Source organism: Pteronotus mesoamericanus, unplaced genomic scaffold (assembly GCF_021234165.1).
Source record: "Pteronotus mesoamericanus isolate MK-2021 breed Mesoamerican mustached bat unplaced genomic scaffold, CSHL_Meso_final contig_25, whole genome shotgun sequence".
NCBI classification, from domain to species: Eukaryota; Metazoa; Chordata; class Mammalia; order Chiroptera; family Mormoopidae; genus Pteronotus; species Pteronotus mesoamericanus.
The window spans coordinates 2,067,440-2,129,703 of NW_026555105.1; the positions used below are offsets into that span (position 1 = coordinate 2,067,440).

The following is a 62,264-nucleotide window of genomic DNA, read 5'->3' on the forward strand; positions in this document are numbered from 1 at the left end:
AGGAACTTGAGTATGTTAATCTTGGTAAATAGAACAAAATCCAGACATTGAACTGTTTTCTAAATCAAAGATGGGCAAAATTTTTTTTTTCTGTAAAGGATGAGATAGTAAATATGTTGGGCCCCCCCCAAAGAAACATGGAATTATCTTCTGAAGGGCAGGCGCCTTGTAGGACAGGCTTCCCCCGCTAGGCAAGTGTACTAGGAACCCATCTGCATCCGTGCACCAGCTGGCGTTGTGAGAGGCTGCATTCGGCTTCAGTGAAATTGTTTGGAAGACTCAGCGTGTTTGCCCATTTCATCATGCGTGATTTATGAGCGCACCTGCCCACGCCACGCTGACTGTTCAGCACTTTTTGATCAAAAACGTCATGACCCCCGTGTCCTATCCTCCCTATTCACCCAATCTCACCACGATCGACTTTTTTTTTTGTTTGTTTCCCAGGATGAAAAAAGTCCTCAAAGGGAACGTTTTGCCAATGTGGAAGAGGTGAAACGAAAAACAGCAGAAGCACTAAAAGGCATCGAAGTCAACGAGTTCATACACTGTTTTGAGCAGTGGCGAGGCGTATTGCATCAAATGGAGAGTATGTTGAAGGTGACTGAAGTTTCAACATGTAAGAATAAATACACATTTTTTTGTATTGGGGTTGGGCAAAAAGTCCCTTACGTTATTTCCGTGCGAGGGCTCTAGTAGTGCTTAGTTGTCTTAACTTCATTTGAAACAATTTCTTGAAAAACTTATCAACGTTGGTGAATTTTTGTGCAGCCATTTTAATATTGAAGATGGAAGAAGATATGCAACATTTTTGGCATACTATGCTTTATTATTTAAAGAAAGGCAAAAATGCAGCTGAAACAAATAAACAAAAAAGAATGTGCAGTGTATAGAGAAAGTGCGGTGACTGATCAAACGTATCAGAAGTGGTTTGCGAACTTTCTTGGTACTTTTGACATTTTGGCCAACTGATTCTGTGCTGTGGGGCTGCCTTATGCACCGGAAGATGTTTAGCAGCGCCCCTGGCCTCTACCTACTAGAAGCCAATAGCGGGAGGTAGCCAACATACTCAAATTATCCAAATCTGTGAAGTTACTGGTGAAAATGAAACATGTGTCTTTCAGTTTATGGAGAAAACGTAATAGACTTTTTGGCCGACCCAATTACTGCGCTCCAGGTTTTTGGGGGTTATCCCTTGTACTTCTAGGCCTTTCGAGCCAGAAGTCCTGGCATCACCCCTGAAGCCGAGATAGCCCAGAGGCGCCCGCTGATGTGACGTTAACAAATGGGGCTGGCTGTTTCCTAATAAGACGTTATCCACAAGCACAGGCAAGGGGCAGGACCTGGCCCGCACAGTGCGGTTTGCCCACTGCTGTTCTAAATCAAGGCGATTTCGTCAGAGCCCGTATGTCTGCCCATTAGCTGAGCCACCCTAACAGGCTGCCTTTCCTACTAGAATCAGTCTGATGAGCTGTTTGCTCATGCCACCGCCGCTTTGTTGAATAACCCTTGACCAGTTGCTCAGACTTAATGTCTCATTTTTCCTGTTGCTGTGCTGAGGATGAAAACATGTCCCTGTTTGCTCCCAGCCCGAAAAGGGTAGCAAGGAACGAAAGAGTCAGAGTGGTGGAAGCAGAATGAACTTTTGCTTTCCTGCCCGTAAATTGTAATGCATTTTACTTTGGTTGTCTGTATTTTCCATTTCCTGTGAGACAAACATGATCAGAGATTCTCTGAAATTGCCTGTGTTTAAAAAGAGTTTAAAATGGCTTTCTACATCACAAGTTAAGATCTTTTAAACAGAGAATTTGCAGCGAAAGCCAGCTAATGAGAGACCTTCGATGTGCCACTTAGTCTTAGCCATGGTGGGGGAAGACAGGAGACGAGGGCAGGTGGCTGCTTTCCGCATGGGGAGTGAGCCGTCCGTGTACCACAGGGCTCTCCAGCTCCTCCCAGGTGCCAGCTCGGCAGGGGTAGAAGGGTGGCTGCGCCTTGGGCTCCACCCAGCGGTGCTCCTGGACCCAGGGGCGGCGCCTGCACAGAGATGGTGCAGGCGGCAGAGCTGGGCACCGAGAAAACAGTGACTCCCTCCGCCAAGGGTGAGAGGGAAGGTGCCCTTTGGGTTGGGTCAGGCCAAGGAAGACGAGGTGCATTCCAGGCAAAAGGAGGTAGAGTCCTCGTGAGAAGGTTGGTCAGAGACTAGGGAGTGGGGGGGAGGTGGTCTTGGAGGGGAAGAGTGGGCAGAGGCTGGGGAGGTGGGGGAGGGGCCATCAGGAAAGGGTGCCTCAGCAGCCACAGGGCTCACCCTTGATCTGAGAGGCAGTAGGGCGCCCCGGGGTGTCTTCCTGGGATTTCTGTCTTAGGAAGCAGACTGGGCAGTGGTACAAAAACTGCCACATATTTAGCATTAACAACGTGCCAAACGTTTCTGTTGTGAGGGCTTCTAGCATTTTGACTTAACTACAACCATTGAAGACGCAGGTGTGGTTAACTCCATTTTATTGCCAAGCAAAGCTCCATGGGTCACAGATAGGCTAAGCACCTTGCCCAGAACAACACAGCTAGCGAGTGGCAGAGGGGGAGCTCAAACCAGGGAGCCTGGCTGCAGCAGAAGTTATACTCTCAGCCACTGCACTTTGGAGGAGTTGCCAGCCAGCTGTCCATCCGTCCGTCCATCCATCCGACGAATACTTATCAAGGATCTGTGAAGTCCGAGGCACCTGCACTAGACCTTACGGACACTGATGAATAAAACTGTCCTGGTGGCTGCTCCGCTGGGGCTTTCAGCTCAGTGATGGAGGCTCTGTTGCGGCGCGGCGGGTGCGGTGATGGATGTGTAACAGCTGAGTGTGGGCAGAAGTGCCAGGACAGGGCTGTTGGATGGACGGAGCTTCTGCTTTACCTTGAGTGGCCAGAGGAGGCTTCTCTGGCGCTTTGAGAAGTGCTCTTGAGTTACCATTTGAATAACGGAATGGAGACCCTCCCGTGAAGAAGGAGAGAAAGCACCCGGGCGCAGTGGGCACAGTGAGCAGCGAGGGCAAGGGTCCCGAGGCAGTGCGAGCTCGGCTCTGTTGCGGATTCCTAAGTCCGGGGAGCCTTGAGTGGTGAACGCAGGAGGGAGAGAAGTGGGTGAGGTCATATCACGTGTGGCTGTAAGTCCATCCCAAGAGAATTGTGTTTCTCAAGGAGTCATGGGAGGCACTGGAGAATTTTAACCAGGGGAGTAACTGGAGCCGAACTGTGTTTTAAAGAAAGGAAGGCCTGTGGGGACATGAGGCAGAGATGGGAGCCCAGCGCGTTCGAGGCGCGCAGCAGACCCGAGTGAGTTGGGAAGTTCCCGGGAGTCCAGGCGACGCCCCCTGCCGTTCCGGAGCTTGGTGGTCGTTTACTGAGCTCCCACTGGGCTCTGGGCCCCGGCGGGCGGTGGGTGAGACAGCAGCCTGGCGGGGAACAGCTTCTCAAGAAGTGGCAGCTGGAGGGGCTGGAGGGGTGGCGGCTGCCTCTCTTTTTGGGTAGAAGAGCCCAGAACACATTTGGATTATTTATGTCTACTCTGAAAATTTAAAAAAAAAAAAAGGATTTGAATGGTCCAACAATCCCACTCCTGGTTATATGTCCAACAGAACATGACATAGGTTCTCAAAAAGACACGGTCCTAGGAACACTGTTCTTAAGAGTCAAAAACTGGAACCCACCCAGCTGCCCATCGTGAGCACAATGGATCATAAATTGTGGTCACGTTTCCACAACGGAAAACTGCAGCTGGGAGAGTAAGCGGTCCACAGCGCCAGGCGGCCATATGGACAAGCTTCGCCACCGTCGCGGTGAGTGGGAGAAGCCAGACAGAAAGGAGTGCAAACTGTGTGCTTCTGTTTATACCACGTACAAGCCACGCGAAGCTGATCTAGGCGGGAGAAGGCAGGGAGCGGTCTCTGCCGGGGTCGAGTGAGTGGAAGGAGCAGGAGGGGCTTTGGGAGATGCTGGCAGAAGTTTTCCTTAAGTTGAGTGCTGGTCGGTCAGGCCCGTTTAGTTGGTGAAAATTCATTCTTTGTACACTTCTGTATGAAGGTTCTGCTTCCTTTCCCCGCAAAGTATTGAATTTTAAAATCGGGCGCAGGGGAGCAGGACTGTGGACCGTGGGGGAGGCGTCAGTGGAAAGGGGAAGGGGCAGAGCAGAGAGGGCAGGCGTGGGACTCGGTGTCCGGGAGGGAGGCCACCTTCCTGGCAGTGTGGCTGGGGCGCAGCGGAGAGGCGACTTGACCCCGGTCCTCGCTACTTGATCGTTTCAGATGTCGTGAGCAGTAGGAAGGTGGAGACCCACACACTCACACAGGTTGTTGGTTTGCTTTTATAACCTTCTATACTTTTCCAGTCTGCCTCAAGTCTGACTAGAGAAGTCGCTGCATTTTTAAGTAATGTTGTCCCATTCGTCAGTACAGTATAGATCCTCGCACCCCCATGTCTCCCTAGTCCGGCCCCAGCGGGTGAGTGGCAGGAGCGTGGAGATGGGGCACGTCGACGTGGAGCTCGCGGTCTGCTCGGACTGCGGTCCTTCCCATCAGGTAGCCCGAGTAAATGTTCCCCATGGACTGTCCGTGTAAAAGTCAGACTCATAAATAATGACAGGCTTTGGAAGCCGTGATTAAAGCCACAAATCAAAGAGGAATTTCCATACATGCACGGGGTAGAAAGGGCGGCTGCTCACACATTCAGTTGGTGTCCCCAGCCGGCCCCTGGTGCTGTGCTGGCAGGAAGCATCGGTGGCCCTCGAAAGGTTTGCAGAGGAGAGCGTTATGCGTCGGTTGGATCTGCTCATACAGGAGCTAATAAATCAGCCTGGGTCTTGTTAGAGAATGGCATTTATATGGAGAAAGTTTGCCCATGCAGCTTGCTGTTGAAATTTAGTTAAGTCAACAAGGACCTGCCCCGGGTGGGGGTCAGTTTCCCTGCCAGAACCGGTGAAGAATCAGGAGTGTTCTCTGTCTTTGAGATTGCTCTGTCAGGAACAGTCCCAGTTTAGGAACCTGCATGTGTACTTAGGGGCCCGTCAGCAAGAATGATGACACTGCTTTAAGTAACGCGTTCACGGATGGTTTGCTCCGGTTCCCGCCAAATCGTTTGGGACGGTACAGAGATTTAGTTATTGTTCATTGAAGGGTGGCTAATGGGAAGCTCTAAAAAATGATCAATTATGTAAGTTCTATATTAAACCTTTTTTTTAAGTGCAAATTTGGCACATAAGCTAAATAACCTCCTTCTCTGTGCTGACCGCTCATCTTCTCACACTTTGAGACGGACCTAGACAGAGCCGGCCACATCTGTCATGTTCTCCCAACCAGTGCCCGCTCCTGCTGTGTCAGAGACAGAATATTGGGTCGCATGGATAACTGGGCTGGCCCAGGGCGGCATCTCTCCCACAGAGTTACAGCGACAGGATGGCATGTTGGATGGAGAGCCGTAAATGCCGCGAGCGCCGGAGAGGGGGCTCTTAAGGGCGTGCGTGCTAGGGGAGGCGCGCAGCGGCGTCTTGTCTCCGTCTCTGCCTCTGCTCTGTCTGTGCCGATGAAGCTCTCTTCCTGGGTATGTTTTATTGTGTTTCTTTTTCTTCATCTTTGGACTTAAAACCAATTCTAGGGACGCTGCTCAGTCAGGACTTGGTGACTTTACGGGAAACCTCTGACTTCCTGGCACCACTGAGAGGAGACGGACTCTCAGGGCACTTTCCCCTGCGTGTTCTCTCCTTCATCAAGAATGTTCTTTTTCCCCATCCCAGATCCTCTCTCTTCTCACGTGGTGGGTTCCTACGTGGTCTTGAGAACCCAACTCAAATGTCCCTCTGTCCTACGGAAGTGTCCCCTTCTCCCCTCCCCTCTCCGAGCGGAACTGGCCTCCTTCCGGCGTGTTTACGCTGGTGTCCCGTGGCCCTCGCTGCTGGCGGGGCAAGGCCGGGGTGGTTCTGTGTATGAGGATCTTGCTCCCTTGGGAGCCTTTGGAGCTGAGGGACCGTGTTGTTCTCACCTCCGATCACCAGTGCTCACCTGACTGTGGAATCACGGTTTGCCGTTGTCACATGCCGTTTGCCGTGCAGGAAGGGAGTGCGTTGGAGGTGCGTTTGCTGTGAGTGTGCCTTCTGTTTTTATAGTAGGCTGGCCAAAAAGTCCATTGCGTTTTTTCCATAAAGTAAAAGACACGTGTTTCATTTTCACCAATAACTTTATTGATGTGGCTATTTTGAGTATGTCGGCTCTTTCCCGCTATTGGCTTTTGGTGGGTAGAGGCCAGGGGCACTGCTAAACATCTTCCAGTGCGTAAGGCAGCCCCACAGCAAAGAATTATTTGGCCAAAATGTCAGTAGTACCAAGAAACTTTGCAAATCACTTTTGACATGTTTGCTCAGTCACCACACCTTCTCCATACACTGTGCAAATCTTTTTTCGTATTTCAGTTGCATTTTTACCTTTCTTTAAATAATAAAGCATAGTATGCCAAAAATGTTGCATATCTTCTTCCATCTTCAATATTAAAATGGCTGCACAAAAATTCACCAATCTTGGTAAGTTTTTTTAAATGCACAGTGGTAAGACAGCTGTCACAGTACAATCTAACAAAATTGTTTCAAATGGAATTAAAGACAACTAAGCACCACTAGAGCCACAACTAAGCACCACTAGAGCCATCGCACGGAAAAACCAAACGAACTTTTCAGCCAGCCCAGCGTTAGCTCTTATAATCCTTTTCTTGATGCAAGATGACCTGTACAGTTGCTTTTCTTTCTCTTTTTACTAGATTGTATCTACTGTACTTTGAAGCTATAAACACATTCCTGCATTTGAAACATCAGTTTATGTGGATGCTTAGCCTGTTCGGAGATAGACTGGTGCGTTGTGACAACCGCGGACACAGCAGGCGCTCAGGGCCCACTGCGTGTTTTTGCCAGAGCATCCTCACCCAGTTTATTTTACACCCCAGCCACTTTAAGTGGTGACTGCACCAGCAGTGTTCGTTATTTTCATCTTATTTTGCTCACTATTTTTAGTAGATAACCCTTGAGTAACTAGTTAGCATAGTAGGGTAAATTCCTTTTTTTCCCTGAGTTGTAGGTAGGTTTCTGGGGAGACTTCTAATCAGGGAAGAGTCCCTTTTGTTTTTTTCCTTGTCATCTAACATCAGGGCTAAAGAACATGAGATTCTGGTATTCTCTGCACGCTGATCAGGACGTCTCGGAAGAGGATTCGGTCTTGCTGTTGGCCATGCGAGCTCTAGGCTTCTGCCTCAGGACCATTCTGCTTTTGGCTGGATGGTGGAGGGGGCCTGTGTATCTCTTCGTTTCTTAGCTGGGTTTCCACCTTGGACCGTCCCCTGGAGGGCAGGTGGCAGCCATAGCTGCTGAGAGTGATGCAACGAAGTCACCGGGATGTCGGCCCAACAGTTCAGGGAGACACGGTGGCATGTGTGTGTGTGGCAGGAAGCCAGGTGCCGAGCAAAGGTATGAGGGGAGATGCTACGCCCCCTGTGGATCCAACTGGCAGTTCTCCCAAGCGCTGCCCCTACTGGTCTTTTTTAGCCGTACGTCATTCATCATTTTTGGAAAAGGGTTAGTGACGTCCTGCGTGACCGTGCCAAAGAGCCGAATGTGCGGCAGACACGTAGCAGCTCTGCGCAGAGGCCCGTCACAGCGTGGAGAGCGCATGGAGAGCGTGTGGAGGCAGCGCGGCCACGGCTCTGTGGTTGCATTTCAAGCAGAGCTGAGAGGACTTGGAGGTGTTGTTAAAAACTGTTTTAAGACAGCTTTGCTTTTCTGCATGATACTAAGCCTTTATGAATGGAGTAGGTAACTTATTTTTATCAAAGGTGAGAAAATGCAATGAAAACACTTGAACAAGGAACTATTTATGTGCTACTTCATGTTTCATTTTTAACTTGAACGCTTACGGTTCCTGTGCCTCCGAGTACCTGGACTTGCTGGGTCTCCAAGTAGCCAACTGCTTGTGATTTCACCATGGTTCTGGTGAACAGGTGCTAGACAACATGCTCTCTTAACAGTGGCTACAAATGTACATTCTAGAAAATTCCTTTTGAGAGCAGGAGTCATTTTATGCGCTACTGCCACCGTCAGGAGGCACAGCAGGCTGGCTTGGCAGAGCCTCGCCAGTCATTGATCCATGAATTCGCTCAGCCCCTTTGGTCGCATGCATGCTGTGTGCAGGCCCGTCCATGAGCCAGTTGCAGATTTTTGCCCTGGGTGCGGGTGCCGGGGCAGAGGTCAGGGAGTGGACCCTCCAGGAAGTGGTGAACGTCAACAGCACTCGTGCGTGTGAGAAGGTGAGGAGTTCCCTGGGAAAAGAGACCGTTGATCACGGTTAGGTGGGCGTCGGTGGGAGGCCTGCGGTTTCAACATAGGGGGGTCGGGGAGGGCCTCGCTGAGAGAGTGAGTGGGCGAAGGTTCTCAAGAGGAGAAGGGAGCTATCAGAGAGGACCAGGTGGTGCCACAGCCCTCAGCCAAGGAAGTGGCTGGAGGTCATGGCCAGAAGAGGGGGTACGAGGGGCCCTGAGGTCAGAGAGGCAAAGGTGGGTCTGATCCCTCCGCTCACCTGAGACCCCGCCCTCAGCACGCCCGTCCACTCGCCAGGGCTTGCTCAGGTGACCACACCTGTCACACCTTTCTCTTTTACAGCTGTTCTCAACTGGGGACACGTGGCGACGTCTAGAGGCAGTTTTGATCATCACAGCTTGGGGAGAGGGTGGGCGCTGTTGGCACCGAGGGGGCCTCACGCCCCGCCGTGCACAGCCCCCCGCCATAGCGAACGGTCACGCCGGCAGGGCTGCGGCTGAGCTCCTGCTCTGCTGTTACAGTCCGTCCACCGCGGCTCGGCTTTGTCTTTAAGGCCTAACAGCAGAAAAACAACGACAATGTCAACGGCCTGGTCGGTCTGAGCGCCCTCGCCCTCGACTGAAAGACGCTGTGGGCCGTGCGCGCTCACGGGCCGGGGGCCGACCCCAGCCTTGCTTGTGTGTCCGTGGTAGTAAACAGGCCCTTTTACAGGGTAGTTAAAGAAAATCGAATGCGTTATGTACAGGCCAACAGTAATAATCCTGCAGATAGTCTTATCATGTGGGCTCAAGTGGGATTTTCTAATTTTGCAAGGGGTTATGATGGTGATTCACGTAAGAGAAATGTTCACCTGCATATTAAAAAACCCAGATTGACTTGCAGGACGTGAGATAAAAGGCACGATCATTCACATGTGGCTGGGATTGTATTAATGGGAATCTTTTCCTGGGGTTATGCAAATGCAGGGTTGTTCGGAGCCCAGTCATTTCTGCCCTGTTTCTCCTATTTACTGTCTCTGCTTTGTCTGTACACTGCCTGTATTTTTCCTTATAACGAGTAACTTCCTTTTTATTTAAACACATTTTAGAAGACTTACATCAGTTGTTCAACATGAAGCTTCAACAAGAATAAAATAGCACAGTGACAATCTGGACAGACACGGCAGCTCTGCATCAGAAAGGGAGGGCCCCCTGCGGCAGGGGGGCCCTCACCCTGGCCCAAGGCGGGGCTTTCTCTGCCTTGACCAGTAACGGGGCCAGGCGTCGTGTTCCCACTGCGTGCCGTAGCGATACCGAGTGGACCTTCCAGTGTCACACTTGGGGACGTGAGGTCCCACGCTGTCGGTCCTCAGCGCCAGCTGATGGGATGAGGGTTCGCGCTGCGGTCTGAGAGTGTGGAGCCCACCGGGGGCGGGACGGGGGCTGGCTCCCTGTGGCCCCGGAGGCCGCCAGCAGGCTGTCACTGCGGCACCCTCCCGAGGGGTGCAGTCAGACAACCTGGGTCTTTGTCCTGGGTCGGATTGAACCTGCAATTCTCTTTCTTAGAAGAAAACCAGCCCCTAGAATTCACATCTGTTACTATTTCAGATGAATTTTACATCTCTCTCTCCTCTCTACCCCTCCTTCCATACACAATATGTATTACTAAAATTAATTCTTCTGTATGCATTGTCAGGATGATTGAATATTTTTGATTAAACCATGTACTTTATATTGATTATTAGAATTCATTATTTTATCTTAGCAGTTGTGTTGTAGTTTTTGACCTGCCTCCTCTCTTTTCTGAGGCTGCGAGCTCTCATTTTTGCCGGCAGAAGTGAATGAATTAACGTCTTGGGTGCTCTATAACTCACGTGGGCGCAGCTCCAGGCAGCTTTAAGCTACTTACTTGCTGCACCTCATTTTTGTGGAAACTAGATTTTCTCAGCTTTCTCAGGGGCTGCTAGACTCTCATGAATTGAATCCTGGTAATCAAAGTCTCGGGAGACTGATTTCTATAGAAATCAATGTCTTTATATGAAACGGTCCCAGGGTTTAAAGGGCCAACGAGCTTAGCTGTGGAGATAGAAACAGTCTACTTGGAGTTAATAATGCGCCACTTTATGTAAAACGTTGAAACCTGACAACTGCACAGTTCCAGTCATTACTCTCCTACTTGGTGTTACAGTTTTTATTATATAGTTCATCTGCATAGGTTGTAAATTCCACAGTACAATGTTGTAATTTTTGCTTTGTATTGCTTTAAACCATCCTATGTGTTTTCAGGAAATTAAGAGGAAAAATAATTTTAAAAATATTTAACCACATGTTTGCCATTGTTAACGCTCTTAATTCCTTTTGAAGACATTTATTTCCAAATGGTAACGTTCCTCTTCAGCCTGCAGTACTTCTTTTAGCGTTTCTGTAGTCTGTGTTGGCTGGCCGTGTTTAAAGGGTGTATTAAAAATAAATTCTTAGGTTTTTGTTTTTGTCTTTTTGTTTTTTGCTCTCACAATGTTTTTCTTCCATCTTCGTTCCAGAAGGATATTTCACTGGTTATGTAGTTGCGGATTGACCTTTCAGTCTTTTAAAGATGTGTTTCAAGGCCTTCTGCCTCCGGCGTTTCCGCCGAGGAGTCGGGATCGTTTGAGTCATTGCTCCTTGCTTGCAGCGCTGGTTTTCCTCTGCTGCGTTCAAGATGAGCATCTGCGGCGATCAGCAGTTTGACTAAGATGTGTCTTGGTGTGATTCTCTGTGTCTTTATCTTCCTGGGGTTGTTGAGATCCTTGGTTCTGTACATTTATTTCTTTCACCAAATTTGGGGAATTTGGGGCCATTATTTTATCATCTCTGTTCTGTTAAGTCCATGCAATGAATTTTTAAGTTTCGGATATTGTTTCAATTTTAGAATTTTTACTTGGTGCCTTTTTTTAAAGATTTTGTTTGTTTATTTTTAGAGGGGGGGAAGGGAGTGAGAAAGAGAGGGAGAGAAACATTCATGTGTGATTGCCTCTCGCATGCCCCTTACTGGGGGGTCTGGCTCACAACCCAAACATGTGCCCTGACTGGGAATTGAACTGGCAACCCTTTGGTTCAGAGGCTGACACTCAGTTTGGTGTGTTTTTATAGTTGATGTTTCTTTGCTGAGATTCCTTATCTTTTTGCTCATTCTGGGCATATTTTCCTTTACGTCCATAAGCATTTTATAAGAGTGGCTTTAAAATCCTTGTCTGTAATTCCAACATTTGGATTCTTTTAGACTCAGTCTATTTTGATTTTTTTCTATTTTAGCTAGTTCAGGTTTTCTTGTTCTTTACTGAGTAATTTTGGATTGTAACCTGGCTATTGTAAATATTATGTGCTGTAAAACCTCTGAATTCTGCTGTGTGCATTCAAAAAGCATTGATTTCATTGTTTTGTCTTGTTTTAGTGGGTACTGAAATTGATTGAGGTTAAATAGTTACCTCCGCCTCTCCTCTCATGGATGATATTCCAAATCTCAGTCCAGGTCTCTTAGCCGTTGCTGTGCTACGGAGCCCGCCACGCGGGTGCATGGTGTAGGGGTCAAGTCAGAGGCACCCCCTCACCGATGTGTTGCTTTCCAGAAGTCCCCCTTCTTCTCCCTTCCCCACACACGCATGCTTTATAGAGTCTGGTTGCTCTGAATGCGAGAGATAGAAACATGGAACTGTGAGTAGTGGAATGTGCTCAGTGGTTTAATTGTAACACTGGCAGCTGATATTTTCAGAGCGCGTACGTGTGTCAGGTGCTGTGTGACTTATGTCCAGGCGACTGTCTGTCTCACATCATTTAATCCACACTGCAGTCCTCTGAGGTGAGCACCCGTTTTAGGGTGAGCAGACAGAATCAGAGGGGGAGACATCCACCCAGAGTCCACGCACCCTGTGAGAGGCGGGGCTGGATTTCACATGCAGGTGTCTGACTCAAGAGCTCCCACACTCCTGCCGGCTGTATGTTCTGTCTCTAATGGCTTTTAAGGGAGAGATCTGAGATAGAATCTTTCATTTTTCTGTTTTCCTTAGATGCTTTTTTTGTCCTCAGTGTTCTACAATCGAAGTATGGATTTATTGTTAATCATTCAGTTCAGGATTTGTAATTCTTCAAATTGAATATTCATCTTTCTTTTTTTCATTCTGGAAAATTGTCAGCCATTGCCTCTTCCTGTGTCCGCAGTCCCTCTGCCTGTGAGTCCCGTTGGGCTTCTCTGGGCGCCCCGCACGCCGCTCCTCACGTGCCTCCCTGCTGCCGCGTGTTTGCCAGCTCGTCACTGCTCTGAGCAGTGCTGTGAGCGAGCTGTCAGACCGATCTTCCGGCTCACTGACTCTCTCCTGAGCTGCGTCTGAACTGCTCTTTAAGCCAGCTACTGAATTTTTAATTAAATTGTCTCTATTTTTCATTTCTGCTGGGTTCTTTCTCACATGTGCCTGTACCTCCCACCCCTCGCTCTCCTCTTTTTTCATTATGATATCTATTTTTTTAATCCTACTCATTCTATGCATAATTATTTGATAGTCCATTTCAGATTTTCTGATCTGGGGGTGCAAATTCTCACTCGCTGCTTCTGCTGACTCTTCCTCCCCTTGATGGTTTGTAACCATGCATAGTTCGAAAATTTTTATGGCCTGTTTACCTTCAGCAGGGATTGTTTCATGAAATTGCATGTTTATTGGATCGTGACAGTCTCCTGAGAACAGCTTCTTGTTTGCTTCTGCGGGAATGCCCGGAATTGGGGTGGGTCTGGCCAGGGACCCTCTCAGGAGCTCGGGGGGGCTCCTGTGCGTGGCAGGTGGTGTGAGTCTGGGCGCCGCAGTCAGGGGCCGCACAGGCTTGGGGTTTTGATTTTTCAAGAGTGCTGCCCCTCCCCGGCTCCTGTCATAACCGAAACCCCCTTCCCGCACCTGTTTCACCTTGGGGGCTTCGTTTCAAGTTCACGCCCTTGATCTCTTACCGCTTCGGAAGTCTGATGCCTGAGACCTGCCTCTGGGTCTTACGTGTTGACCACAGGGCGTGAACGTCCGCTGGCTGCTTTCACTTTGATTTCAAGCTTCCTGTTTGTCACGTTGGAGATGTCATTTTTGTCTTCCTATGTTTTAAAATATTATACTTTATTTGTTTATTTTAAAGGTTGTGCCATTTTTAAAGATGTTATTTATTTATTTTTAGAGAGAGGGAAGGGAGGGGAGAAAGAGAGGGAGAAAAACATCCATGTGTAGTTGCCTCTCACATGCCCCCAACTGGGGATCTGGCCTGCAACCCAGGCACATGCCCTGCCTGGGAATCGAACTGACAGCACCCAACCCACTGAGCCATGCTGGTTAGGGCTAAAATATTTCATCTAAATTTTGGTGGGAGGGACTCCCTTTCTCTGCAGCTCCACCCTAAGTTGGTGGAAATCCCAGTAACGGAGTTTAGACATCCTTGTCCAAAGCGCTCGCTCCCCTGGGAACCTGCACCGGGTTAGGGGAGGAGCAATGGGACGGGAAGGGGACCAACGCTAGAACAGGGATCAGAAGGGCAGTTCGTTTCTTGTCATGAGGTGCGTATTTGCCTCGAAGGCTAATGGCCAGGTTGGTAGATCAGTAGCTCCCCACTGGGCAAAGTCTAGAGCAGGGCCCCCAACCTCCAGGCCGCCGACTGGTGCTGGGCCGGGCCAGCTAGGAACCGGGCCGCACAGCAGGAGGGGGCTTGCTTGAATGTAATGTACTCGAGTCATCCCGAAACCATTCCCTCCACCCTGCCCACCTCCCCGAAACCTGGGCCAGGAAGCTTGGGGAGCGCTGGGCGGGAGCGAGACCCTGACCGCTTTTCCGGCACCTCTCACACGGGTGCTTTTTAGAGCTCTTTCCTCCTGGACGTCAGCAGGTCTTTCTGGAATGTGTGGAGCATTCTTTTAACTTGCGTTTGAAGATCATTTCCTATTAATTCCCTCGTCTCTGACATTTTTTTGACCATATCTGTGTATTTGTTTTTCTTGGTTGTGGTTATAGTGTAGTGTTTGGCTTCTTTTCATGCTTGGTAATATTGGAGAGATGCCAGGCATTAAGCATTTCGGGGTGTTAGATTTTACTGCACAAATTGTGTAAACCCAATAATGTTGGCTTTTGTTACGATGAGTAGAAAATGCTCTTGGGTCGGGCTGGATTCTGCTGAGGCTTGATTGACAGCTGTTGGGCAGGTCAGAGGAGGCCTTCAGAAAACCTGGTGCCAGCCTCTTCGCAAGGAGTGTGCGGGCAGAAAAGTCCACAGCTCCAGGGGGCCTGGGCCTGGGCACTGGCCTTCTCCCGAGGGCTGGGGGCCCAGGGGACTCTTGGACACTGACACCCAAGCTGGGGGCGAGAGCGGGGCAGGGCGCGGGAAGCGGCAGCGTCCCAGGCGATGGGGACAACACGTGCGCAGACGTGGCGAGGAAGAGCCGTGGCCTTTGGGGAACCGAGGGCCGCCGCCTGCCTGCAGCCAGGTCGGGAGGCGGGAGGGACTTCACAACAAGTAAACGTACGGGTAGTAAGTGTACGGTTCGGGTTTCCCCTCTGGCAGCACAGCGCCGTGCAGTGTCTGGGGTGTGACCGAGTTCAGATTCCGGCCCCTTGGGCTGCGTGGCCTTCAGCGGCTTTCCTAACCCTTCTCGGTTTGAAGTCCCTAACAGAAATAGGGGAATAACAGAACTGTTGTCGGGATTTGCTGAACTGCTGCTATTCAGAAAGCTCTGCAGTCCCTGGCTTATAGGACATAACCAATAAAGATTAGTAATTACGCACTGTTTTATGGCTTTTATTTCCTTGTGCTTAGTTAGTGTAGTTTTATATAGCTAGCGTAGTAGAATCATTAATATTCTCCAATAACAGTTGCTCTTTTGTGGAACTCATTGGTAAGTTCTCTAGTTCTCTGATAAACAGATTTTACAGAGTGCCTGTGTATTTCCTGCCACTTTAAAACAGCAGCTCCTAACCTGTGAAGCACACCGGTGGCCGCAGGACCTTTTGAAACCCCTGACCCTGTATGAGAAGTTGAGTGTGCGCCTGTGGACACCGTCAGCCTCTGCAGCTGCGTGTGACCCCGAAGTTTAGAAGCCGCTGCCCTACCACTTAAGGTTTTCAGGTCCCCTCCAGGCTGGGTCTGCGGTGCTCTGGCAACATCTGGCAACGTGGGACAGAGGGTGCACGTTCCCCCTGGGCTCTCCTGAGGTGTAGCAAGACCAGGTCGTTCACAGGGACTGTGGCCGGGGGCGTGGCTGTGGCCCAGTGTGGACCCTGCCTTCCCTGGCAGGGGTCCTGCCAAGAAACAGCACATGTGATTGTGCTACATGTATTTTTTCTACAAATGTGTAATTGAACATTACACTTCCGTGAGGAACTGTTATACAACGTAAAATTTTAATAGGCTCTAATTACTAACCTAAAAGAATTAGTTGAGAAAAAACATGGTTAGTGTTTCAGAGAAAACAAAGCCCCCGGGCCCAGACCTCTGTCTCATGTGAAGCCCGTATTGGCAACGCGGCCTGGACAGCCGGGGCCTTCCCGTCTGCCTGGCGGGGGCCCTGGCAGGTGTCCCAGGAGGCGCCCTTCCCAGCGCCTCCAGCAGGTGGTCCTGACCCTGGTCAGGAAGTACAAGGGCCAGGAGGGGGGCGCGTGCACCCCGAGGCGTGGGTGTGGCGGCTGTGGCCGGGCCCGGGTGGGTCAGGGCGCCGGGGACCAGGTCCTGCAGGAGCTCCCTTCTCCAGCACCCCGACAGGCAAAGGCGAGGCCTGGTTTTCCACCTCCAGGCGAGTGGGGATTGCGCGGGGCAAGCGGCGGTGGGGGACTCGTCCCAGTCCCGTGCGCCTGGGCTCAGCCAGCCTGCCCCACTGGAGGGACGGAGGTGCCTGCCCTCAGCTGGGGACAGGGGAGGCCCAGGCTTTGGGAGGAGAGTCCGTGTGACCGGTGGCTCACTGTTGGCCAGAGTGAGTTGGAGGAGCCTGTGGACGCCCACGTGGCGGATCTGGCTGGGTGTCGCCAGGCCGGGGTGTGGGCCGGTGAGAGCCGAGCTGCAGAGTGGACGAAGCTATGTGACGGCCATGTTTACGGCAAGACAAGGCCTGGGGCGGGCTTTTTGTCAGGTTCTTGCTTGCAGGGTCCCTGTTGTTCGTTTTTCTTTCAGCCGTTTTAAGCCTGTTTGAGCTGAACTGCATGGCCATTTTCCGAGGGGTGAGCCGTTTTGTTCACTCGCTTCCGAGTTCCCTGATAGAAGCCACCTTCCCGTCCACAGTGATGAGTGGCGGCTCAGGCCTCAGGCCGATGGCACTAGAAGGGCATTCGTTGTCTTCTTGGGCCTGGTCCTGTCACCCTTCCCCTGGGTGATGGACCTTCTGCGCTCATTTCAACCTTGTCAGGTCCACGTCTGCGGGGGCTTCAGCGGTGGCAGCGGCAAGCGAGCGAGCTCCAAGGCGTGCCTTCGCCCAAGCGCGACTTGTCGCAGCAGACGCAGACTCACAAGTGCGTGTTCCCCTCCCCTCCAGGTGGATTTGAAGACTGTGGCCCGAAGCTGACAGCCTGCGGGGGACGTGCCAGGCCGGGACAGCCTTCCTCCCCTCGCTCGCCAGGAGGAGTGTGCGTTCAGCGAGAACGTCCTCAGCCGGTAAGCTCGCCTGGCCCTCACCCGCTCGCGCCCTCTGTCGTGTCTGACACTGGCGGCCACTTCTCTGGAGCAGCTCTGAGGGGCTCACGGCTGAGGCGGCACACGGCCTGTCTGCAGGGTACCGGGGTTCTGTCCGCATGCCACCCTGTGCCAGGCTTTGCCATCGTGAGTGTTTCCGTTTCCCTGACCGCCTGGTAAGCCAGGCAGGAAATGGCGAGGGCATTTCATGGTGGTCAGGCAGCTCGGATGGCTCCCTGGGTTTCTTCCATGTGGGCGGCGTGCGGAGAGGCAGAGCACGCTGTTGACTGGGAAGTGTCCCTTGGAGCCTTGGTGTCCCCGGCCGTGGACAGCACTGCACTTCGGGGACTTCCCTGCAGCTTGCCCTGCCCTGACCTGATGTCGCTCCCCATGGTGCTGGCTGGAATCTACCCCAGGCCCAGACTGTCCTCGCTGTCGTGGGTGACCCGGACCCCGCCTCATGAAGGAAGCAGAGCCTAGGGCACGGCCTTCAGTTTGCGGTCCGCCCAGACCCGCAGGCAAGCTTTCTCCCCGCCTGTCCTGGAGGGGGCAGCTCTCTTCTTGTCTCCCCACCTCCGTCCATCCGATCTGCCCCCGCCTGGGTCTGCCCCACCCCCCACCCGCCTTGCGCACACCTTTCCCTGCCCCCTACGGATCTTGCCCGTCTGTGCTGGGCTTCTCTGCCTGCAGCCTCCCTTCCTACCTCCCTGGGCACCGTGCCTCTTCCGGACCGGATGCCACTTGCTGAGTCTCGTTCTTTACCTCCCACTCGTACTTTAAAAAATTATATTCTATGTCTTTACATCTATTAAATCAATGCAGGCTCCCAGCAATCGCTCCTGAATGAGTCCAGTTATTATCCCAATTGTACAGATGAGAAAATGATCGCACTCTGAACGATGTCTTTTGATGAGCAGTTCTTAATTTAAATGTGATTCACGATCTATCAATTTTTTCTTTTATGGTTAGTGCTTTTCATGTTGTGTATAAGAAACGTTTGCCTCCCCCAAGGCCACCAAGATATTTTCTTATATTGCTTTCTTGAAGTTTTATTTGTTTTACTTTCTGCATTCAGATCTGTGGTCCACCTGGAATTGCCTTTTCTGTTTGTGCGTGATGTGATGTAGCAGCCAGGTTTCATTTTCTTCTGTGTGGCATCCGATGGACCCAGTGCCATTTATTGAAAATACTACCTCTTATGTAAGCCTCTGCGTCCCTGCCTTTGTCTTAAACCAAGTGTCCATTTCGGACTCTCTAGCCTGCTCCGTGGGTCGGTTTACCTGTCACTGTGTCAGGAGCACCCTGCCTTCATCTTTCCGCTTCATCGGCAAAGTCCTGGTGTCGGGTGGAAGAAGTCCTCCTGCCTTGTTCTTCAAGGCTGTCCTGCTGGTCTTGGCTTTTTGCGTTCCTGGGTGGCTTTTAGCAACACACTAGCAGCCGTTCATCTGTCTTTTGCTGGGATTTCGATTGGAATTGTGATGCATCTGTAAACCAATTTTTAAAGAATTGACATCTTTACAATATTTTGTTTTCTCATATTTCTATTTTTAAAGATTTTCTTCAGTTTCTGTGTGTGTGTGTGTGTGTGTGTGTGTGTGTACTTGTGTATATACACATAAACACGAAACTACTGTGTTGTTTTTGTTGTAGAGGCCTTCTGTGTCTTGTTAGGGTTAGTTCTAGGTATTTGCTCTTTTATGCTCATGTAAATTGTATCATTTCTTGAAATTTATATTCTAATTGTTGCTGATATAGGAAAATGAAATGGGTTTTTTATCTCCTCTGATTAGTTGTTTACTGATTAATAACTTTCCTGTGAGTTCTTTGGATTTTCTACAATACCTCTTACGATGGTGTTGTCTGAAAAATTGTAGTTTTATTTCTTCCTTTCTTACTTCGTTTTACATTTTTAGTAGCTACCTCTTACCAGCTTAAGAAAATTTATATTTCTGGTTTATATTCCTTTATATCTCTCATTTACTAAAGTTTGTTTTTAAACTTTTAGAAATAATTTCACACAGAAAAGTTTTAAGACTAGAAAGAATTCTTGTGTAACTTTTACTCAGATTCATCAATTGCCAACATTTGTTTTACCACATTCGATTCACCGTTCTCTGCCTGCTTCTACTTTGTGTTGGAGAGTCAGTGTTGACGTCCGCTGCTGTCCCTCTGAACACTTCCTTGTGCGTTGTCCTGGGAGCCGGGACAGCCCGCCCCTCGCCCTTGCCGTCGCCATTGCGCACGGTCGGGCCACGGTCCGGCCACGGTCGGTCGGGGTCCGCCTTTGACACAGTGCTGTTGTCTCACATACAGATTTCGACCCATCTTTCCCAGTTACCCTCGCAGCACCTTTATGTCAGGTTTTTGGGTTTGTTTTTAGGCCCAGAATCCAGTCCAGCATCACCTACAGCATTTAATTTTTGTGTTTCTTTAGTTTCCTTCAGTTTCTTAACCGTTTCTCAGACTTTCTTTGCTTTTCGTTTTCATGATATAGTTGACATTTTTGAAGAGTATAGGGTTTGTTTGTTTTTTTATAAAATAAACTTACTAAGAGTTTTAAAAATCTTCAGTGAGGTCTGAATTTTATATAATGCTTCTTTTACCTCTGTCGAGGTTATCAGACGATTTTTCTTCTTTAATCTCTCTTGTTTTTAACTTTCTGTAAAATTTCTGTTATTGTGACATAAACACAGACAGATAATTGGATTAGATACACACGTAAAGTCTAAGGAACTTGGATGAAGCCAGTGCCTACCTGGCCATTACGTAAGTCGCCTGGAAGCCTGGCGCCCCTTCCTGGTACCCACCCCTCCCCGCCAAGCGCACCCACCTGCTGATTTTTATCTCTATCACATCCTCAGTGTCCCTCACTTTTACCACCAAAGTATCTACCTTCAAAGAATACAGTTTAATTTTGTTATTTCTGAACTTGAAGTTTGCGGGACCCTGGAGGCTGTGCTGCTCCACGGCTGGGCGCGTAGCTTGCGCTGCCTTGGACCGGCAGTGTTCTGACGGTTACCCCTCCTGTCGCTAGGGTTCCCCTCCAGCTTCCTCAGTGTTGCGAGCGGCTCTGGGTCTGGGTGCGCACAGTAGGCACCCCTGCGCATCCAGGAGAGAACGGCTGTGCGGTGGGCGCACTCACTCACGGCTTTAGTGACAGCGCCGGTTTCCCAGAGCGGGATCCGTGCGCAGGCCTGCCTTTGCCCCACAGTTTCTCCGCCGATTGCCATCGTCAACTTGAACGATTTCAGCTGAGCTGGCAGTGTGGTTGTATATAATACGATACCGCTCTGTGATTTAAATTCACATTTTCCGGACCTTGGAAAATTTTGAACACCTTTTCCTAGGTGTTCACCTATATTCTTTCTTCTTCTTCTTCCTCTTTTTTTTGAAGTGGCTGGTTAAATCTTTCGTTGGAGGCGGGGAAAGGGATTCTCCGTCTTTTTCCTATTAAGCTGTAGATGCCCTTTGTCGAGTCTAGACTCCGAACCTGCGTCCGCTCTGTGGGGCCGTCCCCTCGCCCCGTGGCGGCTGTTTTAGTTCTCCTTGTGGCCGCCCAGTGACCCACGCTACGCATTTTCACCTGCTTACAGTTATCCACATTTTCCCTCATCCTCAGTGTATTTTGAAGCTTTTTCAAAATGTCTTCCTCCACTCCAAGATCATAAACATATTCTTTTACAAGGCTCTAAAGGCTTTCGTTTGTTTGTTTTCCTTTCACATTTAGGCCTATAATCCATCTGATTTTAATTTTGGTTCATTGTGTGAAAGAGGGCCCAGCGTCGTTTTTCTAACTGTCATGGTACCACTTATCAAAAACACATTCTTCTCTCAGTGCTGACTGTCATGACCCTGTACCTGTGACAGCCTTGTCTGGACTGTCCCCTCTTCCAGGGGCCGGTCTTCCCCTAGCCAACACCGCGCCATCTTGATTACTTGAGATTTGTTGTTCAGTCTCGGTATTTGATTGAGAGGACTTAGCACCTTGTGTTTCTTCTTCGATGTGCCTTGTTATTCTTGATCCTTTGCATTTCTGTATAAATTTCAAAATCAGCTCATCAGATTCAATACAAAGCAGATCCAAAACCATAAAACAGGACAAAACAAAACACTATGTGGGTTTTGATTGGGTTTGCATAGAACCTACAGGCCAGTTTGGAGCGAATTGCCCTCTTTACAATATTTAGACTTCAATCCATAAACATGGTGTGTTTTTCCTTTTACTGATGTTTTCTTAAGGTCCCCATAAAATGTGATTATTTTCTCTCTAGAAGTTTTGTGCTTTTATGCTGATGTATTGTAAAGGAATTTGGGGACGTCATATCGTTTTATCCAGTTACAGACTTAAATCTAACACCAGTGTCGTCATCACACTCAACCGAATTAGCAGCAATGCCTTCTCACCCACCGTCCGCCTTCAGGTTTCCCTGGCGGTCTAGTTATGGTTGGTTGGTTTGAATCGTGATCCAAAGAAGGTCCCTGTATCTCATTAGGTCGCTCTATCTCTGAAGTCTTTTTTTGTTTACAGTTTTCTCCTTTTGATCTTAAATCTCTCTAACTCTGTAATTGATTATCCCTCTCCTCTCCCCCCTGCATCATTTATTTATTGAAGGGGTCATTAGTCTTGTAGAATTTTCCACGGTCTGGCTTTGGTGGTCCTTATTCTCATAGTGTAATTTAACATGTCCCTTTGTTTTCTGTAAACTGAAAATTACATTTGGACACTTGATTAGACTCTGCTTCAAATTTTGTTTTTGAACCAAGCTTCCTCTGTTGTTTTGTGTACTTGGTTTGGATACTTCCCTGTTGAGCAGCGGATGCAGGTGCTGGATGCTTTCATTATAAAATTCCTCACCAACCTTCCTTCTATATAAAATTCCTCACCAACCTTCCTTCTATATAAAATTCCTCACCAACTTTCCTTTGATGATGTTAGTGGTCACAAACATTATTGCTTAGATCTGTTATTTCATTGTGTGTTGGAAAATGGTAATTTTCTTTTTATTGTCCATAAAATCTGTAGCATGGCCCCATTTTCCACCCTGTTATTGGTTATTGTTGCCGTGTTCTTTTCCCCCCTAGATAATTCTTACCAGAAGATTATCAGCTTTATCAGTTATTTCAAAGCATCACGTTTTGGCTTTGATACTCTCTGTTGTTTATTTATTTTCTAGTTCAATAGCTTCTGCTCTAATCTGCATCATTTTCTCCCTTGGAGTTTTTTTGGGGGGGAGTATAATCGCTGTTCCTTTTTTTTTCATGTGAGGGATGCTTAACTCTTTATTTTTTTGGCCTTTCTTTGATAACATCTGCATTTTACATTGTAACGTTGCTATTAAGTACTTAAGTATTATATTATCTTCATCCTTAAGTTCTGATATGTCATTTCAGTACCTTTCAGTTTAAAGTATTATTAATGCCCATAATGATTTTTCCTTTAACCAATGAGTTTTTTAGAAGTGTGTTGTTTAATTTCCAAATATTTGAGGATTTTCCAGGTTTCTTTGTGTAATTTGATTCTTAGTTTGTCTTTTTTGTCAGAGAACATCCTTTGTATTATTCCTCTTTTTAAAATGTGTTGAGATTTATTTTATGGCTCAATCTGCTCTACTTGGTGAATATTCCATGCGCACTTGGAAAGAATGTGCATCCCAGGGTTTTGGGGGAGAGTCTTATAAATGCCAGTTGGGTCAGGTTGGCTGAAAGCACCGCTCGCACCTGCTTTATTCTTACTTGTGCTCTCTCCCTGTCGGTGACTGAGAGGGATGTTGGAATCTGTGACGATCATTGTGGCTATGTCTATTTTTCTTTCAGTTCTAATAGTTTTTATTTTGTGTATTTTGAAGCTTCGTGCTTGGGTACAAGCACATTCAGTATGGTTTTGTTTTCTCAGATACACGGCTGTCTTTGTCACTGTGTAAGGTCCCTCTTTGTCCCCAGTAATACTCCTTTTTCTGAAGCTCACTGTGTCTGGTATTGAAATGTACACACCAGCTCGCTTGGATGTGTATGTGGTGTATGTCTGCCTGTTTATTTTTAACCTACCTATGTCTTATATTTAAAGTGATTATTGTAGTTAGTTGGGTCTTGCTTTTTAAAAAAAAAATCCAGTTTAACATTCTCCGCCTTTTAGTGTGAATGTTTAGACCATTTACACTTGACGCTAACATGAATGTGACTTGGTGTAAGTCTACCATCTTGCTGTTTGTTTTCTCTTTGTCTCAACTCTTCGTGCTGTTTTCCTGCCTTTTTAAGAAAAACTAATTTTTAAAAATAATTCCAGCTGATCTCCACTCTTGGCTTATTCGTTATACCCCTTCTAAAAATTATTACTGTTGTTCCATATCATAATATTCTTCTTTAACTTACTGCAACATATGTTCAGGTACAATTGCACCATTTTGCATACAGCGCAAGGTACAGCCTGAGAACCGCAAGGCAGAACCACCCCCCCATTTCCTCCTCCTGTCTCTTCTGAGCTGTTTTCCCGCCTGTTACAAACATGACAGTCTCTTGTGCCTATATTTGCCTTAGGTAGTCAGCTGTCTTTCAGAGCAATTAAAATGAGAAAAATATTTTTAATCTTTGCTACTAATTTTACCATTTTTGTGCTTTTTATTTCTTTTTGCCTCAAAAACTTCCTTTAATAATCCTTGTTAGGACAAGGCGGCTATCAGTGAATTCTCACAGCTTCTGTCTATCTGAAAAAGTATTTATTTCACTTTCTTTTTTTTTCTCTATTTGATAGACTTCACTTTTGTAAGCAATTTTAGGTTTATAGAAAAACGGAGCAGAAAGTACAGAGTTCCTCCCTTCCTTACCTGTCCGGGCATGTCCACCTGTGCCAATAGGCCTTCAGCACATTAAGCACACTTGTTTTTAAGTCTTTGTTGGATCTGTCTGACGCCCGGGCCTGATGTCCTCGTCTTCCCTTGTCCCTCCGAGGCCTGTCTCCTGCGCGCCCTCGATCTCGTCTTGCCGGCGCGCCCCCACGTCATTCCCCTCTGTCTGGAGAATCCTGTCCCTGTTCTTCATCGTTATCGATTTCCTGGCCTGTTTATTCATGGGCCTCGGCTGTAAGCGCCTTCTGGGCGGGACCTGGAACGTTCTCGTCTCTGAACCCCAAGCTTCTTGCCCTGAGTCTAGAGCTGGTCAGGCTCAACTCCTGCATGTAACCGTGGCAGTGGGCGCGGGAAAGGACAAACCCGGGGGGGCTCCGCCGCGGTCACATTTCTCGGGAACGTTGCCACGTAAGGCTGAGCCATCCTCTTTCTTCATGTTTTAAAAAAATCCATGAAAATAACACTTGTTGAAACATTTAGCAGTTTTAGACATTAAATAGTGACAGTCCACAGTCTGAGGTAATACCTGTGGACAGCTTAGTCCTTCCAGACTTTCCCCTAAATGAGCGTATGTACGCACTTGTGTTTATGTGTACATGTTCTGTGTATGTAAACATAATTCGCGTCAGGACATGGGCCTCTCTCTAACTCAGTGCCTATCTACAGGCACCTTTAAAAATGGCTGTATAGTATGTCAGCGTATAGATACCTCAAATCCATTGAGGCGCCCTTCCTCGGGTAGACATTTTGAGTGCAGTTCTTTGCTGCCGTAGTGGTGCTCGTGGCCGACCGGCTCGAGGGCGCACCGTGCGCTGCGTACCGTGCCGTGAGGCTCCCCCGCACGATCTCACTTCCTCTTCACAGCCCTTTGCCTAGGCGCACCTGCTGTCCCCCCTGCCTTCCTCACACCAGGTCGCTGACAGTGGGTGCTCGCGAGGCTGATGCTTCTGGACTGTCGTCCACGCGGACCTCACGGGCCCCTGCCACAGAGAGAAGCCGGCTGTTTCTGCCGTATTGGTGCCAGAGCACCAGCTGGCTTGCACCTTTAGCTCCCCTGCGTCTGTCTGCCCTGAAGGGTGGGTTTGTCCCTGCTCCCAGCCCGCTCTCCCTCTTTCCTCGCTTTCCTTAGGAGGGCCGGTCCCCTGTGACCACTTGAGGCTGGATGCAGATCCGTCTCCCTGTTCCATGGCCCTAGAAGCAGATTGGGGATCTTAGCTGCTTGATTTCCCAGGGGAGACAACATGAATGCGGTCCAGTGAAATGTAATCAGGGACTTTATAGTGTCTATTTCGACTTCCCCAAACCTCCCGGCTGCCAGATCGCGACCTTCCATCCCAGGGCTGGCCTGGGTCTCTGTGGGCAGGCTTGAGGTGACGGGTTTCTTCCTGCAGGGTGCCACGCCAAAAACCGCCTCGCTGAATCCCACGTTCCTGGTCCTCTTTTTCTGAAAATCCAGGTGGGCCTTTGACTTCGGCTCATTCTCTGGGTGCATGGCTAGGAGCGGCGCGCGCTGCTCCTGGGTCGCCACGTAGTCACAGGAGCGGACAGGAGCAGGCGGCCAGCAGCCCCTTTCCATTGGCCAGCCCCTGTTCTTGCTCACTAAGGTCTCCAGGCCACCGTGAGCCCCTGCTGGTGCCCTGAATGACCCTCATCGGTGTCTCTGTCTAAAACAGTTCCATTGAGGTGTGTTCTTGTGCAGTCAAATGTGCCCACTCACAGCAGCAGTGGGACAGGTCTACGTCAGTGTATACTGCCGGCACCACCGCTGTAGTCACGGCTGAGCATTCCCGCCACCCCCTCGTTCCCTTGTCCTAGGCGGTCAGTTTCCACCGCCGGTGGCCTCCAGACTAGAGGACCTGTCCCATCCCTGTGGGGTGTTGGTCCGCACTGGAGTGGCCACCTCCGGAAGCTCCTGGGCACGCTCTCCTCCCTCTGAGTGGAGGCTGCGGCCCTTCCTTCGCTCCCCGGTTGTATTGCTGGCTTGTAGCTCGCGCCCCGGCAGGCAGCGTTGCCCGCGTAACTGTTGATCATTTCTTGTCTCTGCAGCCAGATTATTGCCGGGGGACTGCTCGCTGTCCTCCGGGACCTCAGTCGCGCTGAGGAAGGCCCCTTCGTGGTCCTGGCCATCGTGGTCAGGCTGTCAGAAGACGCAGGTTTGTACAGGGAGTGCGTGCTCTTCCTTCCAATATGTGCATTTCCAAGACTCGTTTATAGCCAATCAGAGCAAACATAAAAAACCTGTTTATTAATTGATAAATTTTAAGCAATGTCTAACCACGAGTGGATTTTGTCATGAAGAATGGGTGTCTTGTTTGGCATCAAATTATCCTTATTTTTAGAAAATCAGAACCATTAATGTCTATGAATGCTCTTTGTCCTCGCAGTTAGGCCTTTTGTATTTCATGAGTTTTGCCAGACCATTGGTTGCTAGGAAATACCAAATCAGAAGAAGTCCTTCAGACTAGAACAGCCCAGTCATTAGTGTCCTCACCTGTGACCTTGTGGGCTCATGCTGATTTTTCTTCCTCTTTCTACCTCCGTGATTACTGTCCTACAGGAAAAGCACACCGCTGTGGGGTAGGCGCTGAGACACTAACGCCCCCCTCCCGACCCCCTCCCTGGGAAGATGAGGGAGATGAGCAAGTAGTGGGTTGTAGGTATGGACAGCAGCCCCCCAACCCCCGCCCACCCCGCCTTTATAATGACTGGTGAACCCCTTCAGAAAGTTTTGGAAATATTAGGCTTGCTTTAGATTTTGATCATTTTAACTGAAAATAGAAAAATAAGCCTTCCATATAGCTCCCATATTAGTTTAAAATATTCATCCAACTATGACACAACGCTTTTAAAAAGGCCCAAGTGGATGTTTTGAGTCCTTAAATGGATTCTCTTTATAAATGAGTCACCATTTACAGCGCTGAAGCAATTATGTATTTGTGTTAAGTTTAATGTGGTGTATTGGCGCTCAAGCCACTCTTTTGTTTAATGCTTTGCCTTAGAAATAATTGGGATGCGTGGATTGTGGGGGAGTGCATTTATGAAAGAATTATTTATAATGTATACATTCTGGCTGGAATTTAAATAAGCACAACCCATAGGTCTGGCATATCTGCCATTAGTTGTAATGGCTTTTGGACGCTGGCCCAGCATGCAGACTTCTTGCACCCTCCTCGATTTATATATGGCTTGTTATAATAGAGTTGTCATTCTCTCTTCTTTTTATGTTTTTATATTGCCTTATAGCTTATTAGCTTTTTAAGCCTGTCTGTAGCATAAATACTCAAAATGGGAAATGATTTTTAAATGGCATTTGTCTAATTTTTTGATGAAGTATTTTAGTAAGAAAAGCTAGTAACTATCAGTAAGTACTCTATAAGACGCTTGGCTTATTTTTATACAATCCTTTTTCTGTTGTTTTTTCATTGCTGCAGATCCCACAGTGCGGACTGAGCTGATGGAACAGATTCCTCCTATTGCCGTTTTTTTTTACGAGAAAATAGATCAGATTTTCCAATGCTGTTCTCGGACAACCTCATACCTAATGTAGTGCGGTGCCTCGCAGATCCAAACCATCAGGTGTGTAAAATTGTAGTCTTAAGGTCTATGTAGCAAATTCTCCTCAGTCTTCTATAGCTGATCGTCGTGGTTCAGCAAACAGCTCCTCGGAGTTAAGAGACTCAGGCACAAAAGGCCTGTTTGCACCGTCCTTCTAATCACACAGGGAGGGGACAGCGCTTGTTCGTGTTATCACGCGATGGGTCTTTTTTTCTTTTTACTTTTTATTATGGAAATTTCCCAACACATACAGCAGTACGGAGAATATTAAAATGAATGTTCCTGTGCTGTTCACCCAGCTTCAACTATCATGAGCATTTTCCCAGCCTTTTTTCATTTCTCTTACCAAGACAAATCCAACCCAGATAAAAGCATTTCCCAGACGCCGCCTCATTTCAGCTGCGAAGGCTTCAGAACTGCGCTCAGAGAAATATAGACACTTTAAAAAACATAATGACGGCACCATTATCACAAGTGTAAAAATTATCAGTAGTTTCTTAATATCATCTACTATCTGGACTTTGTTCAAATTTCCCCAGTTTTCTTATAAGTCGGGTTTTTGCAGATAGTCTGTTCAAATCAGTAGATGCACAGGACTCACACAGTGTCTGTGCTTGACGTGTCTTTAAATCCCTTTTAATTGATGACGCGCTCCCTCTCTTCTTTCTCCTGCTGTTTATTTGTTGAGGAAGCTAGGTCAGTAGCCCCGTCGGATTTCCCCGACTGGGGACCTGGCGGTCGCGTCTGCACAGCGGTGTTTGAGACGCCCCTCCCACCTCAGCACCTCCTACAAACGGGGCTCAGAGTTTTGAGTCATACGGTGAGAATGTGCTCTAGGTGCTGTGTCAACTCCGGGAGCAAAAAGCTCTGCGGGCACTGGGTGCAGACGCGCCAGCCTTGTCTGTCCATCACGAAGCCCCCCAGTGAGCCGGGGGCGGCCACGGCCCCATGGTTCCGCCAGAGGCTGCAGAGCGAGAGCGCTCAAATCCGTCCTTTCTCCTTCTCAGAGCCCGGATTCCTCTACGAGAGCTTTCCTGGGCTCTGGCGGCCCTGAGAAGCTGTTTGTGCGCGACAGGATAAGTGCTTCATTTTTTCCCTTTGTTTACCAGTTTCTAGAATAATTAGCTGGTGTCCTAATAATCTACAAAGTTTACCGATTAGGTTTTAAAAGTTTTTTTATTTTGAGCATTGTTATGAACCTGTGAATTTTAACCTATTAGATGTTTTCATCCATTGCAGTCATTCTTTTCGATGATCCAATTATGCTAGCTTTGACCAGTAGGACCCCTTTAATTTGGCTCTGGGATCTTCTTGATGGGACCTGGTAGACTTCTGTAGCTCCCCTCTATCTGAAAGCGGCCATCTCTCCGAGGAGCCCTGGGTCGGTGAAGAGGGGAACGGTAACAGGGCGCCGGGATGTGAGGACGGGGGGCGCTCGTTGCTCCGAGGATAGCCATTGCGTCCAGTGACAGAGCAATCGATTTTCTTGAAAAAATGAGCAGTTCCTCCTGAGGCCATATTGGTATTTCCAGCCCAGACTTAGGATTATAGGGCTTTTACTTGTTTGATTACATGTGTACATTTTACACAGCACAAATCTTGCCTCTTAATGGTGTTCACGTGTGTGTATCTACAAGGCAAACACTGGCATTATTACTCACTGTATGGTAGAATTACTGGATATAGTGTGGGAATTTTGTGCTGTTTTTAGGCTGTCTGCTCCTAGAGATGCACAGGCACGTGACCATTACTGTGGTTTCAAGTCACTTGCATTAACCCTTCTCCTTGTGGTTAAGCTAACAACTTGATATGCATTTAGGCTCATTTGTTTTCATTTATTTTTATTTGTAGAAATTGCCTGAGCTTTTACATTTTGATTTAATTTAGAGTTATAATTATTTAAAATGTTTTTACATGATTCAACAGGGAGAGCTGTAAAACAGAGTAAGTACATTCAGGGAAAACTGACTTGCGTCCTGACCCGCCCTGCTGCCTCTCTCTCCCCTGCAGATTCTAGAGGGCTGCCCAGTCAGCTGTTCCGATTAGGCCATGGTTTGCTCTCACCTTTGAAAAATACATACATACACATACGATTCTAAGCAGACACACACATGTCCATGCATTCTGCCTCCTCTCGTTCCTCTCAGATGCAAGGTAGCTCCTGTGCCTGCTGTCTAGGGTGGCCTGGGAAAGTCTATAGCAGTCCAGGGAAATCCTCCTTTTCCCTTTTTTTCACAGCTGTATAGTACTCCACAAGCCATCTAGACCATAGTTTATTGACAGACAGTTGGGTTATCTCAATTTGCCACTTTAAAATTGTTGCAGCGAATAGCCTTGCATCATTTCTATCTGTATCGGTTTATTTTGCGGGTGGATCTCCCCAAAGGTTAAATGTATTTGTAATTTTTTATGACATGCCAAGTTTTCATTATTCTTATTTTCGAGAAATTCTACAATTTGGGCTTGTATTTCTTCCTTGATCCGAGCATTTCTAAAAGAGCAAACACTCACTTTTAACTGTAGAACAGTGTGACAGGATTAAATGTAGTTTTTTTATTGTAAGATTTTATTTATTTTTAGAGTGGGGAAGGGAGGGAGAAAAAGAGGGAGAGAAACACCCATGTGCGGTTTGTTGCCTCTCGTGCACCTCCTACCGGGGACCTGGCCCACAGCCCAGGCAGGTGCCCTGACTGGGAATCAAACAGACGACCCTTTAGTTCGCAGGCTGGCGCTCAATCCCCTGAGCCACACCAGCCAGGGCGAAACGTTGCTTTCCAAGGAAGAAATTCATCCTCTTCCTACTCTCCTCACATCAGTATTTTGATGAGTTTTGCATTTTCTTCTCTAGGTGCTTACACTTTCCCCGCATAGGTCCAACCATAATGCAATGGTTTCTTCCACTCATTCATTTCTTCAGACAGGTTCTGAGGGCCCCTAGGAGCCAGGCACCATGCTTCATGCTGGGGACACAGCGATGAGGAGGACCGCCTTTCTGCCCCGAAAGCCCCTCTCTGTGTCCTAGACATTGTACTTCATAATCTTTATTTTTTTAATTCTGTTGGACATGGAGATTTCTCTCAGCTTTTTTGTACCATAGAGGCAGCGAGCTTTGTGAAGGATGCAGCTTCCTCCTTCTGTTGGCTTTTCTTTTTCTTCTAGATACATTCTTGAAAGCGACATTACACTGAGTCGGGGGTCTGACTCTTCCTAACAAGCTCAGTCCTGTGCCGTGTGCCGGGCTCCGGGAGGCCGGGCTCCTGCCCAGGACCCACCCCTTGGCCTGCGCTTCCTGAAGGCTCGTGTCCGTGGCCGGAGCAACGGCCTGCCACCTGGGCTCCCGGCCGCTGTCTCCCCTGCGGTCTCTGCCTTTCCTCTAAGTCCCAAAGGGGGACTTGGCTCCCCCCATGGCTCGCGCGCCCCTCCTCTCCCAGCCCCCCACCTTGCCCTCCCTGCCCCGGTGGCCTCTGGTCCCCTGCTCCCCTCCTCCTCCTGCCTTTACCCCTCTTCTTCCTCAGTGCTATCTGTCCCCCACCCTTTCAGGCCCGTGCCAACTTTCACCCTCCACTGTCTGTCTTTGCCACAGCTCTCCCGCCGCCTGGCTGGTCCTGCCTGCCCTGGCCGCCCCGCCCGCCGGCCTGCTCCAGCCCTGGGTGCCGCACAGGGCGGGTGTCCCCCCAGCACCGATGGCTGCCGCTGCAGGTTTAGGGGCGCCCTTGGCTGCCGGACTTGCAGCGCTGCCCGGCAGTCCTTTTCCCTGCCCCTCGTCTGCTGCTTTTCCCGTTACCCTTGCAGCGCTCTCAGACTTCGGCCGCTGCGAGTCAGCCTCTGCGCCGTGCCCTGCCTCGCGCCATCCCGCCCCAGATGGGCGACCTTGCCTTTCACCTCCCCGAGAAAAGAGAGCCTTCCATCCTCACCACCTGGCTCAGTGAGGGGGCCAGCGCTGTCCTCCCCCGGGTCCCCGGAGCCCCAGGCCCCAGCCGTGGGACTCCCTTCGGCTCGCTGCGCCTGCCTCCGCTTACACCCACACCGTCTCCTCTGTCCAGTGACGAGGACATAGCCCTGCAATAGCACCCCCTCTTCCCCATCCCTGTCACCGTCACACACAGAAATGGGAGGAAGCCATCGTACTGAATGTTCTTTAGACTGTGTAATGCCCTCAGGCGCAGCCACGCTCCTCTGTGGGCTGCTTGTCCTGAGCTGCGGTGATGCCGGGCATCTGCCCATCCCTTTCCTTCTCTGCGGTCCTGCCAAGTGCCCCTCCCTCTACTTCCATCAGCCTCTGCCTCCCTTCGGCAGACGCCCGCCCTTCCAGATACCCCAACGTGGGCCAAGGGCCCCCACTGAGTGAGGATTCTTACTTCAGCCAAGATGCCCTTTGTATTGCGCATGAGAGAGTGGGCATTCCAGGTCCCATCCAGCTTCTGCATCTCAGGCCAGCCTGTCTATTTATCATCAGGTACTTTTCATGGCCATTGAACATGCAGTGACTCATGTAAGCTATGAAATTAACAAAATTGGGCATATTATTTATATTATTGCCGTGACGGCTGCTACTGAAGAGATGCCATACTGGAGCTCTCATGGGGACGCAGCACGCACGCTCCCGCGTTAGCCAGGACTGTCTCGTTCCCTCTCCTGAGCCTCCCTGGGAAGCACGGGCTCCCTTGTTAACTCATCCTTGCTTGAGAGGTGAGGAACCTGAGGTGCAGAGGGGTGTGGCACCTGGGTCGGGGCCAGGGAGCAGGAGAAGGAGCCCGGGGTGTCGGGCCAGTCTCACCAGGCCCGTCTGTCGCGTGTTTCAGGACGGCCTGGGCTCTGCTGGGTACCGCAGCCGATCCTTCCTCCCCCATTCCAGACTCCGAGCCCTGGACGGGACGGGACGGACCGGGTCTGACTTACCTCGGGGACCTAGCACAGGGTCTGGTACCTGGGTGGTACTTTCAGTAAAGATCCGTAGAACAGGACCAGCTGTGAACGCCCCGCATTTCCTCAGCTCTCGTGAGCTGCTCGCCTTGCGTCTCGGGGATGGATGTCCCATCCCCTTCTCGAGCCTGACACCTTCATTTCCCTCTTCGGTTCCATCTTTAGCCTCGTAATTGTGCTTATTTTTCCAGGTCCTCTCATTGGCTTTTCTTTTTCGATTGTAATCATGCCTGAGCCTCCCTCATCTTTTTGTCCCCTGGCCTTGACCCTGAACACACCGTCACTCCTTTCCCCATTGCAAGCTTCTGGGACGAGGGGCCCCCGCAGCGCCGACCCCGAGCGGGCTCCCAGTGGGGCCTCAGCTCGCCGCTCTGCGCCGATGCTCCCGAGAGCTGCAGACTCAGCTGCTCCATTGTGAATCCGATGTTTCTGGGTTTTTTTTTTCCAAAATAGTTTCATTTTCTAAAATACCATGAAATATTTGAATTACATGAGAGTATTCTATAATAAACACTCATATACCCACTGTTCTTATTCGACAAGTGCTAACATTGTGCTATTTTGCTTCCACCCTGCTCTTCTGGAGCAGGACCTGATTTTCCAACACGACATTGAGAACAAAGTGTGCCCGACCCTGCTGGCGCGCTCTGCCCCGGACAGCGGCAACGAGCACAAGGCGGGGGCTGGGGGCTGTGAGCTTCCGCGCCTTAGTGGGCTGTCCCCTGGCCAGGGGTGGGCGTGGGCATGGGCGTGGCTTAAGTGTCACCTGTCCGCTGTTGGCCAGCCCTGCTCTCATCAACAGGCTGCTGATGGCTTGGCCTCCCTAGGAGGAGGTCTACAGTGCAGACCCAAGCACATTTGAGAGGATCTGTCCTTTGTCACCGATCGCTTTAGGAAGGCAAAGCATGGGGCGTGAGTGGCTCGGGCAGAGCTGAGACAGCTGGGCAAGATGCCGAGGTGTGTAGGTGAATCCTTGAACCCGCTTGGACCACGGACGTTGTTTCCCAAAGGAAGTCGCCCGGTGTGAGGGGCGATGGCTTTAGGTGGTGCTAGGACAACAAAAATCTGGCAGACGTGTGTCTGTCGTGTCGATTATGACAAGGCTGACATAAACGTGTCAGCAAGTAAGAAAGCAGCGCTCCGAGGAACACAGGGGTGGCCACCGTTTTTACAGCAGTTTGGGAAATGCTATGTTAAAGTATTTGTGCTGGTATCAGCTAACCATGTACAATTAAAGGAATAGTCTAAACACCAAATGTCTTCTGCTTTGAACAATTAATTTGGTGGTGTCCTTGGGTCTGTAAGGCTGTGTGCTGTGACGCGATCGTGTCACAAGGAGCTTTCTGCTGGCTTCTGGGGTCCTGTTCACACGCTGGCTGTCGCGGGCCGCGCGAGACCAGGCCTCCCCAGCCTGTCCTCGGGCCCGCTGCTCTGGGGCCAGAGGGCAGGTCACCCAGGGCCACCTTGTTTGCTGCGTCCCCACTGCTGTGTCTTGAGCCACTCAGGAAGCACTGCCCCACGCGGGCTGCCTGTTCCTGCCTCAGGAGGGAGAAGTTCCAGGACCCTTCCAGCACGTTGGGCGGCGTCCCGGCTCAGGGCGCAAAGAGCCGAAGCCTCAGCTGTGTGCACAGCCCTCATAGGAGAGAGCTATGTTCTCGGCTGGGAAACAGTGATGTTAGAGAAAGGAATTCTTTTCTTTTTCAAAGTGTGGAAACATTATACACCATGCGACCAAAAAATTATATTACAGCATCAGAACATTTGGCAATTATTCTTCATTTATGTAAAAGTTTTCCTCAGCTATGAGTTAGAGGTCTGGCTTTTTAAACTTAATTTAATATTTTCCATATCCCATATGTTTATAAGATGAATCAGGCTGAAGAATAATTGATTATTAAAATTCAAATTCTCCAGGGTTCTCTTATAAATTTCAAGTTTCTCTCTTAAGAAATTGAATTTATTGTGTGAAACAAGCCTGGATAATATCATTTAGTTGGGGTATTTGGCAGCTGAGCAGTGAACTTGGCCAACTTGGTCTTCTTTTTTGTTTGAAAGTTGGTTAGGCGAGCTTCCAAGGCTACGACTGACAACCAAATGTCTTATCCCTAAAGACTGATAAACCATGAAAAATAATGCTAAAGGCATTTTTGCATGATTTTTATTTTGTTTTGTTTCCAACCACTCCATTCTTGTCAGCAATATTGTTCTTCTTCTGTTTTTTTTCGTGGTAAAAATATTTGGAAAATATAGCAAGCCTTCAAAAAGCTATCGCCACAAATCACTTGCAGAACAAATTAGTTCACATAAACTGTATTTTTCATTCCAGCCGAGTTGCCAATACCATTATTGGCACACGTAAGCTCTCAGGTGCGGCTGCAGAGCAGCCGCGGCCGTGACGCCCCACCCCTGCAGGCAGGCGCACCTGTGGTTTGGGGCGGCTAGAGGGGCTGAGCTGGGCTCCCCATGCAGCCCTGGGGGTTCGGGCCTGGCCCGTGCCTGCGTTGGTCACGTCCAGAAACTGTCTGACCCCCTTCCCTGGAGCGCCGAGGCCCCTGGCCTTGGGGGGACTCCTCCCGCCGGCCCCCAGTCATGCAGCACATTTGGGCACGGTTTCTTTTTAGTTAGGAAAGGACACAATTGAAAACAAAAGTGTGTCCAAGCTTTGGACGGTCGGGTGGAGGGCAGACTTCATTCCTCAAGGAAAAGTCAGCCGCGTGCGGTCACAGAGCCCCCAGGAGGGCAGGGCTCCCACGTCGCGATCCCCAGTGAGCCCCCAGCGCAGGCTGCGACGTGTGCTCCTGTGGAGGCGGGGTGTGCGTGGGGAAGCAGGCGGGGCCGCTCCGACGCCCCGGTGTGTCGGGGCTCTCTCTGCACTGCGTGGCGTGAGGCTCGCTGCGTCTGTGTATGCCTGCACACGCTCGGGACCATGCTGTTTCTGAGGAGGTGCTTCCCGCTCCCTGGAAATGTCAGGCCCCCTTAGCGCGTGTGTCTGCCTGCCCGTTGGACTTTTCGTTCCCCTCGGAAGCCGCAGCCGCGGGTTCTCAGGCCCCGGTCCTTGCGCACACGTGACTAGGAGAACCGGAGACGGCCAACTAGGCACATCCTGCACGCCCCTAAGTTGAGTGACGCAGCACAAATTGCAGGTGGGTTCCTGCCATGTGTGCACGTTTCCTGAAGCCTCGCTAGCTGTGCCGACCCCTGGCACCGACGCCCTCATTCCCGCGTTCGGAAAGCTTGGGTTGTCTCTGTCTACTCTTATCGAGCCACTGAATTGTGAACTTCACCTGTTTGCTTATTTCTCCTTCCAAATGGTGAGCTCCTTAAACACGGTGTCGTTCCCCCATCGGGACCAAGTCTGGTGCTGGGCCCAGAGTCAGCACTAATACATGTTCGTTGCTGAACGAAGGAGTCGCTGAAGACTGGAAGCGCTGCATCCTGTAATTACATCTAGACGGCACACGCAGGTTGCTGGAGACCAATTGTAATTCCTCGTGCTTGCAGGAAGGCCATTAGTGTTCTGAGATTATAACTAATCGTCAGAAGCCCATTTTTCTCTCCCAACACATTTTCACATTAAGGCTTCCTCACTTTTTGCCATCGTTCCTATTTTTAAGCCCATTTTTATTTGTGCATTTACTTAAAAAGAATGTTGTGGCTATGTGCCGTAAGGAGTAGTTGGCTCCAAGCGACTAAGTGAAGCTTGCCATTCCATGCAAGTGGTTCCCAGGGCCACAGGAATATCTTTTCTTGTCGCTTGGCGTGCTGGCTGTTGGTGATTCGGGATCTGTTTTACACAGGCGGCAGAGAGGTCGGGGTGGCGTGGCAGGTGGGTGGGGTGGTCGAGACAGGGGGCGCCCTTCAGTGGCCCGTCACCCTGCAGGCAGAAGCGCGGAGTCCGTACCTGCTCTGGCTGCCACTCTCTGCCCGTCCACCGGGCGTCTGATCAGGGCCCAGTCTCCTCACTCGTGTCACGGGGACAGTTTCCCCTGTGCCGCTTGCCCTCCTGTCTGCTGTGTGCAGATTCCAGCTCCGTTGACTGGTGGGTTGGCTGCCAACCCAGGGTTCTTTTCTGCTGTGAAAGGGCAGCGAGAGAGCAGACGTCTGGGACAGGAGGTCCTCCCTGGCCCTTCCTCCCCCGCTCCCTCTCCTCTCTATTCCTTCCTTCCTTCCTTCCCCCTTTTTTCCTTTTTCTTTTTCTTGGGGAAGTGGGAGAGTTCTTAGAAATTGAGGGAGGGGATTTTTCACTTTGTTTTCATTTCAGACTTGTAGAAAAGTTGCAGGAATGAATTCCTGTATACCCTGCATCCAGCTTCTCCACAGTTTGCGTTCGGCACCGTTTGTTTATCTTGTTCTCGTTCTCTTCACACACACGCCCACGTGCACCCACAGTATATGCAGATGTGGAAATAGACATACACATGTGTGTATATTTTTCTGAGCCATTTGAGAGTAAACTGGAGACACTGTGCCCCTTTACTCCTAAATATGGGCTTCAGTGCGTACTCCTTAAAAACAAGCGAATTCTCTTAGACAATCACAGTATGTTGCTCAGAATCAGGAGAGTTCATGTTCAAATGCTGTCATGCGTCCAGGACCCAGTCCAGGACCCCACAGGGCACTGCACTGCCCTGTTTCTTCGGTCTCCTTTAACCTGGAGCAGATCCCGGGCCTCTCTGAGTCCAGACCCTCGGCATGGGGGATGAGCGCAGGCCAGCCCCACGGCAGGCGGCTCCCGGTGCGGGCGTGGGCGGCGTGTCCTCATGAGGAGCCTCAGGCCCTGCACTTCTGGCTGGACATCCTGGAAGCCTTTGCATGAGCCGTGTTTGGGGGCCCAAGGCTTCAGCTGCCCCGATGTGGGGATATAAGTGCCCTGATATCCCAGTCACTTAGCAGACAGAGGTGGCGTCCACCAAGTTTCTCCATGTGCTGCCTTCCGAACCCTCCAGAAGTAATGAGGGGAGCCACTTTGCACCTTGTAAGTCTATTTCTCACCGGCTTTCACCCCCTAGTGCTGGCCTCCACCGGCGACCCCAGCCGGCGCTGCCCTGCGGAGAGCACTCCCCGCCCTGCTGCGCGCGTTGTGCGGGGGGCTCCCGCATCTCTATTCGAGGACCAGTGTAGGCAATTTTCTTTTCCGATTATGTTTTTGTCGGGCTTTAGAGTCAGGGTTATTGTGGCCTCAAAAATTGAGGTGGGAAGTATTCCCGGTTCTTCCATTTTCTAAAGGATATTGTTTAAAATTGGTGGTATTTTTTCCCCTTAAATATTTGTTAGAACTCACAGGTACAAACCTGTGGTCCTAGGGTTTTCTTTGTGAGATGGTTTTTGATAACAGATTCAGTTCATTGAGTGGGACTATGGAGATTTGTTACATCATCTGTGTCACTGGGTAAGTTGTGTATTTTAGGGAGCATTTAATTTTATGTAAGATGTTAAATACGTTGGGATAAAGTTGTTTACAATATGCCCTCATCTCTCTAATGCCTGTAAGATCTGTAGTGTAATTTCTTTCATTTATGAGATCGATAACTTTTTCCTTTCTTGATCAGTCTTGCTTGGGACTTGTCAATTTTATTAATATTTTCAAAGAACCAATTTTTGGCTTTGTCAATTTCTTTATTGCTTATTTTCTTTTCAGTTGACTTCTGCTGTTTATTATTTCCTTCCTTCTAATTACTTGAGTCCAGTTTGCCTGCATTTTTCTAGTTTCTTAAGAAGAGAACAGCATTTTTTACGCCTGCCTTTTCCATTTTAAGCATTTAAAGCTACACATTTAGTGTTCATAGCTTTGTGATGGATTGGCCCTTTAATTGAGACAGGCCTTCCCAGGGCCCGCCGGTCGGAACCGGTGGCTGGTGGTCTGCGTGGTGCCGCTGCGGCCCTGCCGCGGCCCTGCGCTTCCTGTGTGCTGCTGTGTGCGTGCTTTCGCTCCCAGCCCTGAGTGTTTCAGCTTCGCAGAGTCCTGCTCTGCGTCACGGAGCACAGAGCTGGGTCTCGCTTTTATGTTCAGTCTGACAGGTTCTGCCTTTTCAATGGAGTGTTTCGTCCACTTATATTTCATGCAGTTATTGAGTATTTTGGATTTAATGCTGCCATTTTGTTATTTATCTCCATTTGTCTCCCGTGCTTTTGTTCTTCCGGTAATTCTGTCCTGCCTTCGTTTGGGCTGGCTGAGCGCTTCGTAGCGCTGCCCTTGGTTCCCCTGCTGAGGGTCTTCAGGAAGCACAGCCCCTCGTAACACGGTGTCTCCACTCGCGGCCTCTGCGCTGTGCTGTTGCTCTCACCCACCGGTTACGTCAGGGGCCTGATACCGCGGTGTCCTGATTTCTGACTGAAGCAATGGTATCTTTTAAAGAAATTACCAAAAAAAAAGAAAGATGTATAGCCTCTTATACTCACATTTTTACCATTTTGTGCACCTTCTTCCTTTCCTAGATCTGAGTTTCCATCAGGTCTCATTTTTCTTCAGCCTAAAGACCTTTTTTAAAAAAAAGATTTTATTTATTTATTTTTAGAGAGAGGAGAAGGGAGGGAGAAAGAGAGGGAGAGAAACATCGATTGGCTGCCTCTTATTCGCGCCCTGATTGGGGACCAAATGCGCAACCCAGGCCTGTGCCCTGACTGTGAATTGAACCGGCGACCTTTCGCTTTGCGGGACGACACCCAACCTGCTGAGCCACACTGGTCAGTACTACATTTTAAAGTTGGGTTGGCTGGTGAAAAGGTCTCTGTCTTCATCTGAATATGTCTTTATTTTGCCTTTATTTTTGAAAGACGGTTGTACTGGAGATAGAATTATGGGTTGACAGGTTTGTTTTTGTGTTTTCTTGCAGCACTTTAGAGGTTTGCTGTTGTCTCCGGAGAAGTCCGCTGTCGCTCACACTACACCTATATATAAAGCATCCTTTTGCTCTTGAGACGTCTCTCTCTCTCTTTGCAGAGCGAATGCTTGTCCTGCTGTGTTCACTGAACTCCTTGGACTTGTGTGCTGATGCCTTCCCCTCATCTGGGGAGAAGTTTTTGGCTGTTGCTTCTTCAAGTCCATTTTTCCTGTGCCTTTTTCTCTTTCTCCTTGCAGCCTGGGGCTTAGATTATACATGGTTTGGATGCTTGTTATCATCCTACAGGTCTTTGAGGTTTTGTTTTTTTCACTGTCGTTTTTCTCTCTGATGTTCCAATTTCATCATTTTTGTTAACTTATTTTTAAGTTCATTTTTAAGTTTTTATCATCTCCAGTCTATTGTTAGGCCCATTGATTAAATTTCTTTTATTTCAGTTATCGTAATTTTCATCTGTAGAATTTCCATTTTGACCTTTTTTATAGTTTCTAATTCTCTGGGATATAGAGGTTCCCTATGTGTTCTTCTTTATACACATACGTTACTTTTAATCTTTGACTCTGTTTGTAATGGCTCCTTTTAAAACCCTTGCCTGATCGTTGCGACATTTGGATCAGGTTGGTGTTGATTCCCATGACTTGCTTTTTTATTTTTTAAAAATTAGGGATCAGTTTTTGCTCTCAGCACATCGGTAGTTATTTTAAATTGAACACTAAACATTATACACGATGCACTGCAGAGACTCTGGGTTGCAAGTTATTTCTCTAAGGTGGGGTTTTTTGTTGTTGTTTTTAAACACATAGCAGGCAGTTGCCTTGCCTGACCTCCAGCTCCCACGGTCTCCTCGGCGGCGGGCTGAGCGGCCCACACTCTCTACTCGGTGCGCTGGTTGCTGCTGCCGCTCTTCTGCCAGGCCCGCGGGGTGGTCCGCCGCAGGGCTCACCCGCAGTCGGCCCCCGTTGCAGCCTGTCTACTAAGGCCAGCCTCCCCCCTCCGTGTCCCGCCTTCAGTTGCTCTCCAGCGATTGTGTTTTTATGGTTTTTCATAAAGATTCCATAAGCATTCTCTACACAAGCGGTCGGTCTGACCAAGCTGCCATGTTCTTGCCAGAAGTTCTGATTCTTTTTCACAGTTTCCATTTCTTTGATGAGGTTTCCTCTCTGTCCATTTGGTGTGGCCCTATGTTCACGTTAGTCCCTGTGCATGTTTACAGTAGCTGCTTTAAAGCCCTTGTCAAGTTAGCCGGTTCTCACATCTGGGTCTTCCTTGGGTTTATTTCTACTCGCTGATATAGATCTTGCATATCGGTCACATTTTCCCATCGCTCCTCGTGTCTGCGAATTCTTTATCGTCTGGAGCATCTTCTCGACGGAGCCCCGCAGGGGCTCTGGGTCCCGTTAGTCCCCACGTAGGACGCCGGCCGGCCCTGGCACACAGCGCAGGCCCTGCTGCCCCCAAGCCGCCGCTTTCCTCCGACCCGCACCGCCTCCCCGCGCAAGCACAGAGTAGGGCGGACCTCATCACAGATTCGCGGGCTCTCCCTCTCTCTGCTCCCTCCTTCCTTCCTTCCCAGGACTTCTGCCCTCACCTGCCAGCTACTTTGGCAACTTCCGTCTCTGTTCTCTGACTTCTTAAACCAGTAATGCCGTAGCTTTTGCTTGAGGTCTGCGTAGCCACGCAGAATGGGGGTGCCCCGGGCCAAAAAGCCACAGCAATGCCTGCCTTACACAGCGCGGTTCCCTCCTGGCAAGGCCCTGGCTCCCGGAGTGCCTGCCCTCCGGTGCCCTGTCGATGCGTGTCCAGCCACCACTGTGCGTCCGCCTCCCCACTGTTCAGTTTGGGTCACGTAACTTACTTCGCCTGTCTGAGTGTTAGTTCGCTCATCTGGAAGAATGAGGATAAATAATACCCTCGTCATAGGGTTTGGGGAAGGAAAACAAGTTAGTGCCCATAAACCGTTCATTCGTGTGTGGCCATGCAGCGGGTACCTGGCCAACGGCAACCCGTGAGCTTCAGACAAACCCTTCTCAGAGTTCAGCTTGAGAAACATGTGGCCTTTTGTTGGACATAGAGCTTGACAACACTCCTGACGCTCTTTGTTTTTCCTTCTCGGGCATTTTGGCAGTGTTTTGAATGTTAGCTTGGGGAGCTCAGGTGCTGATGTGGTGGCACATAGGCTCTGGCGTCCCGGCGACTCCGGTTGTCTTCTTCTCCACAGGTCACCTGCAAAGCGGCGTCAGTGCTGAGCAGGAGCACCGTCGAGCACCTGCTACTCCCTCGGTTCTGCGAGCTGTGCGGTGACAGGAAGCTCTTTGAGGTTTGGAAGGTGGGCACATACGGTTTTAACCCCCTCCCCCGCAACTCAAAACATTAAACAATTAAGAATCGATGCCTGCCCCGTCCCCGGACGTCCTCCGCAGCCACAGTCCGGAAGGGGAGCGGGGCCAGTGGGCACCACGGAGTTTGCAGCAGGCAGGGCATGTGTTGCACCCTGCTGCTGAGCCAGCCTGCTGTTCTCGGGTGCAGGGGCCAGGCTCGGGGACCTTGCTATAGTGACGGAGTGCCCTTGCCCCTGCGAGCAAAGCCTTCTTTTCATTTTCTGGGGTGATTTGCGTCCCTTGCAACTCCTCCCTTGCCCTCTCCCCTTTGGGTCGCTTGTCATGTGGTTGTCAAGTTTTCCCTTTTGAAGGCCGGTGCTGCCCCTCCCCGGAGCGCCTCATCTCCCTCCTGGTCTCTCTGCGTGACTAATCGGCGCGAAGACAGGTCTCACTTACTTTGTGGAGACTGTTAAGGGTCTCTTTTGCTCTATCACTAACCAAATACATTATGTATTGAGATCAATTAGGAGGCAGAAAGTCCTAGAATTCAGTGCTCCATTGTAAATCTTCTGCTTCTAGCACGTCGGAGGCACCTGGGTGGCCCGTGTGGGCGATGGGCTCAGCGAGTGCTTGTTGGCTGCCTGGCGGGAGGCGAGATCGCTCTCCAGGTTCCCGCTCGTTAGCCATCACGATTCGTTAAGACCCAAAGAAAAAGGAGAATAATGGCTATGCCTTTTGCCTTGTTAAGGTGTGTGCTACAAATTGTGGTGATACTTGTCATGCCGTTGGACAGGAGGCCACTGAGCAATTTTTGGTGCATGAGGTTTTGCCCATTGTAATCGCTGCTGCACTAGTTAGGGCGCTTTTAAAGCCAGCTGTACGGGTCTGCGCCGCCGCGTCCGCTGCTCTGGAATAGCAGCTCGGTTCTGCATCCATCGGTTTCAAGTTGCTTGGCTTCTGGAGCACATGCCTCTCCCTGAGTGTGGGGTGGCCGGGCCATGGGGCCATGGGGGCAGCCTGGTCCTCCTTCCCGCAGCCTCCTGTGTCACCTCCCTGCTGGTCACTGCCCCCCACTCTGTCTATTCCCCCTCCCCCACCCCAGTCCTGGGCCTCGAAGCCTGTGGGATCTGCTCTTGGTTTCCAGGGTAGCGTCCAGACCCCTCTTGCCCTTTCAGGCCCTGCACCGGGAGCTCCCCGAGCTCGCCTCCAGGCGCCCCCCTCAGGTCTGGCCACTACCCTGGCCTGAGTGCAGGTGCCCTGCGGCCATGCATCTGAGACACGGGGAGGGCAGGAGGCGGTAGAGCCCAGGGGTCTTTTTGATAAATTCCCTCAGGATTCTGAGACAGAGCAGGGTAGAAGCCACTTTATGAGCCAGCTGCTAACTGTTCTGCTCGTTGCTGCCCCTCTTCCAGCATCGTCCCTCCCTGGTGGGACCCTTCTTCCACTTCAGACCCAGCTCAAATGTGCATGTGTCTGACTCGGCCCTTTCCTTGCCTGGGCTCACCCCCAACCCCTGCCACTGGGTCAGAGAGAACTCATCCCCCACTTCTCGGCACTGCCGCTACCGTTGGGTCAGACTCGGGCGTCCCTGCCACACGCACTCGAGCGTGGCTGACGCAGGCTCTGCACGCCATCGTGCTCGCCTTTCTTTCCTTCCCAGGCCTGCGAGGCCCTGGCGCCAGGAGAGCGATGCTCAGCACGCACCTGCCGCCTTATTGGACAGGCCCTGCGACCTGAGGGGTTGGAACCTGGCCTCAGAAAGTGTCATCTTTAAAGGGATTTTAAAATTTATGTCCAGAAGCTCATTTGATGCTTTTGAAGTATAAGCCATGTCCACATAGTCCTAACCCCAAAGGAATTTTCCGTAGGGCGTCACTCTGGTGTGCCGTGAGTGTCACCTGGTACGGAGAGCACCTGCTTGAGGACCCGCAGGGACCAGCATGCTCGCCTCGCTTGATGTGGGTATTTCCTTGCTTGTAGAGTCCTATTTGTGGAGCTTTTTGGCTGTTTATTTTACATTAGAATATTAAAAACGAAGCCTCATTTTTAAAGGATGAATTTTAAAAGACCTTTATGCAGATAGAGAATGAAGATGTGTCAGCAGTTTTATTTAACTCATTTATTAATGAAGGACCCCGTAGACACAAGACCTGGTTTAACGGAGGCGCCAAAGCTCTGCACATGGTCGGACCAAAGAACCCTGCAGTGACCTTACTTACAAACGGATTCGAAGCTGGTCGTGTCCAGGGTGATGATAAACATAGTCCTGTGGACAGAAAGCATTTGCATCGCTGTCAGTTTTTACGATTTAGCTCCCGTCACGAAACCCCCCCCGTCAAAGGCCACGGCACCTGGACGGACGAGCTTGGGGGGCAGCCGCTCACCTTCAGAGCCGTTCCCGACACTTCTCTGTGATCGCATAGCGGACACCAGACATCCGGCCTTTTGGGATTTATTTTCTCTATTGCTTTGCTAAGTTTAACCACCTCTTTGACTGGAATTATGAAGTGAAGGAAAAGTTGCTTTATTCTGCTTGTCATAATTTCTGTTGGCTTCAAGTGATTCGTTTTAGACGATCATATATTTCCCTTTCTTTGCCATTAATTGATAGAGATGCCCTAACTGCACCATTAAAATAGGGTCTGCCCTTCCTTGGGGTGCCCCGATGTGAGCAGCACAATCTTATTTGCTTTGGTAGGTCCCCAGGCTCCCTGGGCTTTGCTCGGATCCCGTCTGGGGCACGTGGAAGCCTGCGAGGCGTGCTCCCTGGCCGTGTCCCACAGCGCGCCCCCCGAGGTCCGCAGAACCAGCTGTCCCCGCTCTTCACCCGGCTGGTCAGCAACTCCTGCCGATGGGTGAGCACGGGCCGCGTCCTGGCCTCGACTTGGGACTGTGTGCTTTTGTCTTTTCCGTCACTGACAGCCACCTCTAGACCTTGTGAGGGTTAGGGCACTGCAGTCTCAGCGTCCCAGCAGCTTTGGCGACTTTAAGAAAGTGGCACTTGCCGTAATGTTTACAGTGAGCGAATCTCACAGGTGTGGGGATGAGGCGGAGGAGACAGCTGTGGCTCGTTACCTTTCCTGTTCTGATCACAAATATGCTGTGGTATTTAAGACAATCCATTCAGGTGCTTTATAGAGTCTGGAATTACTTGATGTGGAATTAATATTCTGAAAGACTGAAAACTACAAGATAGTGCTAAATTTCTCCTTATTTTCTGTTGAAAAAATAGTTTACTTGGAATTTAGGGAGTGCCTTGGAAGGCAGTAAATCTGCTTAGACATGCTTCGGGGGGCAGTGCATGGCCTGGTGATCGACGCCCGTGCAGCCTGGGGTCAGACCGGGCCCAGGCCACGTCTAACCGCTGTCCTCTCTGGTTTCAGGTGCGCCAGGCTGCCTTCCAGTCCCTGGGCCCCTTCCTTTCCACCTTCGCAAACCCCTCCGGGGCTGGCCTTGGTGTTCACGAGGACAGCCTGCGGGGCACCCGGCTGCCGCCCCTGGATGCAGAGCCCAGTGTCGCCTGCAGGCCTCTGCCTGGTGAGCTCCAACCTGGATGATCACCAGGTCCTGCCTCACCTCCGCACCCACCTAAAATTCCAGCAATTATCTCGTCTGGAGTTTTAGTAACAGTGACCTTCTGGGCAAGATGGAATATTAGAGCTTTAATTATGTAAAGAAGCAAAAAGTAATTGCAATAATGATTTTGAAACATGACTACTGGGTTATAAATAATGAAGCTACCCTGTCTCCTAAATTTAGATAAAATATTCATTGAGAGTAGTGATTAAATAGCCTATAAAGAAAATTTTCTTACTTTTTGATTAATGAAGTTCTTTGGAAAATGTACACAGGGAAAATGTGAAGTCTCCCAAATGCACTTTTGAGCCGTGGGATCTTACGTACCCCCAATGGTGGCATTCCCGATCCCCCGTCAGGAGACCCTACACTTTCTTCTAGAAACTCTATGATTGGCCTTGGGTGTTTTAAATACCTTGTTCCCGAGGATGCTGGGGGGCAAACCAACCAGACCATTCAAGGTGGTTCACAGGGGTCTCTCCATTGGTAACATTACGCCGGAGCATGAGAGCAGGTAGTTCACATCCCAGCGCTGACCCCTTGTGAAACTGGTGCATCGGTCCCTCCCCCTCCCACCCCCATGCTCACGGAGCCCTGCGGCATGTCGCGCCCTGGGCAGCGTCTTCCTGGCCAAGACTCCCCAAGTGGTTAACAGCCAGCCAGCACTTGCCCGCCTCAGCCCTTTTGTCTTCTCATGCCTGCCCCCTGGTGGAGGCCCTAAGGGCAGGAAGTGCAGGCAGTCTTGCTGCTTGGTGTGCCCGCGGGAGCGGGGGCTCCTTCACTGCCTGTGCACAGTGAAGGGCAGCTTGCATGTGGCACTTTGAGCGTGCGTGATACGCCCAGTGGAGCAGAGGGGGCTGGCTGGACCGCTCGCCCTCCCGCGAGGCTGTGATCTTCTGGGACACAGAGCGTGTCGGGGGTCGGGTCAGGGGGAGGACGGGCCATGCGCGGGTGGGGCCCATGCGCTCGCGCCTTCCTTCTGGCCTGTTACACGGTGCTCAAGTGCGCCTCCTGTGATCGAACCTAGTTCCACGCAGCCGTGGCCGGTGCAGCCAGACCCGCCGTGGGAGGCAGTTTCCTGCACCTCGAGAGCTCCCGTGATAGCCGAGTAGAAGACTCAGCGGAGGACTGGGGCTGGGCTGGAGCCGAGGCAACCAGGCCTTCCCCAGCGGCCAGTGCCTTCTCGGGGCTCCCTGATGTCAACAGCCACCAGGACCCGGTTCCCTGGCCTGCCCAGGGAGCCCTGAGGACACGGTACTCGGTGGCTTCCTTTCCTGGTGAACTTTTCTCCCCGACGTAAGCCAGGACTTGGAGCTGCTCCAGAGTGAGGCTGGGCTGCAGGCGGACAGCAGCCTCACGCCCACGCCCGAGCCCGAGCCCGTTAGCTGTGGGGCCAGGAGCGAGATTCGGAAAGTCCGCAACAGCTTTCGGGGCCCGTGGTGCCTGGTCCGGATGCTCAAGGTAAATGCCACTCACTAATGAGAGGGAACACGGTATTTCTGGGGCGTGTGTTGCGTGGGCCCGTGTCTGGCTGCACTGGCTGCACCTGTGCGTTTACTGACCTTTGGTGACACTGCGCACGCATCCCACCCTAGCCAGGACCTCAGCACCCCCTCTCGGTGGCCGCAGGGAACGGCCTCCTTGCTGCAGCCCTGCGGGTCAGACGTCAGCCCCACTGCAGCAGCAGTGGGTCCAGCCCGTCCAGCGGGGGTCCCGTGAGCTCCTCGGCCTCCTTGCTAGCCCTGGCCGTACGCCTTTCTAGGCATGAACAGCTTAGGGTGCCGCTCCTTTTGGAGCCTGGGAACTCGGCCCTTAGCTAAACTTCTAGGTTTTTGTCTTGGCACAGCAAGGAAAAGTACTTCTTCTTTGGGTTGTTTCTCATTTTACAACCAGTGCTCCCGCTGAGCATCAGACCTGCACACCAGGCCCCGCAATCCAGGGCCATTGTCATGCCTCTTCCTTCTCGAAATAACGCTGTGTTTGTATCCTTCCTTGGGTTGGGGAAATTGGAAAAAAAACGACACTTGCTGCTGTTGCCGGGCAGAGATCTGTGGCGCTTTCAGGAAAGCAAATGTGGAAAATCCGGTTAGCCCTGTGATTACTCTTTGTCTTTAAATTGATAAAGGAAATTAAGCCAGTGTTTGCTGAAGGGACGAGCACATGCTACCCATCACTTCTAATCGCCGGGGACAGGGGTCTGCTCAGGGAAGCGCCTTTCTAAAGCTGCACTCACCTTCCCGCCAGGCCCGGGCTGGGGGCCAGGGCAGCAGCGATCAACACGGGAGGCCCTCGCAGCCGGGCGGAGGGGACAGCGTAAACACGCACCCAGCGTGGGTGCCACAGGGGCTGAGGCAGGTGTGGACATGGCGTGCTGTGGAAGCTCAGGTCAGGCAGCCAGTCATTCCAGGGGACAGGGGACAGAGGACATGGCTGGGAGGAGACCTTGCCAAGCAGGAGACGTCTGACGTGGGTTCTGAAGGACGGCTAGGGATCTACCATCTGGAGAAGTTGAGGGATACATCCCGGAGGTCCTTCCAGGTCCCTGACGTTGGTGTGAAAGGTCTATGTGTACGTGCATACTTAATTTCTCTGCGCAAGAGGACTCCCAGCTCTCATCAGTGCTCAGGGGGGTCTGTGTTGGCAAAGATTCAGAAAGAAGTGACACCTCAGGCACTTGTGAGAGGAGATGTCACCCAGGCCCCTGGGACGGGCCTGGTCGGCGGCGCTGGGGAGGCGGGTCCTCGCCTGGGTGCGGGGAGGCCAGCTGCAAGCTCTGAGCGTCTTAATGAGGCTCGGGGTCCGTTGAATTTAAGCAACAGAAAACGCGGGCAGCATGGTGTGTGTGCGTTTGGGGGTTTGGGACGTGGAAACAGCTGTCTGTTGTCACCGAAAGGTCTGTGGGATGTGTCATCCTTGCTGCTAGGAGGGTCCCCAGGAGCCAAGCTGTGGGCAGAAAGCAAGAGCAGCCCTGAGCGGGCAGGACCGCCGCTCACCTGTGCGTGCGCTGTGCGTGCGCGGACGTGGCAGCGCAGGACCCCGCCCTGTGTCGGCGGCCTCCGGACACCGGCGCTCAGTAGCGCTGTGCCGTCTCTCTGAGGAAGACAATGGAGTCGAGCTCCGAGTTCCCAGTTGAGGCCTTTGGGGTTCAGGTTTGGTGCTGTGGGCGTGACTGGTGTTTCCTTGGAATCAAGCCCGCGGCGCCGAACCTGACCCCCGCCGAGCGCCTGTTCTGGGACCCGGGGCAGGTACTGTGGGGACAGACGTGGGGAAGGCAGGTGCCTGTGCCGTGCGCCCTCACTGTCCCGTGGTGCGTGAAGCCCAGCAACCGCCTCAAGTTACTGAAATCCTCGAAACTTCTCTCCCTGCAGTTCAAGTCCAGGCATTGCCGGCTGCACCGAGTGCAGCACAGCGGGACTCGGGGAGGGAGCCGGCCGCCGCTCCATACCGAGGGCCCCTTTCCGCCGCCCGACGGTTCGTTGGCCTCATCCTCACGCAGCCCGCTCTCTGGGGCCAGGATGGCCCGCGGCACAGAGTCCCTGCCCTGCCCTCAGCCCCCGCCGATGTGACAGATCACAAAGCCGCCTCTCTCTTACTAATATATCCTGGCAGAGATGATAAATGGCGAATTTGATTTTATTCTTAAGGTCATGTTTTGGATAACTAGACAGCCAATCAATCAGGTGATGGATAACCCTGACTCTCCTCCGCAAAGACCAGGCGGGGAGACCGCAAAGGACCTCCCCTCTCCCCAAAGAACGACTCCCCGGGGTGGGGGGCTGGGCGCGGCTAAGCAGACGGAGGCTCTGTCTCACAGGTGACCAGCATTTCATGTGTGGGTCCCAGTGGAAGGTGAGTCCGGAAGCCCCTCGAGCTGGAAGGTGGCAGGGGCCTTAGTGAGAGCTTGGCCGTCGCCTTCGAGGCGTGCTTTCAGCACCCGGCCTGTGGTCACTGGGGACTGCGCCCGGGCGTCCTTCCGGGAGAGGTGGGGGCGCTGCTCCCGCTCTGGACCGGCCTCGAGACATCCTGGGCGAGCGGGGAGCCTGCAGCTCATCTCTCAGTTCCTGTCTCCTCAGAAGCTTCCTAACTGCCTTGTGGTGGGAGGCTCGGACGCCTCCCTAATTCCTACTAAACTGCACTTGGGCCACCTTGAGCTGGGGTCCTGCCCAGGTCGGGGTGAACTAAAGAACTGGCATTAGGGAGAGGCCCACGGTCAAAGCCGTGGGCACGTCGGCACCTTCCCCTCCTCCTGTGCCTTGACGGGCACCCTCTCCAAGCCCATGGTCTCTGGGGCCAGAAAACCAGTTGTTTTCCCACTCATCTGACAGCGGGTTTTAGCAGCTCAACAAACTGTCACCGCCCTTCCCCTCCCTAGGCCTGCTCCATAAAGCAAAGCAAAAGACACATTTAAAGACCCTGAAAATAAAATGATTAAGAGTTTATTAAGGTTACCTTTCATTAGTAAGAAATGAAGTGACATCCTATTTTGCTGGCTTGTTTCAAAAAATAGTCAAGAGAACTCACATGGCCGCCCTGGTTAAAATCGGGTGTGTCAGGGAAGAAAGGCATGGCCTCGGCCTGCGGGTGCCGGAGGACATATGCCCGCCGGGCGTGGGAGTGGGGAACCACAGAGCCTGAGCCGGCTCCTGACTCTCGGCCTGTCGGAGGGGAGGGTCTGAAGGGCCTCCGCCCTCGGGCCCTGGTTTGCAGCTGTAGTCTTGGGTTCCCGTACGACCTGCCTGTTGAAAAAGGAGAAGAAAGAAGAAACTCAAAAAGCTTCAACCACGAGGACAGTGGCTCTTTGGCACAGACAGCTGGAGAGGAGCCACAGGGGAGGCGCGGTGGCAGGCTGGTCCACTCAGCTCCTCGCCCTTGCCCCCAGCCCGCGCGGCCGCTCCGCCACCCTGGCTCACCAGCCGAGCCCTGACATGGCAGCGGGAGGGGGCCTCTCCTCTCTGATGTGTCTCTTGGCTGCCACGCAGTTTTCTGGAGAAGAGACCTCACAGTGCTTTGGGGGCTGCCTGCCTGCAGGGGTGGGGGGCGGGGGGTACTGAAGCCCCCGCGTGGCCCCTGTGCCGAGTGCTCTCCGTACAATTCCAGACGGAGACTTGGGAGCACCGTGAGCTCCTGAAAGAAGAGAAATGATTTATTATTTATTAACCTACGTGAATTTATTAAGTTGGAGAAATTGAGGTCTTAGGTTATCATGCCAAGACATTTCTGTTTTATCGCGCCCTCTATTAAAGGAAGCAGTGTGTTTCAGGGCCGGTAACCCGGCACCAAGGGGCCGGTGGCATGCCTCCGAGCCGACGGAGCGCATGTTGGTGTGTTAATCGACTTTCCCGGATCATACATGGAGCTGGTTTGTCAGGATGCATTCAGCTGGTGGACAGTATGACATTTCAAGCGCAGGTAGGAAACCCGTGTCGTGGTGGGAGCAGGAGGTCAGGCCTGTCTCCGTCGGTACCACTCAGTGATCGGAGACCCGAGTGTCCCCGCAGAACGTTCTTGCACGTTGGAACAGCTGACCCAACGCATGGGCCCCTCCGCCAGCACTGCAGGCGTCTGTGCAGGTGAGATGCCAGGGCCGGCACCGGGGCCGCCCCCGCCCTCGCCCCGCCCCCCGCAGGCGCCCCTGCCCGCGGGGAGGGGCCGGTGTCCTGGCCTCCCCACCCTCTCAGGCCCCACAGGGGTGCCTCTCGGTTTCTGGCAAACCCCGCATGCCTTCTGGGGGTGGGAGGGGCATGCCTTAAACGTATGACTGACTGCTCCTTAAGGGCCCTGGGTAACGACGCTGGGGAGCCCGGGGCTGGAAGAGTGGTTGACACAGGCTCAGCTCGTTGGCATTCGCCAGCGCTAGCCTGTCTTTTGTAAGGGCCCTGTGCAGCTTTGAAAGGAAAATGAATGAAATGTGTTTGCCTCGACACTTACAGAGACTGGTCTATAAACACTACATATAACTGTGCGAATGTATGTTCTGGTGCCTGGAGAGAGGGCTTCGACCTAACGGGAGGCTCTCCTCTCGGGGGGGCAAAAGTCACTTCCAGCTTCGAAAGCGGGTTCTGCGAAGGGGGAGCAGCAGGCCCCCTTCCTCCTTCAGGGCCCGTTGGCCACACGCCCCCTCCCCCCAGAGTCGAGAGGAGCCTCAGGACGGAAGCGGTGACCATCTGGGGACCAAGCAGAGGCGTGACCCCATCCCACAGGAGGAGAATAAATCTAACCGACAGGTTTGTTCCTTGAAAAGAAAAGCAGCCCAAAACTTCACATTTCTCTGGGAGTTAAATTTAAGAATGGCCACTGGAAGCAAATATTTTTCTTCCATCAATATTCATGACATATCGTAGTTTACAATCTATGGTGCTAATATTTCCTCTCTAGCTTAAAAAAAGCAGTAAACTCTACAATCGTGTTTAAAGTCTTCTGAATAACATAGAATAGTGTTTTAATTAAAGCAAATCAAATCAAAGAAAAATGTAACATCTATACACTAATACTTAGTGTCTACTTATACTAGTAATTTTGCTTTCTTCCCTTTTGTCTGAAGAGTTTTTGATGGCTTCTTTTGGGAGCCATGGTTGGCTTTGCTGTCTTGCGTATCGGCTTCGTGTGCGATGTGATTTGGGCGCCCCATCGTGCTTACGGAGGTGAAGGCGAGCGGGGCGTCCAGGAAGGCTGTGTCCCGTCAGACGGCCGGGATCAGTGCTGAGCAGAGGGTCGGGGCTGGGGCCCTACGTGCTGGGGGAAGTTACAAGAAAGCACTGTTTCCATTCCCAAGAGCCGTGTGCTCCAGATGAAGCAAACAGCGATGTCCAGACTCTTCCCTGTGGTGCCAGCTTCGGAGGAACTCTGGGAAGATGCACGTGGGCTTGCTCTGACTTGAGTCCAGCCTGAGAACGCGCAGAGTGAGAAGCTGGCCCGTCCAGAGCCCGGGGAAGGCCCCTGGCCCCTCACACTGCCGCCTTCCCGTTCTCGCCTCCCAGTTCCGAACGCCTTGTTTTCCGTGAGCCCTCCCTTTCTCTCCAGCAAGCGTGCCAGTTCCCCTCTCTCCCATCTCCCGGGGTGTGATACCTCAGCCCCTGCTGGATGAGTACGTGTCGATGGCCGACCCAGCTCGTGCCCAGACGGTCGCCGCCGGCATCGCCAAGCACTGCGCCCACAGCCTCCCGGGGGTGGCTCTCACACTGGGCCCACAGAACTGGCACTGCCTGAAGGAGACGTACGCGGCCCTGGCCTCCGACGTGCAAGAGGTGTCTGTCGTGCACCCAGTGGAAGGTACGTCAGACCCTGGCCTTCTCCACCCACGAGCCGGCTGTGATTCTCGGGGACCAGTTGACAGCTGCTGACCTGGTGCCCATCTTCAACAGGTTTTTAAAAGACCTGGACAAAGTGGGTCCTTAAACACCTGTGTGATTTTCTGAAGGTGGGAAGAAGGGTGAAAAACACGAGGCAGAATTCCACTCTTCAAAACAGCTTTTTAAAGCCCTGCCGTGCAGGGAATCGGTGAAAACACAATGCAGGTGTCTGTTTTTTTCCATTTGAAACATACCATCTAAAATCTCAAAGTGGCTGTTCTCTTGGTGAGGGGTGAATGTTTTTACACCTTTCCTCCTAAGCCCCTGCCCCTTAGAGGTCTCATTCTGTGGAGGGTTGTGGGCGGGTAGCCCCGCACGCTCTGTGACTCAGACAGAGCCAGGCCCCTGGTGGGGCGGCCTTGCCTGCCTCTGAGCTGGCTGACATCGGTCTTGCTGCTGCACCAAGTCGTTGCTGCTCCCCTGCTTGCCTGGTTTTCTGTTTCTCCTCCTCCTAAGGGAATGAGGAGTGCAAGGATAAGAATTTAAAAAAGACCTAGAGAAACTAATCCCTTGCGTTCACAAGCTGAGCTGCCCTTGAAGGACTCTGGTGCCCAGCTCAGAGCAGGCCGGCCCTGGGAAGCAGCCGGGCCCCACCCGTGAACACATGACGGGGTTCACAGGCAGGAGTCCTGCTGGGGAAAAGCTGGGGCCCTGAGGACATGTGGCCTGTACGGAGCCCCGGGGGAGGCCAAAGCCTCCGGGGCTGTGCTGGCATCTGTTCAGGGCAACGTTTGCACAACCACCTGGGTCCAAGAGGCAGTAGGGGGGTGCGTGGCTGCAGGCTGGCAACAAATGTATAATCTGAAGTCTAATAACACAGGAAGTGTGGGCTCATGTTAAGGGATTGTATATTTTTATTTATATGTCATTCTTAAAAAAAATAGTTGCTTCATGAAGACAAGAGGAGAGAATATCTTTATCAGCTTCAAGAATTGGTAGTGACCGATAACAGCAGGGATTGGATGTTCCGATATGAACTAGCAGAGTAAGTAAAACCTGTGTGGGGCCCTGAGAAGGCAAATTAGATGGAACAATTCTTCATTTGGCTTCCTGTTAATTGATTTCTAACTAGCAGTAATAGTGCTTTTTTTGGATAAAGAGATTATGTTTTTATGAAGGGACAAGCTGAACTCCAAGCCCTGAGCTACAAATACCTCTGTCTCTGGGCAGACGTTCGTGTTCTGATGGAGACAGGGCCCGCGTCACTCTGGAATTAGAGTGTTCTGCTGTTCCATAAGGCAATTTATTCGAACCAAATAAAAGATGAATCACCCACTCGTCAATATTTTCCTATTCATCGGAGCAGTCTTTTGCCTGAGCTTTCTTGAACATTCGGAGTGGAGCCCTCTCTGCAGGGCACAGCGTGGTGGGGCCACTTCAGCTTCTAAAGGAAATTATGCTACAGTGAGAGGTATTATGAAAAGGTCTAACCCAGATGAGACAATTATTAAATAAAACCGTCCCCCAAGGTGGCTCAGATCTGTATATCATTTTGTGCGTGAAGGGGTTATTTAATTCCATCTGCGCCGGCAGAAGGGATGGTAAAGGTTTGAGTGGTTATAATAGAGCGAAAGCATCGCTTTAAATAATCCTCCTTCCCTAGGTGCATAATGTGATTTCCGCAGTATCGAGTGGATTTGTTTGTGGTGGCTGTTGTTTGGGTTTTAGTTTTCACCTTGTCAAGATTTATTTCGGTATCTTCAGTTTTCATTTTTCTTCCTCAACTAGAAATCTCAAATAACTGTCTTCCCTGTAGAAATCCATCAAGCTTTTGCAGCTATTCAGGATATGATTTGGCCGATGCCGGGGGCAAACTAAAAGATTTTCTCTTTGCTGTGATCTTTGATCATTATGCTTAATTTGAGCGATTGAGGTTTTAGTCATTATGCCATGTTCCCGGTGTATACTGAGGACAGAGAAAAACAGCCCAAGTTTTTTCATGAAAGCGTTGCGCCCTCTAGCGGCAGTGTGCGGGCGCTCGACCAAGTCCATCCCTGGCCCGCGGCCCGCGGCCCCGGTCCGGATTGGGGATGGGGATGGGGACGGGGATGGGGATGGGGATGGCGACGGGGACAGGGTCGGGGGCGTAGATGAGGACGAAGCCTGGGATGTGAACGCGGGCGGGGATGAGGACAGGGACGAGCTGATGCGCTTCCTGGAGATGGAAGCAGTCAGGGAACCGGGGTCTGGCCGACCCGCTTTCCCCAGGGCTAGGGACCTGGACCGGGGACGGGCCGGCACGGGGACGGGACCGAGCCGCGGCCTGGCTCCCAACTGGGAGCGTCGCCTGACAGCCGTGTCTTCGAGCTGTAGCTGTCTCCCAGCTCTGCCGTGGTTATTGCAGCCAAAGCCACTGACAGGAATTCCGCGTTCCCGTGCCGTGATATTGGTACCGTTTTTTCTGCAAACAGTGCTTTTTGGTACGAAAGTATTCCCCGGCACTCCTGGCTTCTGGCTCTAACTTCCTTCCCATCTCTTTCTCATTTCCTTTTGTTGCCAGTGCAGACATAACACCACTGGTTTTCGGCCCCGTCTCCCCACGCCGGCGTGGAGCGCAGCGAGCGCGCGGGTGGGCGGTTTTCCCCACCAGCGGCGGATGGATCCCCCCGTGGAGGGACCGGCCGCGGCGCCCAGTTCTCTGCAAGCGGACCGGCTGCGGCTGGCAGGCGCCGCTCCAGCCGGGAGCCGCCAGCCGCCGCAGAAAATTTAATTTGCAGCTTCGGGAACACTGCGGAGGCAGTGAAATCTCATTTGAGTGTTCCCTTGATCTGTTGATCTTCGGGAACTTCAACGTTCTGGTTATTTTTATGTTATCTGATTCTGAAAGTTTTATGTGTTTTAGAACTGATAACCTCAAATTGAAATAGTAAATCCCTATTCATAAATTTCTTAGCCTCTGTTTTACCATGTTTAATTTATTTCCTTTTTATTTGATTTGTGTGTGTGAGATGAAGAAATAAGATTTTTTTTTTTTTGCTTTTCTTTACGTGGTCATTTCACTCAACTCTGCTTTTGGCCTTTCCCTGGCCGGAAGCCTCCCTGGGTCCTCCTTGCCCTGCTTTGCAGCCTGGTTATTTTTATCCGTAAGAGGAAGGGAGAAGAAAGAGAAGGTAATAATATATTTTTTTTGCCCCCAAAACAGTTTCTTTTTTTTTTTTAATTTCAGGCAGCTGATACTGATTTTGGAACTCTAAAACCCCAATGATGTCTACAATTATTTGATGCATATTGCCTTAAAGCTGTGTGCAGATAAAATTTCTGAAGTTTGGTGGCTCTCCTTCAGACTAGTAAGGAATCATGGCTTTTTCTGCTTGTGATTTTTGGAAATAGGAATATTTATGCTTCTTCCATTTTTAACTCCTTTATTTTTTTTCTGGGCTTAATTCTTCTGTTTACCTATGAAACCAGCTTTTATATTTTGGAATTAGGAACTGTATGACAGTTTCATCAATATGTAAGACTGTCTTTTTGTTGTATGGTTCGGGGATGGAAATTGTGGGTAAATCATTGAATAAATGAAACCCTTTAAATAATGGCTTCGTGTTTCTTTTAAACACAGGTTGGGTTTACTCTACAGCGTGATTTTGTAGAAAAGTAGTTAGAAAAGCCGATCCTGTTTTATACCAAGGCTTATGTGGGCTTATATCAGCTGAGGACTGAGGTGGGAAAGTCTCATTTGAAAATATTGAATTACTAAGATACTCTGATGGTATTAAAATTTTATGAAAATTACACATTCTGAAAGGTAATGATTTAGTTATTATGCAAGCGGATAGTTCCTCGGGTTTGGAATCTTAAGATAAATGATCTATTTTTCACTGCCAGGCCCTTGTTAAATTTTACTTAAAGGGTTTTCTGTGTGTGTGTCTGTGCATTGCCATATATTTAAACATCTTTTTTTTCTGGTTTCTAATGATGACTGTAACAAAATTACTTTCGCTTGTGCTCCTAAGTTCATTGTCGAGACGGAGGGCGCATAAAGGCGTCTAGTGTCCACGCAGAGCAGCAGACACGATTCAGACACACGGCGGCATTTTACATTTGCAGGTCTGACCGTTTCCCACAGGCCGTGGCCGTTCTGCCGAAGTTCTGTTCAAATGGCGAAAGTGCTTTGGGGTTAAATTTCATCAGCGAATTCATCCTTGGACTCCGGCATGGCTCCCAGTGGGTTGGGAGGCGAGCTCTCGGTCCTTCGCCAGGTGAGCATGGCCTGGAGGACCGGCCATGTGTTGGTGCCAGGTGTCCCAGGCGAGGGGCCCAGGCCTGGAGGGCCAGGCAGGGACTTGGGGGTCGGGGGGCCAAACTCACTCAGCTCCCGGGAGACCGGCAGCCCAGCAGGCAGAGCGCCGGCCCAGGGTTTCCCAGCCTGTGCACGCTTTGCCTCCAGCTATTGATTGAGCGCCTACTGTGCGCCAGGCACACTCCAGATGCTGGAGGCGCGAACCAGCGCCTGCACTCCCAGCACCTCCCCTCCCTGCGGGGAGGGATGAGGGCGGGGCCCAGAGCGCTCCCCTGTTGCAGCGAGGTCTGGGCTGCGCGCCCCTCCCCTCGCCTTGGCCTGCTGCCCAGGAGGGCGGCTGGGTGACGCACGAGCGACAGGGCGCAGGGAGATTTGGCATCTCCTTCCCGTGGAGCTCAGGTTGCCCCTGTCGGTGGCTCGTGGCGGGGAGGCTGCGACTCCTGTTCGGCTGCGGAGGACGCCGGCCATGCCTTGACCACCTCCCTGCGCCAGGCGTCTCCTCGCGTGCTTCTCCTTCAGTGACAGGGTGTGCCATGTGTGGAGCACTACGGCCTTTACTCCTACACCTGTTGTTAGAGGAAGCGGTTGGAGCCCAGAGAGGTTAAGTGATTTCCTCAAGATCACACAGACAGTTTAAAGCCATACTTTTTTCTGCTGAAGGGTTATTTTATGCACATTTTGAGCACATATAGAGGTAGAGGGAATGAAATGCTGAATCTTGCGAGCTGTCACCTGGTTTTGTCAATAGCGCAATAAAGCCACGATTGGACTCCGCCTGATCCCAGGCCCCAGAGCTCCTTTCTCTCCCTCCAAAGCACTGCCTGCCCCCAGCTGAAAGACTTACGAGGGCCCCCTGCTGGGCTGGAGGGGCATCACAGGGCATCGCTTTGGCCATCCGCTTTGGGAAGTGCCAACCTCCCAAACCCCAGGCCTGACACGCCAGGCTTCTGTAAAAAAGTTGGTGCTCCAAAGCATTTTGTGGACCAAGGGTAAATGAGACATTTTTACTTTTATTTTTAAATTCTTAATCTCAGATTTAGGAAACATATGATGAAACAAAAGGAAAAGGTGCCAACCAGTTTTGTTCAAGAACAACTAATTTTTCATGTGCCCTCACTAATTAACCATTAAAGACTTAGAAAACCTACAGCAGCCAGCACAAGGGAGGGCCCTCCGCCTTGCCCGCCTCCCAGGGTCCTGCTGGTGGTCACTCTGTGTGGCCCTGGCGCCAGGCGAGAGCCTGGAGCTGGTGAGGGCCGACTCTGAGCCATGCCACCAGCTTCGCAGCCCAGTGAAGGGCCTGGGCCACGCAGCCTCCTTGCGCCCCCCTTTCATCTGACGGGGGCCTGTGGTTGTGCATGGCTGCTTTAAGGAGCTGACGCTTCTGAGTCGCCCCGCACAGCGCCAGGCGCCGGGGCCCCCCGGCTGTGAGCATCTGCGGGAGTGAGGTCTGCAGGTGGCACACGCCTGGCTTAAGAGTCTCCAGCCACTGCTGCTGCTTGGTTGTGAGACCTTTGGGTGTCACGACCACAGGGCAGCGGAGTTCGCGCACCCTAAATGCAGCCGATTCCGATTGCCCTGGCTGGCTGGGAGGGCGAACCACCAGCGTCCCTGGCAGACCCCCGACGAGCACAGCGGAGGCCAATGTGCAGAGGCCGGGCTTGTTATGGGAGCAGCGCTTGCCCACGGCTCCAGAGGGCCTGGCGCTGGGTCGGGTCCGGGGTCTGGTGGTCGCCCCGCAGGCGCAGCCCTGCCCTCAGGGCCTGGATGCGGCGAGGGGCTGGGGTGAGGGCTCTCCACTCCACCCACGGCACTGCGCTCGCTGCTGCAGAGTGCCCTGAAGCCCCAGCGCCTCCGTGTGGCTCATGCCCTGAGCAGAGCTACAGAGGCGGGTGTGCATAGCCCAGCTAGGGCGGAGCCTAGACGGGCCTGGCTTGTAGCCTTTTGCTCACCTGAGGCCGGCCTGGTGAGGCATGATAAAGTGGGAACTCTGTTTCTGGCCAGATTCGTGGCTGAGTTTTTGGTTTCAACACACACACGCACTCTGCCAGAGCAGCAGGTCTGGAGCTGGCTTCTTTGGAGTTGAGAAACGGGTGTTTTTAGAAGAGCTGTGCCGACGGCAAGCGAAACCTGCTGGTTCAATGGCTCTGGCCTTCTCTCTGTCCCAGGCTGTGATGAGCGAGGATGGCATCCCCGGGGACCAGTCCTCTGAGCACCTGCCCCCCAGCCTCCTGAGCCTTGCGTCGGACCCCGTGCCCACCGTGAGGGTCTTGCTGGCCAAGGCACTGAGGCAGACGCTGCTGGAGAAGGGTAGGTGGGCCCGCTCCTCAGCCCCCACGTCTCAAACGTCCTGGAGCGGCAGCAAGGTGCCCTCCCTAGGAATTGTGGCCAATAAGGTGATTGCACACTTCAGGTGGATTACATAAATCACTGTGTCCACTTTGATGCATAGTTCATGTTACCCAAAAAAGGACTGAGGAAATGGATGCGGTTCAGTTTTCATAATTAATAAACACGCAAAAATGCAAAATATTAGAGTCTTCTAGAAATGAAGGCAACTTTGCAAATTTCGAATTATGATGTACAGATTATGAGAGGTAGCACATTTAAGGCTTAGCTGCTACTAATGGTCTGGTTTTGTAGTCAGTAGGAAAAAAGCACATAGTCTAACCTGGTCAGTTATTTTCAGCCTGAACAGGACTTAATATAAGATAGGGGCCCTCGGAAAGTTCGCTCTGTTGGAGGGAAGAAAAGATGATACTAGAAGTTTTTTAGTTATTTTTAAAATATGCCTACCTGTTCTTGGGAGGACATTTTTGAAATTTTAGAAATACTCTTTGATTACAGCAATTTTATCACTTTAAGGACTTATACATGTGACAAGTCTTTGAAAAATCATTTGTTGGCCTGAGATGTGGTTGAAGAACCCTTCGGACAAGGGGACGTTTTGGGCCACGGTTCAGGGGCACACGCACATCAAACCCGCGGTCTCTCTCCCTAGCATACCTTAGAAATGCCGGTCACCCTCATCTTGAAGTCGTTGAAGAGACCATCTTAGCTTTGCAGTCAAACCGGGACCAAGATGTCTCCTTTTTGGCCACTCTAGAACCAAAGCGGCGGAATCTTCCGGACACTGCTGTGCTGGAGAAGCGGAACTGAGTAGCCCTGTGATTTCCCCCATGCGGGTCCTTCCCTTTTTGGTGCATCTCTCCGGCCATAGTCGGACCCGCCGAGGGAGGAAGCTCGGGGTTCTGACTCCCCGACCCCCACCGTCGGCAGCCCCTTTCCCACCTGCACTCACGGGGCTGCCCTTGGGATGGGCACAGGTTTCGGGTGGCCAGGCCGCCTGCCTGATCCGTAGCCTGAGAGGGCACAGAGCCAGGCGGCTGACTGGGCGTGGGGCCCTCCATGGCCTCAGGTACCCGCGGGCAGTTGGCTTTCTCTGGTATAGGCTCTATTATTTAAAGCACACCCCCCAATAAAGGAGTTTATTAGGAGCTTTTCAGTCTTTAAGAGGCTTACACATTTGGCTCCCTTCTGCTTTCCTATAAAATATAGTTTGTGGCATTATCTTTTATTTTCAACTGAAATACTGTACATATGTAAATAACTCTTGACAGGAGGAAAAGATATTAATGTAATATTAGCCCCATATCAGTGAACAGAACAAATACATCATTTAAATTTATGCTCCACTTTGAGTTGCTGCAAATAGAGCCCAATTTGTTTACTTTTGGAAAACGTGATAGTAAAGAAATGTACTAAAGGATGATTTATGGCCATCTTTCCAGTGTTGCACGTTTGTTATAAACTCTGTTCAGAACTCCACCCCCCTGCCCCCACCTTTGCTGCAGGCCTGTGGCCGTAAAGACTTGTATTGGCCTTTGCTAGAGGCCCGAAGCAGAAGGACTTCATTCTTTGATGCTGTCATAATGCCTGAGGACTCAGGAGGGACGTCGGTCATTGAGATGCGTGGATTTGCCTTTAAATCCTCACGCTTTAGAATCTTAAAACGATAGGACACCCTAGTTCTGATCAGTCCACAGACTTGCCCAAAAAACCGGTTGTCTGGGGTATTAAATTGTGGTGCTCTTCAAACTGACTAAGTACACAGGACTTAGATTTCATGCTTTTAAAATTTAAGCTAAGAAAGATGCTCTAGAATTTAAATAGGCTTTTCATTAGTAACTCAAGGTTCTATGAACATTGGGTTGAATTCCACACACGCATGTGCTCACAGCCCTCTGGTTAACGCATGTGTCTTTTCAAAGGTGGGCGGGAGGGGAGGGAGGGGCCGCCCTGTAGGGCCAAGGGCACCTCGGCTGTGTTGACTCTGCCCGTGGACCTTTTGCTTGTCAGTGTTTTCTTTTTGTTTTAAATAAAATCTCTGAACTCGCTATTGAACATCCTGCTGCCTGGGATGCTCGCGCCTCCCCTAGTCCCAGGGTGCTGCTGCTACTGCTGCACGCAGAAGGCAAGGCGGTGGGCCAGGGGCGTGCGCGGGGATTTCAGAGCGCAGCCAGGGCTGCGTTTGGACAGCCGCAACAAAGAGTGGGGCAGTAAGGGGGGGGCACATATTAAGGAAGAAAGAAAACACCTCCATTTTGCATTCAATTCTTGCCTACGGTAAGTACACAAAGGCAGTGTTTAGCTTCAGTAACAGGCCATTTAAATTTTTTTCTTTTATTGCCTAGAAACTGAGATTGTCATATTGTTACAATCTGTTGATCTAGCAGCAAGTGGAATTATTCAACTGGAATCTTGTATTCTGTGCAGAGCTTAATTTTCCATTAAGGAAAAAAGATGAGCTTCTGTTTGTGTCGTGATGTGTGGAGCTTGCACGCTGAGTCAGACGTGCTTGTCGACAGCCTAGAGACTCTAGTAAATTGTGCAGCCTTTCAAATGTCAGTTTATGTTAAAAGTTTTCTGTGATAGGAATGCTTTTCCAATGCAAAGGTTTTTTGTTGTTTTTTTTTAAATGATTGTAATGTCTCTGCACACAAAAAAAATGCGTTTAAAACTCACATTTTAGCCTTTTTTTTTTTTTTTTAATGGTAGCCACTGAGCTTTCACTAAGCTTGTCCTGGTTCTCCAAGCATTCTTCCCTGGTGTCCTCTCATCACGTGGCTCTTTGTGCAATGACCGTGTGGGTCCAGGGGCTGAGTGTTTGGGGCCCGACTGCCCCACATGAACTTCCTATTTACTTGAACCTGGGGCCTGCCCTCAGGTGAGTTAATGGGAAAGCAGAAGAGGGCCTCTCACAGGCAGAGCCCCCTCGGCAGGCATCTCAACAGCAGACCCGGCCCGGCCTTTCCCCGCGTGGCCGTCACCCCTCATCTGGGTTCTTCTTGTCAGCACCTTTCTCACTGCAAGAATTCCCGAGCATTTTCAAAACCGTTGGGTTTTGGTGCAGTTTTGCAGGTTTTCATGAAGGCCTGATTCCCCCTTCCGCGGTGGCCAAGTGCCAGGCTTGGTTAGGTTTTGTTTTTCTCACCAAATCAGGCCCAGGTCTGCTGAAAGGAGCCATATTTTGGCGGTGTTGGGTTTTTCATTCACGCTAGAAGCACGATTTCCAGGCAGGACTAAAGGCCGCGCTTCACAGCCCTGCCTGTGCCGGGGGCGCAGTGATGGAGGAACGAGAGAGCCTTGCTCCCAGGTAATTCCTC

At 51.0% G+C, this 62,264-nt stretch overlaps 1 protein-coding gene across 1 annotated transcript; it reads left to right on the plus strand.

Annotated features, from left to right (window-relative positions):
* The first annotated feature begins 8,190 nt into the window (after positions 1 to 8,190).
* LOC129070585 (serine/threonine-protein phosphatase 4 regulatory subunit 1-like) lies at positions 8,191 to 59,757 on the plus strand. Its single transcript, XM_054573538.1, is given in 28 exon segments — positions 8,191 to 8,319; positions 16,264 to 16,336; positions 16,435 to 16,508; positions 16,853 to 16,938; positions 25,845 to 25,951; positions 27,230 to 27,279; positions 27,282 to 27,386; positions 29,557 to 29,576; positions 32,853 to 32,958; positions 35,782 to 35,790; positions 41,334 to 41,441; positions 42,182 to 42,247; positions 44,132 to 44,174; positions 44,177 to 44,239; positions 44,242 to 44,288; positions 44,817 to 44,981; positions 46,037 to 46,214; positions 46,217 to 46,470; positions 46,605 to 46,757; positions 48,327 to 48,480; positions 52,012 to 52,247; positions 52,249 to 52,394; positions 52,396 to 52,426; positions 53,243 to 53,343; positions 55,525 to 55,645; positions 56,425 to 56,545; positions 58,723 to 58,908; positions 59,600 to 59,757. Coding segments are annotated over 28 exon segments (3,090 nt in total).
* The last annotated feature ends 2,507 nt before the right edge of the window (positions 59,758 to 62,264 follow it).